General features: G+C 36.4%; 3 protein-coding genes, 3 long non-coding RNA genes and 1 pseudogene across 6 annotated transcripts; all 7 read right to left on the minus strand.

Moving 5' to 3' along the window:
• Positions 1–2,367: 2,367 nt before the first annotated feature.
• On the minus strand, positions 2,368–3,761 carry LOC110735728 (annotated as a pseudogene).
• Positions 3,762–28,886: 25,125 nt separating this feature from the next.
• LOC110735729 lies at positions 28,887–31,732 on the minus strand. Its single transcript, XR_002514167.1, has 3 exons — positions 31,117–31,732; positions 30,558–30,624; positions 28,887–29,311 (listed from the first exon to the last, which is right to left on the minus strand). It is a non-coding gene; the product is annotated as an uncharacterized LOC110735729 (long non-coding RNA).
• Positions 31,733–36,968: 5,236 nt separating this feature from the next.
• On the minus strand, positions 36,969–39,135 carry LOC110735730 (vacuolar iron transporter homolog 4-like). Its single transcript, XM_021915913.1, has one exon. It carries the CDS (start codon positions 38,980–38,982, stop codon positions 38,392–38,394), a length of 591 nt encoding a protein of 196 aa, XP_021771605.1. The 5' UTR covers positions 38,983–39,135; the 3' UTR covers positions 36,969–38,391.
• A 3,563-nt stretch (positions 39,136–42,698) lies between these two features.
• Positions 42,699–45,121, minus strand: LOC110735731. The gene is made up of 2 exons (XR_002514168.1): positions 44,782–45,121; positions 42,699–43,856 (listed from the first exon to the last, which is right to left on the minus strand). It is a non-coding gene; the product is annotated as an uncharacterized LOC110735731 (long non-coding RNA).
• Positions 45,122–45,700: 579 nt separating this feature from the next.
• Positions 45,701–46,990, minus strand: LOC110735732 (vacuolar iron transporter homolog 1-like). Its single transcript, XM_021915914.1, has one exon. The coding sequence runs from the start codon at positions 46,491–46,493 to the stop codon at positions 45,849–45,851; it is 645 nt and encodes a 214-aa protein (XP_021771606.1). The 5' UTR covers positions 46,494–46,990; the 3' UTR covers positions 45,701–45,848.
• A 1,833-nt stretch (positions 46,991–48,823) lies between these two features.
• Positions 48,824–49,368, minus strand: LOC110735733. The gene is made up of 2 exons (XR_002514169.1): positions 49,196–49,368; positions 48,824–49,094 (listed from the first exon to the last, which is right to left on the minus strand). It is a non-coding gene; the product is annotated as an uncharacterized LOC110735733 (long non-coding RNA).
• Positions 49,369–51,373: 2,005 nt separating this feature from the next.
• Positions 51,374–51,985, minus strand: LOC110735812 (vacuolar iron transporter homolog 1-like). The gene has a single exon (XM_021915998.1). It carries the CDS (start codon positions 51,983–51,985, stop codon positions 51,374–51,376), a length of 612 nt encoding a protein of 203 aa, XP_021771690.1.
• Between the last annotated feature and the right edge of the window lie 20,104 nt (positions 51,986–72,089).

The raw sequence follows: 72,089 nt of genomic DNA on the forward strand, positions 1-72,089 counted from the left end.
GATTAACGACAATTAACAACAATGAAGACGGAAAAACAAGTAATAAACGAGACAGGGAGAATTTACCGTGGGAAACCCGAGAACCTGGAGAAAAACCCACCAATCCACTATGGAGCAACAATTTGATGAAGATTAATGTAGTTTACAAACTTTCAATCACCATGAAAGCTCCACCCCAAACTCACCCTCTCAAACACTCAAACCCTAAGTTTTTGGGTTTACATTGAGGCTCTCTCTCTCTACATCTTTCCCTTCATCCTCTTTCTCTCTACAATGACAAAACAAGAGTATATATAGTGCAAGAAGATCAACGGCTAAGATTACATCCCAAGCGAAATAAAAGAAATCGCGTCGCTAAAACAAGGGATGCCGGTTCGACCGAACCTACCCAGGGTTCGGTCGAACATGAAGTGGTTCGGTCACACTTGTTTCTTGGTTCGACCAAAACTCCTCTAGAAATCAAAGAGCTGCAAAGTCTGCCTCAAAACTAGGTTTGACCGAACTTTTCAACAGTTCGGTCAAACTCCCGTACTGCGCAGACAACTCTCCGTAAAACGGCCATAACTCCCTCGACTCTTGACCAAATCAAGCTTATGACCAGTCGTTGGAAAGCTCTTAACACGAGCTATCACCTCCAACTTGAATCGTCTTAATACCACTTCTAGATCTTGAGATATGCCCATTTGAAGTCAGCCCTTGCCACTTGCCATTCACCATTGCTTAACACCAAGCAATAGCCCATAGCTTAAAATCCCAAGCTATGCACTGCCTTAGCCTTTTTGAACCGTTCTCCACACTTCTCAAACCCAACAACTTACTGTAACTTATATAAATTGTCAAACAAATTGATGTGTCTTGAGAACTTTGAATTAGCCTATATATATTATAATACATAATATTAATTGTATTAACGGATTCCATTATTAGTAATTGTCAAATCTACATTACATATAAATATTCAATATAGTATGTAAATATTGTTCGATATGTATAATTTTTTCTTTGTGTATTTGATAGTTGTAGAACTTCCTAAACAATAAAACTTTTAATTATTTATGGAAAAGAATGAATGAGTCATGTGTTTACATATGAACACAAATATATGTGAATTATTGGGATATAATTATGACTTAATAATCATTTAGAGGATGTTGTATAAGCATTTATTTGCTTTAAAGAAAAGAATATAGAAAGTGTCATTTTATTTTGGAATAATTAAAAGATTGTTTTATTGTGAATTATTGGGATCCTTTTTCCACTAGTGAATTGTTTTTACTTGACTTGACACCTGTACTACATGAATAAGTTGAAGAGAACAATCCTAACTAATAATCTTCTTTGTATTAAAATAACTAAATAACTAATACAATATGAATGAACTAAGTACTGGGGTAGAGAATGGTAAAAGATATATTTTCTATGACATATGGCGGATTAATAAGGGAATAAAGCAAAATTATGAAAAATCAATAAAATAATAAATAAATCTCTAAAATGAAAGTTGAAAGATAAATTTTTTTAAAACTTTTATGTACACCCAATTTACATTAATATTAATATATTTCAAACATTTTTAGGTTAATTTTTGGAGAATTTGGGGTGACTTTTAACTTTTTTTTTTTAGGGTAATTTTGAAACTGATATAATTTTCATATAATTAGGCAACGAGATAAGTATTATAAGGGTAATATATTTACTTTCACTCTTTTAACATTTGATTTTTACTCATATATAAAGAGTAGTTTTTTATTTTTTTTTATTAAAGCATAGATAATGTTTATATATATTAATATTGTGATAATTTTTATTTATAGTACGTGAGGTAATTTTTATATATTTTGGAGTAACTTTTTATTATTTTAGGATAACTTTCCAACGGATGTACAACATTTATGTTACACCCAATTTTTTAAAAAAGTATATTAGCAGAAGTAGCACATTTGGGAGAGAAAAGAATAAAGTATCTAACCCTACATCTGTACAAGGAGTAAAAGAAATGAACTACACATCTACACCAAACACGACCATTTATCAAGCTTGTCAACACATTATTTAAAGCATCAATATCTCTAATTTTCAACAAGTTAAAATTATGAAAAAACTAGATATTGTTACAGTATTTATTTATTGAGATGATTCTAGCAATATCTCACACAAACTATATCTATACTTGCATATATAAATCACAAAAGTATAAAATAGACATTAATTTTTGGGGACGGAGTGGATGCATGCAACTGTGTACACATCTGGTGTAAATAGAAAGGTAAATATATGCTTATATCATTTGTGACAAACAAATTATAATTTCTCTCCACTACATATAATAAATCTCACAGCTTTAAGTTAGACAAAGACAACACAATATAAACATGTAACACTCTAGTTATATACTACAAATCTTTTTTTCTTGTGGTTTACAAGGTCATACTTAACCATTATTTACTTCTAAAAATATTTTAAATCATAAACCAAATGACCCAATCAACTTGGTTAATCCAAAGGTTATAGCCATAGCAAGCCAACCACCCAACAAAACCCTTATAGAAGCCCTTACAAGGGGTGCTCTTCCTAGAAATGCCCCTAACCACCCAAACATTGCCAAAGCCGCGGTCACGGCCACAACTACCACCACAAGCCTCACCTTATAATCCTTAATAAACGATGCTGCCAATAGTGGTACCAAGGCCCCTAAAGAGAAGGCTAGGGCAGAAGCAAATGCTGCTTGTAACGGGTTTGGCAATCACTCTTCCTCCTCTTCCTCTTCCTCATCCTTTTCTCCTTCCTTTACTTTCTCTCTTTTCATCTGAGCAACCTCAATATCAAGTTGGGAGTACACGGACACGAACTCTCCAATAGCCATGCTACATGCCCCGGCTACTAGGCCAGCAAAGCCGGTTAGGATCATAGCCTTGACATCTTGCTTCACCGCACCAACTCCCAGCATGAGTGATGCTGTTGAAACAAGCCCGTCGTTGGCTCCTAAGACCGCGGCTCTAAGCCATTGAGAACGTTTCGAGTAGTCCATATCGGTGTTTTTATTATCACCTTGCTTTTGGCTCTCTTCATCAATGGTTGGTCTTATTATTTCCAACTTGGTTGGAGGGAAAGGTATTTGTTTAGTTGCCATTATTATGAAATACAAAAAAAAAAAAAAAATGAAAAAGAAAGAGACTAGTTTATTAAGTGCATGTAAAGGTATGTTGCAAGAGAAGGGTGCATGGGAGGGGTTTATAAGGAGGGTGGTAGGGGAAATTTTTTTAGTGGGATTTTCCACCAAGAAAAACCACTTATTAATGGAAAGTAAAAGATTTATGTGTGAGATTGTACACATACATGAAAAACAAAATAGTTGCTTTATATCCAGTCAAAATCATCATTCATCGGTGAAATTTACTTTAGAAAAGTGGATTTCATATTGCTTTGGCTTTTCATCAACACTACTCTCTCTGTCCCTATTTAATTTATGGAGTTTTTACCAGTCTATTGTATCAACTTACTTTATCTCTTTCTATTTTTGGCAAGCAACCACTAGTTTTTAATACTTCCATTCGTTCTTTTCACTACCAAAACTTAGCGTCCCATACTCTCTTTCGTTCAATTAAAACAAAAAAAAAAAAAAAAAAACTACTCAGTATCTCTCAACACTTTTACTCTGTACTTTCATTATTAAAATAACAATAATTGATAATCAGACTTCAAAACTCCATTTAAAACTAAATTTAATTTGGCTGGTGTTAGGTGCCCCAAAGGTTGAGTTCTTGCTTGATTATTTGATTATTTCTATATAAATTTATTTTGCAAAATTTAAGATGAGCATTACTATCAAATGAGGAAAAAATCCATTTAGTAAATTCAGATTGAGCTCATTAAACATTAATAATGAAGCCAATTTTTACAACAAGCTTTACTTTTTCTTTAATTTTCTCAATTATTTGTTACTTTAATTAATATCTTTATTGTTTTTGAGTCTTGACCATCGCTGTTATAATAAAGCATGATATTGAAACATTAATAATAATCGTACTTCTCGGAATCTTACCCTCAAAAACCCACCTTATTGATTGTAACAAATGGATTGTATGTTCAAGATTCAAAACAATTGGTTATGCATGCAAAGGGTGGTAGCTTTGGTAGGAAGCTAGCTAAAGGCTTATTTTCTTCACAAATTTTCATCTATGGCTGGTCACACCGTGTGGCTAAACCTGGGCACGGGCCGGGTTGGCCCGCGTGCCGCCCGACACGGCCCGCCGTTCGGCGCAGCCCGGCACGACCCGAAGTCAAGCACGGCACGGCACGAAGTTCAACTTCCGTGCCACGGGCCGTGCCACGGACACGGTTGAGAATTCCCAGGCACGGCCCGGCACGAGCACAGGCATGGCCCGCCGTGCTGGCCCGCAGGCACGACCCGCAGGCACGGCCCGCGGGCCAACGGCTATAAAACGGCTATAAAACGGCTAGTTTTTTTGCCAAAAATTCTATAAATACTCACCTCCATTTCATTCCCAAATCACAAAATCACAATCTCTTCTTCTTATCTCTTATATTCTCTAAATCTCTAATAATCCTTATTTTCTTAAATTCTCTAATTATTCTCTTAAATTCTCTAATTATTTTCCTAATATCGGAAAAAATTAAAAAGTTCGTAATCGTAATTAGTGGAGCGTTGAAGCACGGTTGTAAGATCTAAACTAATCTTAAATTTATTATTGTTTTATTGTTATTATTAGAATAATCTTGTTTAATTATTATTGTTGTTAATTGTTATTGTTGTTGTTATAATTGTTGTTATTAATTATTATTATTGTTACAATTGTTGTTATTATTTATTTTTGTTGTTATTGTTATTGTTATAGTTGTTGTTATTAATTAATATTATTGATATTTTTATTGTTAAAATTGTTGTTATTAATTATTATTATTATAGTTAACCACTTTTTATTAAAAAATTAATTGTTAATTATGGCATCGAACAACCCATCATCTAGGTCTAGGGGGAAAGGCCGAATTATCCGTAGTAGTAGTTCTAGGGAACCACCAAATACAACGAGCCCCCAAATTACGAGTCAAACCAATGACCCCATTTACTTCCCCCCGGGCTATGAGCCATATAATACGTCGGGATTTCCAGCACCACCACTAAACCAATTTCCACTACCACCATACCAATTTCCACCTAATTATATCGGTAATCAACAAAACTATTGTTCTAGCCAAGGTAGCCAAGAAAGTACCCAAATTCCCTCCGGTTCTACCCCTTCTACTGCCACTCCCACTAGTCCCACTACTAACCATCACACACATCATGAATGGTTAACCGAAACTGAGATGCTACTTTTGAAAAACCGAAGGAGTGAGGTATGGCGTTATTTTGTCCTAAGTAAAGATGGTGAACAATGGGCAAAATGTAAAACATGTAATAGTGTATTCACGGCAGTTACCAAAAACGGGACGGGACACTTATCTAGACACATGAAAGCTTGTGCAAAACCAGCTAGTGATCCAACCCAGCCCAAAATTTCCCAATTCCATCCATACGGCTTTACATACAACTATGAGAGGGATAGGGATGAACTAGGAAAAATGATAGTACACGCCGAACAACCTTTTCTTTTCTCGGAAAGTGACGCATTCAACACCTACATTAACAAAGCACTACAACCCCAACATAAAAGAATCTCTAGGAAAACCGTTCGTTCCGCCGCAATGAAAAATTTCCTAGAGTACAAAGTCCGGTTACAAGCCGAATTGAGTAACCTTAACTGTAGAGTATCTTTAACAGCCGATTCTTGGGATAGTGGTTATAAATATCACTATTTATGTGTGACTTGCCATTGGGTAGATGATCAATGGATGTTACAAAAAAGAATAATACATTTCAAAATGCTGGAATACCCACACACCGGCATTAACATTGCTCACCATTTAATGCAAGCAATAGACGAATACAACCTTCGAGATAAAATGATGTCTATGACTTTTGATAATGCAACCTCTATGACATACACAGCTAATCTTATCAAACAAAACTTAACCGATGTACTATTAGACGGTGAAGCTCTTCATACTAGATGTGTTTGCCATGTACTTAACTTATGTGTACAGGATGGAGTTCGGGCAATTGGCCCATACTACAGCAAAATCAGAGATGCTATTATGTCTATTAATAGCTCTAACATGAGATACCAAGAATGGAAGAGTTTTCTAAAACAACAAAAGATAAGGGTAATAAAAATTAGAACCGATTGCCCAACTAGGTGGAATTCCACCTATGACATGTTAACAAAGGCAATTGAGTACAAGGGCCCGTTAACATTATTTTACAACCAAAAATTTCCACAAAATGCTTTGTATGATGATGATTGGAATAACTGTGAAAGATATATGCAATTTTTACAGTTATTATATAACATGACGTATTGTTTTTCTACTGTTTACAATCCTTGTGCTCAAAACTTTCTTTCTAATGCATGCTTACTCGCCCAACTTTTCGCTGATCATCGCCATCAAAGTGATTATGATCAGTATCTTCCAGCAATGGAAAAAAAGTGGCGTAAATATTATAGTGAGATTCCTTTGATTTATATTTTTGCTTCCATATTAGATCCTAGGCAAAAGTATGAAAACACATTTATGTTAGTTGACATTTACTTTCAATGCATGTTTCTTGACGATGATGTAGAAAACTATAAGACTAATGTGAATGATCAGTTTTTTGCTTTATATAGAGTCTATGAAGCCAAATATGGCACCGTTCCTCGCTCAGGGCCTTCCCAACCATCCAAAAACGTAAGTAAGAAGGCCAAACATTTATTTTCACAAGCTACTAACTTGATTTCAAGGTTTTCAGGTGATTCATCAATCAGGAGAACGCAAAGCGACGTCTCGGAGTTGCAGATGTACCTGAGTTACGACTTCACCAAAGGCATGGACGACGATGAGATAAACAGCCTCGACCTCCTTGCATGGTGGAAACAACAAAGCTCGAAGCATCCAACTTTGGCGGCAATGGCACGAGACATTCTTGCTATCCAAGTTTCCTCCGTCGCCTCCGAACGAGCTTTCAGCGCATCCGGAAGGGTTTTAGACGATAGAAGAACAAGTCTAAAACCCGAAACACTAGAAATGTGCGTGTGTTTCAAAGATTGGTTGGATGCGGAAAATCGCTCACAAGACCGTTCTTACGACCACAACGACAACGAAGAAGGAACCTCCGCTTCCGGTTCGGGTTCGGCTAGTTCCCAATCTATGCAACTAGCCGATGACCTTGAAGGCGAAGGCGAAGACGAAGACGAAGACGAAGACGAAGACGAAGACGAAGACGAAGACGAGCAAGAAGAAGGAGAAGAAGAATAGACAATTATTGTATATTGTACGATTTTAAAAATATCAATTTTATCATTTTCCAATTTTTGTTTAATACCATCATTGTATGATTTTTATCATTGTTATCATTGTACAATTTTCTCAACTCAAGTAATAATAATATAAAGTACGCATTATTCACATCCAAAGTCCAATTTGCCTTTTTTCCCCGTTTTGTTACAATTTGTAAATTCATATTAAAAAAAAATAAAATTATACCAATTACTAATAAATCATAAACATTAAATTTTAAAGTAATAGTATAAAGTAAATATATAAATATAAATATTGAATATACAAATTATAAAACATAAATATTCAACTTATAATTATAAAATTCATAACTTAATAACTTATAACTTATAAGTTATAAACTTATAAGTTACCTTATAAAACTTATAATTATAATTTAATAACTTATATACATTATAAACTTATTAATTTATAATGTTGTCATTAAAAAAAAAAAAAAAAAAAATGAAAACTGCACCAGCCCGCAGGCCGGCACGTGGCCGGCACGGCACGAGCCCGCCAGGCACGAGGGCCGTGCCGTGCCGTGGGCTGGCCTGTGAAAATGGCCGGCACGGCACGGCACGAAATCCTGGGCCCGCCGGCACGACCGGCACGGCACGAACCAGCCCGTGGCCCGCCAGGCACGGCCCGCGGCGGCCCGGCACGGCACGGTGCCCAGGATTACGTGTGGCCGGAGTTATTTATTATTGGGTAATCCCCCCTGATTGATCGAGTAACCCCTGATCGAGTAACCCCCGAATAAGTAACTCTTGTCCGAGTAATCCCTGAATGAGTAACCTCGACCACACGGTGTGGCCAACCACACATAATATGCTGCATTTTCTTTTAAGAATATATCTTTCCTAATCCTAATGTTAATATGTAATGTTTGAAGATATTTTGTTACTTTATCTGATCTTGAAATGTTCATAGGAGTGTCATCAATCATCGATTGAGCTAGATGTGGATAACAAGTACTATTGTACATTTGTACCACCTGACTATAGTCTAGGAAGCACGAAAACTTTTAGTACCTAAGGTCCTTGTTACTAAAGTCTCATGTTTTCTGTGCTAATGAAGCTTAAAAAATTGCTGAAACTAAAGGTTTTCCCAATTTCAAAAATAATACTTTGTATGTCATAGGTTAGGATATATTTTGTAAAAATTGCTTTGGTTGTTATGCATGTTTCGAGGTTTCCTATCACAGTTCTTACTCGTATTATTGTAACTTCTCCAATATGAAATCAATGACATACACTCCAATTAGAGGAGTTTCTCAAAATCTAACAAAAAAGTTATCCTATATTAAAGTTAGACCCTGTTTACTTCACCTTAAAAAAAAAAAAATATTCAGTAAAAATAATATCAATTCAATAAAAATAATTTTAGTTCAGTAAAAATAAGTTCAGTTCAATAAAACTCAGTAACTTTAAAGAAGAAATATAGCAGAGAATCAGTAAAAATAATTTCAGTTCAGCAAAAATAATTTCAGTTCAATAAAAATAATTTAAGTTCAGTAAAAATAATTTTAGTTCAGCAAAAATAATTTTAGTTCAGTAAAAATAATTTCAGCTTAGCAAAAATAAGGTGAAGTGAACAAGGCCTTAGTGTAAGTGAGTGATGTGTATGTAGATTGAGTTGTTAAACTTTATGGACTCACATATGTAATTGAAAATCCGTCCATGTGAGGATAGATGTAAAATTATTTGGTTTATACGGAGTAACACCCAAGCTCCTGTTGTGACTTGCTTGTGTAGCTGTTGCACTATTGTGCATTTAAAATATAAACTTCCTCCTTCCATTTAATATCTTCTTCTTTTATGTTTTAACCAATAAAACCATTCACTTCTATGCTTTTTAAATTTTCTTTATTGGTAGTAAATCATGTGTATGTGAAAGTTGATGTCACCTTCATCATGTCTTGATATGATGCTTTAGCTGCTTACGAATGATTTGTCAAGCTTTTGTAAATTTAATTACAAATTTTAAAATGCACATTAAGCTTAAATGTGAAAAATAACATTTTTGTAAAATATACGAGAGAAGCTATTGCGTGAGGCTAATAACTTCGTGAGACAAGCCTAAAAAAAACAAGCCCAATAACAATAAAATAAGGGTTTGTTGGAGGATATGTACAATTTGTTGGAAGATATTTATTATTTGATAGAGAATATGTATTTTTTTGGAGAATATGTACTTGTTAAGGACATGTACTATGTTATAGGATATATATATATAGTTTGTTGAAGGATATGTACAGTTTGTTAAATGATTTATATTATTAATAGAGGATATCATTATTTCAATAAAGGATATACTTAGGTCAAAAGAGGATATCATTATTTCAAACAAGAACATATTAAAATCAAAAGGGAATAATAAAACAAAGGTTTGTTGGAAGATATGTATAGTTTGTTGAAGGATGTGTATTATTTGATAGAGGATATGTAACAATTTGTCGGAGGATGTATGTACTATGTTGGAGGATATGTACAGTTCGTTAGAGGATATGTATTTTTGATATATGATATGTATATATATATATTTTTTTGACAAGGATATATGTAAAGTTTGTTGGAGAATATATATAATTTGATAGAGAATATGTATAGTTTGTTGAAGGATATATATTACGAACCATTTAATAGAAGATATGTACTGTTTGTTGGAGGATATCTATTATTTAATAGAGGATATATACTATGTTAGAGGATGTCAAAATTAATGATATCATCCTTCTTATAAAAGATATCAAAGAAACAATAAAGGATATTATCCCGGTTACATCATCCGTCAATTAATCAATTACAACAATTAAATTTCTAAAAATTCAAAATACATTTAACTATTTATACAATAATTCAATTGAAGTAACACAAATTTAATTAAAAAAGCAAAAAAATAAAAAATAAATAACACACACACACACAAATTCAGCACAAATTGACGAAAATCGCTGCTCACTGCTGATTTCGTGTACTCATAACCTGTGTTCTTAATTTTTCTCTCTTTTCTCACTTTTTATATACTCCGTATCTTTCTTACAAAAAGGAATTTAACTTTTCTAATCTGAAATTTATTACAGTTGCAACTTGCAAGTATTAAACAGATAAGGTCATAATTCAATGGGTTTATCAAAAGCTTTGCCGAAAACGTTCGTCATTAAAGCTAAGAATTGGTCTGAATGTGCTCATCGTTTCCTTAAACCTTGCTCCGATGTCAGAAATGTCGAAGCCTATCACACTCTCAGCATGGTAATTTCCTCCATTAATGTTCAAAAATTAAAATCTAGAATATTCTCCAATTTTTTTCCCTAAAATTAAATTTCAGATCAGAATGTTTATCTGATAAATAAATGGCTGGAAATAATGTGAACATTATAAGAGATTTGTTTCTACTGTTTTCAAACCGAGAAAGCGGAGCATCATTAATGGCGGAAGCGGAACTCTCTACTCATTAGTGGAGCATCAATTCAACGGTAGCAAAGATGAAGACGTCAAAATTTTGTTATTTGAGTTGATGGACTCACCGATTGTTGGACACCCAATACTTTTTTTTTTTTTTTTTTTTTTTTTTTTTTTTTTACAAAAGCAAATTATATTTATAAATCAGAGTTTACAACATACGAAATAAAAACTAAACCTTACTAATACTTGGCTTTTAATATTTAAGCCTTTCCAACTTTCGATACCCAATACTTTGTGAATATACAAAGTGAGTATTTGATTGAGCTTAGAATGATTTCCCATTTTTTTTTTTTACTTATTTTCATTTGGTTTATAAAGGAGCTAGTGAAAACAAATTTCCAACAAAAATAACTCTCTAAATGATGAAAAATGTTTTAGAGAAAGATAAGCCATATTCCCTTCCCCCTCCTCATTTTTCATTTCCTCTAATCTCATCCATCTTCATCACACTTCCACTTCCATTTTCAACTTTTCTAAGGAAAGGAACAATTGAAAACTATTTTCCAATTGTGTTGTTTCCGTTGAAAAGATGTTTTACGTTCTATTAAAATCAATTTTCATGAAAAATATATTTATGTCAACCCAAATGAATAAAGGTATGAAAAGAATTTAATTGGGAATAAGTCTTGCGTACAATGGGTGTACATTAATTTTATTGTAAAACGGTCCGTTTGAACGTAACTTTAACTATTTTTATGGTAACTTTAACCACTTAAATGGTAACTTTTAATTTGTCATTGGTTTGAATTTTATTTTAATTTGTAATTTCTTATAGATACGTGATTACATACTATAAAGACTAATATGATTAATCTAATACATTATAAGTTTTTTGTAAGATAAAATTTATTAATAGAAAAATAATAACTTTTGTAGTATAAAGGGTAACTTTAAATACTTTTAACATAACTTTAATCTGTTTTACAATAAAATTAACGTATACTCGCCTTTTTTGAGAATTTGTGTTTAATTGAACAATTAATTTGAAAGTCGACACTCTTGACAACAATATATTACCAAGATATTAACCAGTTGAATCGTACAACATACCATTCTTAGTGTAATGGTATTATACATACTTATAATACTTTAGTGGATTCCCTTCCCCTCCCCCTTTCTACTTTTAAAGTGTCTAGCCCGCTAACCCGAGTTGGGAGGACTTGTGAGGGGTTCCGGCTCGTTAGGGCCCTTCTCCTTACCAACCTATAAAAAAAAAAAATTACAATAGCTCACTCATTTGTACAAGTGCTGTTGATGTGAATTGAATTCATCCCACCTATATCTAGTCTTTATCCCTCCCATTCTTTCTTTCTCATTTATATAGACAATTGTTTTACAAAGTAAAAAACTGTTGTGATTTTACTACTTCAGTTCACCCCCTTTTTTTTTTTTTTTTTTTTTTTGAAGGGCACCCTTTGTTATCCAACTAGAAATCCTTGATATCACCCAATCAACTACCTCCATTTAAAAATAATGACTATAACGTTCAAAATTAATTATACTTCTCACAAACACATATGAAAAAATTGAGTGTGTTAAAGTGGTGTAACATAATAACATATACATCATACATGTGAGCAAAAGTAATGAAGTACTAGGGAGCGTCTTTTTGTATATAATCTACTAAAAAGTCGTATCTTAATATATTTGATAATTCGTATTAATCTTGTAGAACTAAATAATACTCGTACATGAGTTTGATAGTTTTAAATAGTACCTCTGTTATATATTAGTTGAAACTTTGGTTATAATAGGGTGCTACACATTAGTTGTAACTTTCCATTTTTTTTCTTCTTATTTTAGTAAGTTTTTAAGAATGAAAGTACAAAAATACCCTTACTAAAAAACTCATAAACACAATTAACTATCTAAATCAAATTTCATTAAACTCCTAATCTAACTTATTTCACCTAATTTAACTCATATCTAATTAAAACAATTCAATTCAAAGTTTCATTCAATCCCACGAAATTGTCCGAACACCCAACACCCCTTTCTCAACGTTGTCGTCGTCGTCGCCGCCGCATCTAACCACCATCGTCAACGTTGTCGCTGCATCTACCAACCAACTTCAACGTCTTCGTTGCTCATCACTAGAGGTGGGCATGGGCCGTGCCGGCCCGCGGGCGGCACGGGCATGGAACGGTGGCGGCACGGCCCGACACGAGCCCGCCACAGGCACGACACGGCATGGTGGCCCAGGCGTGGGCCGTGTCGTGAACAAATATTTTGGAAAGCGGCACGAGTACGACACGACACGATCATCTGGCCCGCAGGTCGGCCCGCCAACACGGCCCGCTGGCACGGCACGTGGCACGGCCCAGCACGGCACGCAGCCCGCCAGGCACGGCCCGGCAGGCATGGCCCGTGCATAACGTCCATAAAACGACTACTTTCTTCCAACAACCATAAACGGCTATATTAACAGCTACTTTCAACTTCCTAATTCCTATAAATACTTCACTTTTTCCTCCATTTTTTTCCATAAACCATCCGCTCATCTATTCTCAAATCTCTTATTCTCTAATTCCTACTCTCTTATAATCTTTACTTCTCAAAAAAAAAAATCTCATATATTCTTTAATTTTCTAATTCTCTCAATTATAAAAATTAAAAAAAAATAATTATAAGTTCGGGAAATTAATTAGCGGAAAGCATTGAAGCGGTCGTTGTAAGATCTAACTCAACGTTATTATTATTATTATTATTATTATTATTATTATTATTATTATTATTATTATTATTAGGGTAATTTCAATTTTGCTACCATCAAAATACATGCATCTCACTTTTGCTACCCCTTAAATTATTTTTTTTTCAATTTTACTTCTACCTAAAATCACAGTTGTTTAAAATTGGTACCAGTTGACGGAATTCGTTAGGATTCCGTTAAGTTTATTAAAAAAAAAAAATTAAAAAAAAAAAATTAAAATGTTTTAAAAAAAAAACCCAACCAAAACCCCAACCACCTTAGAACTCCGGCTACCCGTCACCTCCTTGGCCCAGCCACCTCGCTCGCCCAACTGTCGTCCCTCCCCACCACTAGACTTGCCGCTCCGGCGCTTCCCCTAAGCCACAGTCCCCCCTCCCCAAAACCCCCACGCAACCACCTATTAAACCCCTCCATCCCCCATTTCGAAAACTTCCAACCACCACTCTGCTTACCCCGAAACCCTAGCGGCTAGGGTTTTCAATGGTGAGGAAGTGGTTGTTGGGGGTTTTCGGGAGTGGGGAAGGGGTTTTGAGGGTGTTTCGAATGGTTAGAGGGGTTTAAAGGGAGTTCCGGTTGTGGAGGGCGGAAAACCAAATCGAGAAAGGAGGGGATTGGGGGTGGAGGTGGGTCGCAACACCGGCACAGGGTGTTTGGGGGGGGGGGAAGCGACGATTCCGGTAGGGCGAATGGGGAGGGGGTGGTTTCCGGTTCGCGGTGGGGGTCGGGGCAGCAAGAAGGAGAAAAGGGAAGGGGTGGGATGCGTTGGTGGGGGAAAGGCAGTGGGGTAGGGTCGTCGGCGCTTTGGGCGCTGGTCGCCGGCAGGGGAGGGGTGAGGGTGGCTGACGGTAGGGGTGGTGGGCTGTGTAGGTGGAGGAAAGGGAGGGGGAAGGGTGGCTGGGTTTTTTTTTTTTTTTTTTTTTTTAAAACATGTTAATTTTTTTTTTTGTTTTTTTTAAATAAACTTAACGGAACCCTAACGGATTCCGTTAAGTGGTAGTGAAATTAAAAACTGTGATTTTAGGTGGTAGTAAAATAATTTTTTTTTAAGGGTTAGCAAAAATGAGGTGCATGTGTTTCGGTGGTAGCAAAATTGAAATTACCCTTATTATTGTTGTTGTTGTTGTTGTTGTTATATATTAATTTATATTATTGTTATAATTATTGTTCTTGTCACTATTATTATTGTTATTGTTATTATTATTTGTATTATTATTATTGTTGATATTATTATTATTATTATTATTATTATTATTATTATTAATCATGGCATCAAACCCAAACCTTTCTTCCTCCTCTAGGAAAGCAAGTCAAAACGTACTAGTACTAGTAGGGAATTACCAAATCCAAACACTTCAATGCCTCCCCTAACATGCCCAATCCAAACACTTCCACCCACTTCTTCCATCCCCAAACCATGGGAGGATTCGAACAATTTGACAATATGTCTCCTTGGAATATGTCTAGTTCGGGATTTGAACAGAATCAATTCTCACCTCATTTTTACGGCTCACAACATGAACCTTCTTATCAAAGTACCCAATGTAGCCAAACAAATGCCACCGGGTCAAGTGAACAATCCACCTAAATTCCAAACACCCAAACTCCAAACACATTAGAATGGTGTACCGAAGAGGAACTTGTCAATACCAATCGAAAGAGTAGTGTTTGGAGATATTTTCAATTAAGTAGAGATGGAACCAAAGCCAAGTGTAAGACATGTAACAGAATTTACTCGGTCGAAACCAAGGGAGGGACGGGACACCTTAGTAGACATGTAAAAAAATGTGGTGGTCCATCTAGTGATCCAACTCAACCCAAAATTTCTCAATTCCATCCACAAGGTTTCACTTACAATTATGAGAGAGATAGAGATGAACTTGGGAGAATGTTAGTACATGCCGAACAACCTTTTCTTTTAGCCGAAAATGATCCATTTAACAATTACATTTACCAAGCACTACTACCCCAACACAAAAAAATTTCTAGAAAAACTGTCCGTTCGGCTGCCATGAAATATTTTCTAGAGTACAAATTGAAGTTACATGATGAATTAAGTAATCTTACTTGTAGAGTTTCTTTAACTGCTGATGCATGGGATAGTGGTTATGGATATCACTATTTGTGTGTGACTTGTCATTGGTTGAATATTGATTGGTTATTACAAAAACGCATTATTCATATTAAAATGCTTGAATACCCCCACACCGGTCTTAATATTGCTCATCATTTAATGAAAGCTATTGATGCATATAATCTTAGGTCCAAAATCATGTCTATGACTTTTGATAATGCAACTTCTATGACATTTTGTGCAAATTTAGTTAAAGCACAATTGACCGACTTCATATTAGATGGAAATGTACTTCATATTAGATGCATTTGTCATGTTCTTAACTTGTGTGTGAAGGATGGAACACAAGCAATTGGTCTATTTTATCACAAAATTAGAAATGCTATTTTGTCTATTAACAGTTCTAACATGAGATTTCAGGAATAGAAAGCTTTTTGCAGGCAACAAAGGATAAAGGCTATTAAAATATCAACGGATTGTGAAACTAGGTAAAACTCCACCTATGAAATGTTGAGTAGGGCAATCGAGTACAAGGTTCCATTGACAATTTTTTATAATAAAAAATTTCCACAATTTGCTTTACTAGATGATGATTGGTCTAATTGTGAAAAATATATGGAGTTTTTCAAATTATTGTATAGTATGACACATTGTTTTTCTTTTGTTTATAATCCTTGTGCTCATTCTTTTCTTAGTAATGCATGTTTACTTGCACAACTTTTCGATGAACATCGATTACAACACGATTATGATGGATAACTTCCATCAATGGAGGTAAAATGACGTAAATATTACACTACTATTCCTATGATTTATATTTTTGCTTCTATATTAGATCCTAGGAAAATGTATGATGGCACATTTTTGTTAATTGATATTTATTTTCAATGCATGAATATTGAAGATGATGTTGACTCTTAAAAAGTAATGTATCGATTAATTTTTTTCCTTATATAGAGTGTATGAATCTAAATATGGAACCGTGACTCGATTTGCTCCTTCTCAATCATCTAAAAACGTAAGTAAAAGGGCCAAAGGTTTATTTGCACAAGCTGCTAACATGATGTCTAAGTTTTCAGGTACTGAATCATCATCCAGGAGAACACAAAGCGATGTTTCGGAGTTGCAAATGTACTTAAGTTACGACTTCATGAAAGGCATGGATGACGAAGAGAAGTACGGTCTCGACATCCTTGAATGGTGGAAATCACAAAACTCGAAGCATCCAATTTTGGCGGCAATTGCACGAGATATTTATGCTATCCAAGTCTCCTCCGTTGCCTCCGAACAAGCTTTTAGTGCATCAGGGAGGGTTTTAGACGATATAAGAACAAGACTAAAACCCGAAACACTTGAAATGTGTGTTTGTTTCAAGGATTGGTTGGATGCCGAAACTCGCTCCCAAGATCGTACTTATGCATAAAACGACGACGATGAAGGAACGTCGGGTTCTACCAGTACCCAATCAATTCAATTGGCCAATGAACTTGACAAGAAGAAGTAGAGGAAGACGAACAAGAAGAATAATTAGATTACATACTATTAATTATAGCTATTATTTGTATTATCGAACCACGTATAATAAAATAAGCAATAAAGTTAAGTTATTCATCTAAATTAATAATTAAAGTAACATAAATAATAAAGAGTAAAATAACTATAATAATAAAAAGCACATTAACAATATAATATACAAAAACATTAACATAAATTAATAAAATTATTTAAATATACTTATTTTACAAGTTGTTCAAAAAAAATATATATATATCAATTTTTTTTTTTTGAAAAAAAAAAAAAAGTCGTGGCGACCCATTGCTAGGCACGGCACGACACGCCAGGCACGTGGGCCGTGCTGCGCCATGGGCTGGGGTGTGCCAAATGGTGGCCCGGCACGGCACAGCCCGCGAAGTGGCAGGCATGACACGGCCCGACACGAGCCACCACCAGGCACGGCCCGCGGTGGCCCGACACGGGACGGTTCCCACCTCTACTCATCACCATATTCAAAGTTGTTGCCTCAGTGTTCCTTTCTCTCTCTCTCTCTCTCTTTTTTTTTCCCTTCCTTTTAATTGTTTAGATCTGATGGTTTGAGGGGTGAATGGGCTAGTTTGGGGTGGTTTCGGTGTGGTTCAAGGTGAGTAAGGGTTGTTTTGGATTGGTTTAGGGGTGAGAGTGGGTGGTTTTTGTTAGGTTTTTAGTGAATTCAAACTAGAAAAGCACTTAACACTTGTGTGGGACAAAACCTAAATAATGTGATTACAATAACAAAGTAAAGTAATTACAACAAACACAACCAAGGTGTTACAATCAAGTATTAATTTGTCTAAGAAATTACATAATATTTCTTAAGAAAACACTAATGTGAAGACTAATTAATATACTTGCCTCAACTCCAAGCCGATCAAAGCACACATGAACATGAGAATAGCAATGCCCCTTGAGACTACGACCTTGATACACTGTCAAAGGCGTATGAATACTTTCCTAAAGGGATTAATTTGCCCCACACGGTGCTTGGGTTACTCCGGAAATTCCCTTTGAGATACAATTGACAGCCCTTTTCGTTCTTAGCACAAAGAATCGAAACAAAGATGAATAAATTCACAAATTTGGAATGATTGTAAGAGTTTTCTAACAAAAGTTTGCAAAGTTTTTAAGAGAAAAATTGTAGAGAATACTGCTTGGGGAGAAGAAGAATTATATTCTATCTCTTCTTTCACGAATTGATATCTTTTAACAAAAGACTCAACCGTCAGAAATAACCGCACAACAGGGAGGCGCGGGCGCTCCACCAAGAGGCGCGGGCGCGCCATCAGGTGGAGCGGGCGCTCCCCATCAGAAATGCGAAATTTCCACAGGAAGTAAGAAGGGGGCGCGGTTTAGGTGCGACCAGAAGCGCGGGCACGCCTACTGACGCGCGGCCGCGCCAACTCTGTATTTCCAAATATCCAAAATCTAGTGAGGTCCGCGGTGCGACCTCAGCGCGGCCGCGCGTACCTAGCGCGGGTGCAACTCATGGTTCGCGAGCGCGCAACCATTAACACTCTAAATATTCCAACAATCCTCCCCCATTTAGAGTGTTCCTTTAAAACATTCTCTACTTCTTACAATTAAACCACATCTCATGCATCAATGTCAATGTCCCTTCGGATTGAATTGACACCTAGTACAACACACTTAACGATGACCATATCCCATGATTTCCATACGGATTGAATCACACGGATATATCCAATCATTCGAAGGTGAAATACACACAAGACAATTCTAATTAATCATCACTTGACACCTTTATACAGCCATGTGTCCGTATCTTTCATAAGTTCATCGAAGTCTATATGTCCATTTAGACTTCTTGAAGTGGCTAAACTTCGAACTCATATAGGTAGGTTCTCATATACGTGTATGTGCCCTTGTGACAAGACACTTACATTTAGAGCTTCTCAACTCTAAATCTTTGAGAACTTTAAATGACGCTACCTTACACATCACAAGTACCATAGCAATATGGGTCATCAAATATTGCTAACAAACATAAAAAATGCAATTCAACCACATTGAATCTAAGACTTGAGGTTTCTTCAAGCGTTAGATTGGGTTTCACAAATTTGTGTTTTTGGACATAAACCCATTCCATTCATAGCAAATATGATGGAATGTTTTGGCATTGCCTTTGTAAAGCAATCCGCCAAATTCAACTTTGTTGGAACATAGTCAAGACTTATGACCCCATCATTGATAAGCTCTTTCACTAGGCTATGCCTTAGTGAAATATGCCAAGACTTACCATTGTACACTTGACTATAAGCCTTTATCAACGCCGAATTGGAATCACAATGGATTGCCACCGGTGGCATTGGCTTTGACAATAAAGGCAACTCTAGCATGAGATTCCTCAACCACTCAGCTTCCTTACTAGCTGAAGCAAGAGCTATAAACTTAGCTACCATAGTGGAATCCGCAATGCAAGTTTGTTTCTTGGAAGACCATGAAATGACACCTCCCCCAAACATGAAAACCCAACCACTTATAGAAGAATCATCTTCTTTGTAAGTGATCCAACTTGCATCAGAATATCCTTCCAAAACCGAAGGAAATCCACTATAAGATAGACCATAGTCTAACGTACCCTTAAGGTACCTCAAGACCCTTCTAATTGCAAACCAATGCTGTGCACCCGGGTTACTAGTAAATCTACTTAGTTTTCCCACAGCCAATGCAATATCCGGTCTTGTACTAGTCATGGCATACATCAAGGATCCAATTATCCTTGAATATTCCAATTGGGAAATCGTTTTCCCCGAATTCTTAACCAATTTGACATTGGGTTCCATGGGGGTGTTCACGGGACATTTATCAAACATATTAAACCGTTTGATCATTTTCTCAACATAGTGAGATTGACTTAAAATAAGTCTTCCATTGTCCCGAATAATCTTAATTCCCAAAATGACACCCGCCTCCCCCAAATCCTTCATCTGAAAAGATGAGGATAAGAATTCCTTGGTTAATTCTACTTGTTGTAGACTTATACCAAAAATAAGCATATCATCAACATATAGACAAATGATGACACCATGACCTTTGTCATCAAATTTGCTATAAATACACTTATCAGCTTGATCCATCTTGAATCCAAAGGACAAAATTGTGTCATCAAATTTCCGATGCCACTGCTTTGGTGCTTGTTTAAGTCCATACAATGACTTAACCAATTTACACACCTTATCTTCATGTCCTTCCAAAACAAACCCTTCGGGTTGTTTCATATACACTTATTCCTCTAGATCTCCATAAAGGAATGTCGTTTTGACATCCATTTGATGAATCACTAGATTATATACCGAAGCCATTGCAATTAACAACCTTATCGAGGTTATTCTTGCAATCGGTGCATAGGTATCAAAATAATCAACACCATGCTTTTGCCTAAAGCCTTGGATAACCAATCTGGCTTTAAATTTCACTATGGAGCCATTCGATCTCCTTTTCCTAGTGAAAATCCATTTGCAACCAAGAGGTTTGCAACCGGGAGGTAAATCCTCTATGACCCAAGTGTTATTTCCCATGATGGATTCCATCTCATCATTTATAGCCTCTTTCCAAAATGAACTATCTTGGGAAGATATTGCTTCACTATACGTCTTTGGGTCACTATCCACATTGAAACAATATGGAGTAGTAGAACTAAGGACATCCCTAGATCCTTCAACCAAATAAATTATGAAGTCATCTAGAGGATTCCTAATTTTACTTTCTCTAGTACTTCTCCTCAATTGAGGAGTTTCAACATTCTCATTATCGAATGGACTTTCATGAATTTCAATTTGATCATTCAACTCTACTATCTCCCTATCATTGGCACTAATTTGTAGATCTTTCGGTCTACTCATTGATGAAAAACGATTTTCATCAAAAATTGCATCTATTGACTCTATAACCGAATGAACAGATATATAGTCATTTTGTTCTATTACATAGAACCTATAGGTTTTGCTATGCTCAGCATAACCTATAAATATGCAATCCAAGCCCCTTTCACCGAGCTTTCTTTTCTTGTTGCCGGGCACTCTTACGACTGCCCTACAACCCCAAACCTTGAGATACTTCAAGTTTGGCTTTCTTTTGTACCAAAGTTCATAAGGAGTAGATTCTTTTCCCTTTGTGGGAACTCGGTTAAGAATGTGACATGCTGTCAACATTGCTTTACCCCAGAACCCCTCACTCAAACCTGAGTAAGATAACATGGAATTAACCATTTCTTCTAGGGTTTTGTTTTTCTTTTCAGCTACACCATTTGATTATGGTGCATAACCAGCTGTAGTCTCATGAATTATACCCAAAGATTGGAAATAACTTGGATCATAGTATTCCCCTCCTTTATCAGTTCTAATTCTCTTAATAAAAGAATCTACTTGCAATTCTACTTCCTTTTTATAAATATCAAATTTGGTCAAAGCTTCATCTTTGGAATGATACACGTAACAAAACCTAGAAAAATCATCTATAAACGTGACCATGTATCTTTTGTTCCCCAAAGAAGGCGTACTATGAAAATCACACAAGTCACTATGGATTAGTTCTAAAATGTTAGAACTTCTCTCAACTCTCTTAAATGGAGTTCTAGTGATCTTGTTCAACATGCAAGTAGAACACTTATTAGGAGAAATATCACAACAAGGAATCAACTCTTGTTTGGACATAAACAACATTTTATTTTAATTCACATGTCCTAATATCGAATGCCATAAATCAAATAAACTTAAATTAAATTGATTAACATTGTCAACAACATTCAAACATAAATCATCATTACAAACATACTTGTCTTTTAAAGAAAGCTTAAACAAACCATTATCCAAGTAGCAACGACCTATAAACATTACACCCCTAGTAATTATGCATCTATTAGCTTCAAATACTAACTTATAGCCAAGACTATTCAGGGAAGGCCCGGATACAAGGTTTCTACTAATTTCCGGAGCATACAAAACATTCCTAAGAACTATTGCAGTCCCCGAACTAAACACTAGCTCAACTTGCCCTCTTCCAAGGACCTTGATGGTAGAGTTGTTCCCCATGTAGAGGTCTTCTCCATCAACAACCTTTTGAAAGGTTTTGAACCAATGCTTACTCTTGCACACGTGCCTTGAAGCCCTCGAATCAATCCACCATGAGTCATCATCCTGCACAACAAATATGTTAGGATCCGTTGCATTTAAATCCAAACCGGAATTAAATTCAACCTCATGAGTTGGATTACCTTTGGTGGGCGGGTCCTTGCTTTCATTAGCACGACCCTCCTTGGCTTTCTCCACCCTTTTCTTAAAAGAAAAGCAGTCCTTCTTGCGGTGACCAACCTTACCGCATTCCCAACGAGCAAACTTGTTATTGTTTGCTTGTCTTTTGGAATTTCCTTTGGAAGAATTATTATTCTTCCTCTTTCCACTAGTAGATGCACTAGCTCTCCCTTCATCTACCATATTCACGGTAGATGTGCTAGGATTTCCATCCTTAGCTCCTTCCATGGCTCGAATCCCCTCTTCAATTTGAAGGTGGGTGGCCAAACCGGACAAGGTCATGTCCTCTTTCTTATGCTTCAAGTCATGCTTCACATTTTTCCAACTAGGGGGCAATTTATCAATTATGCTAGAAACAACAAACAGCTCATTCATAGCAATACCATGTTGTTCTAAGCTACCATAGATGCGTTGCAACTCATGAAATTGATCCATTATGGATCGACCATCAACAAATTTAAAATTATTAAAATTGCTAACTAAGAATTTCTTACTTGATGCATCTTCAGCCATATACTTGCTTTCCAAAGACTCCCAAAGCTCCTTGGCCGACTCGATGTTTTGATAAACATAAAAAAGATCATCCTCCATACCATTCAAAATATGACCACGACAAATAAAGTCATCGTTGTCCCATTTCGATCTTTCCCGAACGGATTCCAAGGTCTCATTCTCATGTTCATCCGGCCTTGGAGTACTTATAACATAGGCAACATTAAAGATATGTAAGAAGAAAATACATCTTCTTCTTCCATCTCCTAAATTCAACACCGTCAAACTTCTTGAGTTTGACGAAGTTAGTTGTTAATTCCTTCACACTAGACATACTTGATAATACTAAAGCTTAATCCCTTTAGATTGTTAGGTTTTCAGTGAATTCAAACTAGAAAAGCACTTAACACTTGTGTGGGACAAAACCTAAATAATGTGATTACAATAACAAAGTAAAGTAATTACAACAAACACAACTAAGGTGTTACAATCAAGTATTAATTTGTCTAAGAAATTACAGAATATTTCTTAAGAAAACACTAATGTGAAGACTAATATACTTGCCTCAACTCCAAGCCGATCAAAGCACACATGAACATGAGAATAGCAATGCCCCTTGAGACTACGACCTTGATACACTGTCAAAGGCGTATGAATACTTTCCTAAAGGGATTAATTTCCCCCAAACGGTGCTTGGGTTACTCCGGAAATTCCCTTTGAGATACAATTGACAGCCCTTTTCGTTCTTAGCACAAAGAATCGAAACAAAGATGAATAAATTCACAAATTTGGAATGATTGTAAGAGTTTTCTAACAAAAGTTTGCAAAGTTTTTGAGAGAAAAATTGTAGAGAATACTGCTTGGGGAGAAGAAGAATTATATTCTATCTCTTCTTTCACGAATTGATATCTTTTAACAAAAGACTCAACCGTCAGAAATAACCGCACAACAGGGAGGCGCGGGCGCTCCACCAAGAGGCGCGGGCGCGCCATTAGGTGGAGTGGGCGCTCCTATATCGGGAGCGGGCGCTTCCCATCAGAAATGCGAAATTTCCACAGGAAGTCAGAAGGGGGCGCGGTTTAGGCGCGACCAGAAGCACGGGCGCGCCACTAGGACGCGCGGGCGCGCCTCCAGACGCGCGGGCGCGCCTCCAGACGCGCGGCCGCGCCAACTCTGTACTTCCAAAGATCCAAAATCCAGTGAGGTCCGCGGTTAAGGCATGACCTCAGCGCGGCCGCGCGTACCTAGCGCGGGCGCAACTCATGGTTCGCGAGCGCGCAACCATTAACACTCTAAATATTCCAACAGTTTTGGGGCTGGGTGAGGGTGTTTGTTTGGTGGTTTATGGGGAGCGTTGGTAGTTTTGGGGTGGTTCAGTTGAGAGGGGTTAGGTTTTGGTGTGGTTCGAGTTAAGAGGAGGTGGTTTCGGTGTGGTTTGAGATTTCAGGGTTGTTTGGGTGAAGAGGGGGTGGTTTTGGGGTTGTTCGAGGTGCGTGTGGGTGATTTTTGGGTGGTTCGGGCTGAGAATGGGTGGTTCGGGCTGAGAGAGAGGGTGGTTTTGGGTTGTTGTTGGGCGGTTTTGTGGCGGCTGCTGTTGGGCGACGGTTGTGGGGTGGCTGCTGTTAGTGGTGTCGGCGTGGTGGTATTCAATTTTGGGTGGCTGCTGTTGGGCAACAGTTGCGGGGTGGCCGCTGTTGTTGGTGGTGTCGGCGTGGTGATATTCAATTTATTAATTACCTTCACCTTCTCTCTCCTACCCTTTAATTATCTATCCTTTAATTCATAATCAACTATTATGAATTTTGTCTTAAAATCCGTGTCAAGGTGAAAGTTGCAACTAAGTTGAAACAGAGGTAGTAACATATATAGTATTTATAATATGCAATATTACCTCTTCCCTAAATAAAAAAAAAGGAAAAAATTTAACAACAACAAACCAACCTTTGCCCCATTCTCCCAAAATAGACCAACCTTTAAATCTTCCCAAAATAAACATAAGTTTGCATTTTTTTCTCCCAAAATGAACCCAACATGTCCCCTTACCTGTTATAACAAGTAAAAATCCACTTGTCATTAAATCATTGGTCAAGGTTTTTTTCTAAATTTTTTTAATTTTGATAATTTTTACAAAAAAAGACATTAAAAAAAAAAACTAAAACCACCCTTTCCTACCACTGCCAGCCCCCTTCCCCACCAGCCACCCCCTCCCCTACCAGCGGTCACCGCCCAACCAATTCCCCCGGCGCCGGCGACCTTCAACGCCGCCAGAATTATCACCACCTACACCTTAACCATCACCACCATCACTTCCACCACCTATGTACATCACCAGCAACGAACACCCACCACTTAAACCAACACACTGCACCAACCACCAAAACCAGCGAATGAAATCACCATACCAACTAACGAAACCACCATACCAACCCACCGAAAACACTGAAACCACCATACCAACCCACCAAAAACACCGAAACCACCATACCAATCCACCAAAAACACCGAAACCACCATACCAACCACCAAAACCACCATACCACCAAGATCCAAAAAACTCACTTCTTTCCTACCCAAAACCTGCCATAACCATCCTCTCACCACCACCAAGATCCGAAACCCACCCCACAGAAACCCTTAATTTCTCAATCTTCTAATTCTTCTTTCTTTCTACATCAATTTCTCACTTTTTTTCGATTTAGGGATTGTCTGTTTGGGGGTTTCATAGGGAGCGGGGTGTGGTCGGAAAATGTAGTGAAAAGGAAGGGGATGGTAAAAAATGGGAGGTGAAGGGGGAGGGGAAGTGGTGGCTGGAAAGGGAGGAGAGGTGGAGGAGGGGGTGGCTGGCAGTGGGGTGAGGGGAGAGTGGTCAGTTTTTTTTAATTGTATTTATTTTATTTATTTTGTTAATTTGAAAAAGATAATTAAAGGTTTTTAATTAAAAAAAGATAATTAAAGAAAAATTAAAAAAATGACCGGTTGTACAGGTTACTGGTCATTTGGGTTCATTGTGTGAGAAAAACAAAATACAAACTTATGTTTATTTTTGGAAGATTTAAAGGTTGGTCCATTTTAAAAGGATGGAACAAATGTTGATCTGTTATTGTTAAATTTTCAAAAAAAAAAAAAAAAAAAATTATTACCTCTATCTTATATTGATTTTATTTTTGACAAATACTTACCATCATACCCACTTATCCACAATTTCTCACCTTCTCATAATTTTTTTTTCCCCTTATTGTCATCTACTTTTTTACTCATTCTCTAAACTTTTACTATATATATATATATATATATATATATATATATATATATATATATATATATATATATATATATATTTTGCAAACACTGATAATCATATAAACTCTATCTCTCTACTAATGTACTATTTTAATTTGTCTGCAATTGGTAAGACCTTTATTAAACATAGTTATTAAAAATTGGAAGCTAAGCTAGCTCTAGTTGAGCAACATCTACATTATTTCATACAAAATATACTGAGTAATGACCCATATGATATAAACCATTATCATTTAGTTTTCATACATATTTAGATAAACTCTTGTTATAAGTTAGTTGGGACACCAAATATTAGCACTACTCAAAGAAATAATGAGGCAAATGGATTGTTGAGTGGAAAAGCACTAGTGAATATTAAATAATAGAGTGTGCTCTTCGCAAGAATACCACCACTTGAAGTTGTAACATATTTGCATAGACGCAAGCAATACACGAGACGACATTTGGTGATGGATACTATTACGTGCACTCAATTAGGACTTAGGAGTGTATCATGCACTATATTTTCTTTCATCCAATAATTGATTTATGAGAATTCAATAGCTAGCCCTCATGCATGATATGAGATTTTAATCTAATGTTTTCTTTTCAAAAAATTAAGTGCTAGACATGTATATAAAGAGACATAAAAGACAGTTTAGTAGCAAAAAAATAGACCCACATTTAGATATCACCTACTTTTTAATAGATAATATATGCTAGAACGTACTGCACTTGTTTTACTACAAACATTTGAGTAGACCTGACAAACGTGTCGTGTCGAGTCGTGTCGTGTTTGTTTTCATGTCGAAAATTAAACAGGTTGGGAAAGGTTAACAACTCAACACTAACCCGACCCATTTAATAAACGTGTTGTGTCGTGTTGATCAAATTAATTAATCGTGTCGAAAACCTTTAACACTAACCCGCTTTTTTTCTTGTCCGGTTTGTGTCGTGTTGTCGTGTTGAATTGAACAATAATGGTCTTATTCAATATATTTATCAACAATTCCATACATTATTGGGTTTTTATATTAGGCAGGTTGAGTCGTGTTAATTTCGTGTTGAGAATCTCAACACTAACCCAACCTGTTTAATTAAACATGTCGTGTCGTGTTTAACTAAACGTCTCAACCACTCTCAAAGCGTCTCTAGTAAGATTTGATCCCACAACCGAAACTTTTCCACTACACCAAGCTTTACTTGGTGTTTTACTACTATACATGCATGTAGTATCATTTGTTAGATTTATAGTATATATTATACTTGTATTTTATAGTTACTCTTTTATTCAAAAATCTTCTATCTTTTTTGTTTTTTCACTTGCAATACAGTACACCTTTTGACATGATAGATTGAGCTATAAATTTAAAATCGTATAAACATAACAATTTTTTCTTATTAGTGCTTAAATTATCTCAATTAACTTTTCTGTTTTCTTTTGCTATTAAGCCTATTATCTACCTTAAAGCTTGTCAAAGTGTGATGTTTTAAGTAGATAAAAAGGAGGAAAGTACGTTATTTCAACCAAACATTCACTATATTTTAAAATGTGTAAATTTTGTACCAACTTATTATTTTGATAATTTGTAATATGCTTTTATTCTTGTTTGTCCAATACACAAAAACTAACGATGAACTTTTTTTAAGTACATTGCATGTATACACTAAATTAATTATCACATAACGAAGATTAAATTTTAGAAATAGAGAAATAAATTAAAAAGAGTCTCTAAATATTATACCTCGAATGACAGGGTATACTAATAAGCATAAACCTTTTAATGAAAATTAGAATTGCTTTGAGGACTAAATTTGGAAAAGAAATTAGAATCTTAGTCGAATTCTTGATACTTCAATTATATTATTAGCATCATCCAATGAATATCATCAACTATTCAAAGTTTTACTCTAAAAAGTACTTTAGTCGACAAAAGCTCAACTGTGACATTGACTTATCACGAGATTGTGCTCTTATCTCTCATACAGTCATACCACTTGATAGCAAGTAAAATTGAACTTTCACTTGGTTAGGTTCAACCCTTGGTTTGGTTCAACTCTAAGGGAATTTACATATCACTCCGGAAACTAAAATGAAATAGGTTGAAAATAGCGCCAAAAAACAGAAAATCACAACCGATCACATACTCCCTTTGTAGTTTTTTGGTGACATGTTTTGACTTTTTGCTCTATTTACCTAATCTACTTTGACTAATGTTAGTGATTTATACATAAGAAAAAATAAAGTATTGTGGTTATTTGTTGAAATCGCCTCAATTATTAACTTTCAATTGTTACTACTTCAAAAATCGCCAAAGAGACCTGTTATAATAGGCCTAAGAGTATAGAACAGGTTTCTAGCTCAAAGAGACTTGCTCTATAGAACAGGTTTCTTTACATTTTATAAGAGCCTCATAAGTGAGATAATAGGTCTCTTTGGCCATAATAGTTTTCAAATTTATGAAGTCAACGAGACCTGTAATCTTTCCCAACAAGTCTCTTAAGTGCATTTAAGACAGTTAAGAGATATAACAGGTCTCTTATCTCTTTATTTTTTTTTTAAAAATACCAAAATTCGATACCCTACAGTATTTGTTTCTGTAGGGTACCTATACAATATTTTTTTTCCTATACCTGTATTTGCAATGCTATATACTCTAAATATTTAATCCATAATCATATAATTTTCATGAAATTATATTATATAACCAAAGTTGATAAACACTTTTACAAACATTCATTAATTATAATAATTCAAATGTAACCTTCAAATATACTATACAAAAATATCTAAAAATACTCTAATTTTCCCCCCAAATATATAAACCAAACTCATTAAACTATTAGAAGTAGTTAAATGCTTTTTCGTAGAGCAACAGATGACCCGTGAGGATTTAATCTTACTTGAATAGTAATGGCATGCTATCTCTCTTTAATTGCTATTTGCTATTTGCCGACAGATAAATCCACGAATATGATAATGAATAACTGCTGCTTCTTTCTCCTTTTGCACTCCAAAACATATTTACACCATCTTTGAGCTTCACAATTGCATCTAAAACTATGCTTAATTCAATGTTGTATGACATGTGGCCTAATGTAAGAGTAGCTGAAGCAGCAACACAAAGGAAAACCCAACTATTATACAATGTATGTTCAACATCAAAGCAATCTTTGGTTAGTAAGAACAAGGAGACACTAGAGACTCAGTTCCCTATAAATACTTCAAATTGGGACATCAAATGAGCTTTCATTAGTTTAAAAATCAGCTAGCAAATATGAAACTATTGTTGACTAATTTAGCAATTATCATACTTGTTGAGTCATAGGCAAACAATTTAAAAAATAAATGCATAGTAGAGTGAGAACATGCTCTTTTACGAACTATATTATTTATATTAATCTTAATCATTTTAAATTGATAGAAATGGATATACATAGAGTAGAAACATGCTCTTTCACTAATATATTATATTTCTATCCTCTATGCAAACCTGGAAAAATAAATGCTTAGTAGTGGGAGGTTTGATTCAACATGGACGTTGGATATTCAATTAGACATGAGAACATAAATGCTTGAGACATGTTATACTATTAAGGTTTATTAGGAATTTAATATTACCAAATAAATATGCTCTTATATATTATTATGACTTATTCTAATGTTCTAGATGCCTAAACTTCAATACAAGAGAGTAATGAGAAAGTTCTAATCTTTTTTAAAAACCTCTTTAAATTGATGATTTTCTAGATGAGAAGATTACTAAAAATCTAATTCCACTTATAACTTCGCAAGCTTACCTAACTAGTATACAAAATACGAACTCATCAGATATATATAGACACGGACAAAGGAAGGCATATGACAAAGATAAACATATAAAAAAAAATAGAAATATTGAGACTTAGATACACAACAGTATAACATAAAGATTACTCGTTTACGACAAACACTACTTAACCCACAGGTTAGGATATTAACTAAATGACTTTTGAGTACTACCATCAGACCAAGCCTCTCACAGGCTGAGTGACTTGCAGCATGCAAGGCAGCAGCCATGCCTTGGACATTTAGTCTACATAATTTTATAGGGTATCAAAGATTTAAACAAGACAAAGGTCAACTTATAAAAATCAATGAGATTTGTTTCTTAATCCCAAATGCATGGCACATATGCATTTTTGTTTATAAATTGAGTGTATACAGCCTAAATAAGGAAATACAGGCAGTGAGCATAACAAAAGCATGACAGAAAATTATTACTGATGTGATTATAATAAGCAAAGAAGGCTAGCAAAACTTACAGATATAATGCATTATATATATGTAAGCAAAGAAGGTTTGCAAAACTTACACATTAAATGGACATATTACTCCATGTATTAGTCAAGTTAGATAGTCAGTCGAAAAGATGAAAAGACCTACAATCAAACAGGTGTAGCAGGGGAAGTTAGTTTACCATCACAACCTCTTTAATCTCCCTTCACATAATATGCAAATACAAAGTCCAAATTTCAAACATGATATTGTTATTTGAAGTCATTCATCAAATTCCATTACAAAATGTTCCTTTGACCTAAGAATATGATTATAAGACTAATGTAATAGCAACTGCAGATAGAAAAATGCAAGTCAGATTGCCAATTCTCAAGTGTTTTCAATTTTTAACATCTAATTCATAAAAATACTCACTTTTTCACTCAATTTAGCAATTTTTCATGATTAATATAACAAAAATTAAGACTTCATTCCATTATAATTTCACGCACCCTCCTTCAAATCATATACAAAATAACAAAAATATGATCATTCACAAAGTTTAGTAAATAAATTAAAATGACATACTTGTATATAAATCAAAATTTAATACCAACAAACAATTGAAAAAAAAAAAATTGAAAAATTACTTATACCAAGATCTGGGTGTATGATTGCTATCTTCAGCATAGAATTTTCCGTCTTATCCATAATTGTAAATTAACGAAGCCCAGCAATTGAAAGAGGGGTGCAAATGTGAAGCCGATAAACCCTAGAAAAAAAATTAATATGGGGAAAAAGGGTATTGATGGTACCTTAGGGTGAGGGAAGCTTCGAGTATAGGAGGGGAGTGGAGGAGGGTCGGAAGTCGCCGGAGGTTAGGGTCGCGTTGTATGAGGAAGTTGCCGGAGATTAGGGTCGCGTGGATGTGGAACTCGCCGGAGTTTAATCTTCGAGGATACGCAGGAAAGCAACTTCGGGTGACGAGAGAATCGTACCGGCAATAGAGAGGAGCATCTGGAGGGTAGTGTAAGTGGGCGGCGGTGTGGGCGACGATGGAGGGGGCAGCGAGTCGACGGTGAAAGGTGATTTTTTTTTTACAGAAGTGGGGCGATTTTTCTTTCCTTCAATATTATACATGGTGGCTGGATTCTAGTATATTTTAAATAAAAATTAAAAAATAAATAATATAAAAGAGATCTGTTGACGATAACAACAGGTTTCTTTATTTTTTTCCTGCCATCAACTTTGACATAAGAGACCTGTTACTTGTAATATTAGGTCTTATTGATTAAAGAAACCTGTTGTCTTACATAACAGTCTCTTTATTAGGTCTCTTTGGCTATTTCTATGATAGTGTGTTATAATATTTACATATTAATAATTAAAGATATTATTATTGATTAAAGAATTTCATTAACATACGTGCACAGAAGAAATGTGTTATAAAAAAAATGAAGGGAATAAAAGATATGATAAGTTTGGTGAAGTCCCATGATAATTGTTCAAAGGGGGCTAGTCACTTTTGAGAAATATTTACAAAGAAAAAATGGAGAATAACAGTCTTACTTTATATATATATCTTAACACAGCCTACACAAAAATGATTGATAAAAATAGTCCTATATTTCGGCAATAATAAAGATAGTCCAACTAAATCACAACAAAGGTTTATGTTTGCTAAGTTAATTAATTTTTAATGGCCCCATCAATTAAACAATAGAAAACCCCCTTATATGCAATTGTAGATAAAGGAGAAAAGGACAACTAACGTAGAGTTGGATTATTTTAACAAAGGAGTGTGCTCTTCACACGAATACCACCATTCCGATTATATTATTATTGGAAGATTGAAGCATCCATGATTCCATGATCCAATTAAGTCTTTAATAACTGTTTTCAACCTTGAATTTTGCCACCAAAACAAGACAACTTCCTTTTTCTTTTTAATCACCAATTAAAACTCTTTTTGATGACCAATTATAAGTAATGTTAGCATGAAGATGTGTGAGATTCCAATCTTTAACCAAACATACATTTGCCAATTGCCACTATTTTAGCATTTTTTTACCATCACCAAAACTACGTACGTACTACTACTGTTTTATGTCCAAAAAAATAAAAGGCAATACATGGCTAATGTATTAATAAGAAAATTTTATTACAAACAAGAGTTTCTATTATTGAATTTTTAACAATGTTACTCTCTATATATGAAATTAATTAAACTTAAAGACGCAATTTAATAAATTGTTATGAATAGATTAGTTTTTTTTTTTTTTTTTTTTTTTTTTTGGACAAGAATGCACAGTTAGTTCTAATAAGCAATAATAGGCGTCTTACTAGGGGTGTACAAAAACTGGACCGGACCTGAAACCGGACCTGAACCGACCTGATCCGGACCGGACCTGACCCGGACCTGTTGATTCAGGTCCGGTCCCGGTCCTTAAAAATCAAGGTTCCCGGTTCCGGTCCGGACCCGGTCTAAACCCGGGGTTTTCAGGTCCGGACCTGAAACCCGGAAAAATTGTATTTTTTAAAAAAAAAAAAAAAAAAAAAAAATTCAAAAATCAAAATTACGCTGCAACCCTAACAAACAGCTATCTGACTATCTCCATTCTCCATTTCTCCAAGACTCCATTTCTCCAAGACTCCAATCTCCAATCTCCGCCGACACCTCCTGCCTTCCTCACTCTCTCAGGCGAAGCCCCTTGCCCTCCCCCTCGAAACCCCTAACATTCACTCCTCCCTTGAAAACCCCTAACATTCACGCAATCACGCCGGTAAGTTATTTTTGGGGTTTTTGGTGGTGAGATTCTAGAGCTTATCTTGAGATCTTGCTGGGCAACAAAAAAAGGAGAACTTTTTGAGCAGCAGAATAGCGAAGAACACCGAAGGAGGCTTGGTTGGGTTGTTCTCTGGGCTAGCGAAGCTGCTGCAAAGTAGCAGAGCAGCGGCGGTAAAGCAGTGCAGCAGCGGTGAAGCGAAGCAGCGGACGGAGAAGTCGAGGTGACTTAGCTGTGTTCTGTAATCCTTCATTTTCTACGGGAATTCAGAGGCTCTGCTTTGATTTTTCTGGGCTGGCAGAACAACGGATCTGTGAAGAAAACCACCTAAGTGAAACAGCAGCAGCGGTGAAGCCGTTTAGTTGGAGTGTCGTTCGTGGTTGCTCTTTCATTGATTTGGTATTCTGAATTTAATTGATTATTTACAACTTTTGCATGTAGAATTTCAATTAATGAGTACTTTGCTAAATTATCTAATTATGTTTGGGTATTTTGTATTCGAAATAATGAATTAAGGTTTTTTATTAAAAAAAAAAAAAAACGAAAAAATCACAAAACAGGTCCATTCAGGTCCAAACCTGGACCGGACCTGATTTTTCAGGTCTAGCCCGGAACCGGACCTGTTAATTCAGGTCCGGTCCCCGGTCCTCATAATTACCCAATTCAGGTCCCCGGTCCAAACAGGTCCGGTCCAGGTCCGGTCCGGTTTTGGACCGGTGTACACCCCTACGTCTTACTACCAGCACTCATTAATTCATTAATTAGTAATTATGGCCCTCTTCCGTTGTTTCCTCTCTAAGTACCTCATATTATTTAAGTTTAGCTACTAAAATTTAATTTTGAGATCCCACACTTCCTTTCATTCTATACACACAAAATTTTTTTAGTATCTCCCATCGTATCTAGACTATCTACCACATTCTCAAAATAGACCTAAAACTTTATACTTTGATAAGGATACCAATTATATTTAGACGGAAGTGCATGAACTCCTGATGGGCGTTAGAATGGTCGCACATTCCACACTCATTCAAACAAATTTATAAGCAAACATCTCACAAACCAAGCACAATGATCAGTAAGAGTTCGGTCCACAAGGAACGAGATATAATCGCTAAAGATCTTAATACGCAAGCTAGTTCGAAGACTTATGTTGATTGGGGATTCGTCAAGTAGACAAACATACTATTGTTCTAAATCAAGTGATTAAAAGCATTAGGGAATGAGATCCACTCAACCATGGCAATTAAGCATATTGGGAGTAAAAGAGACAAGAGATAGCAAGGACTATATGTAAGACCAACCTCATGCAATTAGGAAAACAACTCACACTCCTAAACTTAGATCCCTCGTTAGTTTAGCAATAGGAGATACATAATCAAATTGCAATAAGTAATGACATGCTTAATCTACATTTCCAAGTCAAACTAAGCATAACATGCCATCAAGCTCCAAATTCAAGGGTAGCTAATCCCATCATGAAGAACTAACAAGCGATCTCATACAATCAATTTAATCACAAATCAAACATCAATACTTCTCCCAAGTTTACTTAATTAACCATTAGGTTGAGCTTAACCCAACCCCTAGCAAGGGGGACTACTCACAATTCATTGTGAGTAACATGCAAAGTTCCAAAAGTTGGTGTTCTAAGTAATTCTAAAATTGGGGAAAAGTGATTCACTATGGATAAAACTATCATGCAACAACAATTTATCAAGACTAAAATAGATTCAAGTGACTTGCAATGACAAAATAAAATCAGAAAATAAGTAGTGACAAGTGAAAGAAGTTACTATTGAAGTTTCAAATGTTAAATAATTGCTGAATATCTGAGAATGAACCTTGAAGTTTTCTTCTACAATGATTAGATTTTGAGAGTTTCCAAACTAAATCATCCACTAATTAAATGAACTAAGGTGCTAACTAAGAGGAAGTTTTTCTTTCTAAAACTATTCTACTGAGCAAATCTATCCTCTCCCAAAAAAGTTCTAAAAAGGAACTTAAATAGTCCGTATAAAGTCGGCTGAGATCGGGAAAAGGTCCGATCGAACTCGGGGTAGGTTCGGTCGAACTCTGGGTAGGTTCGGTCGAACTCTGGGTAGGTTCGGTCGAACCTCCTTGCTCCTTGTTTGGTTGAACTATTGAGGTTCGACCCCTCCTGCAAAATCGCTGAAAACTGGTTTGAAACTGCCTCCTTTACACCTTGGAAGTTCGGTCAAAATTTTGAAAAGTTTGACCACACCTTGGTTCGACCACACCCCTGCTTGCACTTCCTCTTCTTTCTTCCTCTCCTTCCTTTTTGCTCCTCTTGCCTTTGTCCATGCCTCCAAGCTTGGCCAAGGGGCCTCCCACCGTGCTTAGAACCGCCATGGAACCTACAAAAGATAGCAAAAATCACGATAGCATGAGGATGATAAAATAATGCATAAAGATTATCAAAACAAGCGCAAATAAGCATACTTTTCATCAACACAATAAAGAAGCCATAAGAGGAGAAATGAGGTAGAAAAACCTAAGAAATTAAAATAGGAGGAAAGAGACCTAAACACTACCCCTAAGAGTGACATAAATGTAACTCATCAAACTCCTATGAATTTTTCTAATCTTTCTTGGGTTTTCAAACTAACATTTTCTTGTGAGGAAGTTGTATTTAAGTTTTATTTGTTTTCTAACATTAGAGGCTTAGAGCTAGTAAAGCTCCTTTGATTAGCTTAGTGAACTTAATCCGCCATTTGTAATATTTTATTTTGTTAACAAAGCTCATGTTAAAAAAAAAAATATTCTTATGGTTGTTCCTAAATTTTACTCGACGAAACTTGAAATTGTGTGCTTGTGAGTTGTGAAGCATTATAAGCTAGGCAAATACCCCATCAGGGATTCAATCAATTCGGCCATTATCCATTACAAGCGGAAGAGTCGTGCAATTTGCATTGCTAGGTTGAACACATTGATGATAGTTATACATCCGCTTAATTAGCTATGGCCGCATACAATCATGTGCGTGGTAATCTAATATTATATCATATCATATCACTAATATATAAAATCGGTCTCGCAGTCAGGCCACGAGACAATGACACTTGACATTTCAGTTTTTCGCCAAGTGTCGAGCCACGTAGGCGACAAATAGGTTTTATTGTGATATATATAATGCCAAGTAAACGAATTTTGGATAAATTTTTTAAGATAGAATTGTTGTGTAGAGTTTTATTATCGATATATTTCTAATACTTCATATATACAAAATTAATCATAAATTTTAATAAATATTCAATAACTCTGTTCTATTTTCATCATAAAATTCGTTTTAAAAAGTTCTTTAAAATAAGATCCATTTATAATATATTTATTTTATAAAATTAATAGAGAATTAGTAAAAACCAGTTTTAATTCGTAAAAATAATTTTAGTTTGGTAAAAATACTTCGGTTCAGTAAAATAATTTAAGTTCAATAAAAATAATTTCAATTCAATAATGACATAGGTATCTTATTTTATACTATTTGAATAATCCTTTTTGATAAATAATATCATATCAGATCACTAATAAATAAAGCCGGTCTCGCAGCCAGGCGACGAGACAATGACACTTGACATTCCATTTTTTCGCCAAGTGTCGAGCCACGTAGGTGAAAAATAGGTATTATTGTGACACATATGATGCTAATTAAGAGAATTTTGGATAGATTTTTTAAGATAAAATTGTTGTATAGAGTTTTATTGTCGATATACTTCTAATATTTCATATATACAAAATTAATTTTTTTAATTTTGGACCAATCACGTGTTGACACATCACACGTTGATTCCCCAAACTTCTTATTTCCATAAACGTAAATTTTGGACCAATCATGTGATTAGCAGCACACACGTGTCAACACATGATTGGTCCAAAATTAAAAAAAAAATTAGAAAAAACCAAAAACCTAATAGCCACCACCCCCCTCACTGTGAAACCCAAGGCAAAACCCACCGAAAACGGCCGGCCGCCTCCCCTAACCCCTGAAAACGGCCAGCCGACCCCTCCTAACCCCCGAAACTACTCTAGTCGGCCCATTCCCACCCCCAAACCAACCCCTCCCTTCTGGAAAATTGTTTGAATTGCTTTGGATTGGTGGTTGATGAATAGTTGGAGCAATTGGTGGCTGTTATGTGAGCGTCGCAAGCGGTGCGGGAGGAGCAATTGGGTGACTAGATTTGTGCGGCTGTAGTTGCGGCGTCAGGCAGCGATCAGGGGTTACGGTTGGTGAGCAACGAATAATTGGTGTTTGTTTGCTGTTGAAATTTGGGTTGTTGGTGGCGAAATTGGAGGTTGTTGTCGTTGGTGCGGTGATGAGTGAGGGGTTGCGTCTGGGTTAGTGAGGGGTTACGTCTGGGTGAGTGAGGGGTTGCGTGGGTTGGTGCGGTGATTGAGTGAGGGGTTGCATCTGGTTTGGTGCGGTGAGTGAAGGGTTGCATATGGGTTGCGGTGGTGGAGATAAGGTGGCTGGCTATGTGTTGTTGTTGGTGGAGCTACGGTGTAGGTTAGGGGTTAATGTGGTTAGGATATTGATTTAGGTGGTAGGGTGGATCATGGCCGGTGGTTTTGGGGGTTGGATTTCTGTTTTTTTTTTCTTTTTTTTTTATAATTTTTTTTTAAAATTTTAGGCAAATCATGTGCTGACACGTGGATTTTTTAAAAAAAATAAAATAAAATTTACCCCTTCCCCTGGTTACCGGTCATTGGGAATATTGGACGCAAAGTCATAGCATAGTTGAGATTATTAGATAATAAATCTTAGTTGAGATTATTAGAAGTAAATCGCTAATAGTCGGGATTATTAAATTAAAGTGTATTTTTCCAATAAATTAAGGCGTAAAAAGAACATATAAATCATCCACGTACGTATGACTCAAGTCTCATACATAATTTTGTAATGCCCATTTTTATTTATTTATTTTTTTTTTTTTTAATGTAAAAACTATAGTATTTTTTTACATTTTAGTGTTGAACAAAGTAAAATTACCCTTGTTTCAAAAAAAAAAAAGGTAAAATTACCTCAAATAATCTTAATCTTGGTTTCAACTTCAGCTAAAATCTTATATAGTTATATATAGATATTTATTATTTAATTTTAGTACACATATAATGAATAGCTCAATGTTACCAATTTCGGTTTATCAATAATCCAAAGGTGACAACCATAGCCACCCAACCCCATAACAATACCCTTAAAGCAGCTCTAAACCCCGGAGCACCATCCAAAAACGCTCCTATCCACCCGAACACGGCCAACACGACGCTTATCGGCCCTTCAACCACGCCTAGGGTTACATTATAACCCTCCAAAAGCAATGCAACCGTCAAAGGCACTAGGGCCCCAACCGCGAAAGCAAAAGCTGCCGCGATAGCTGCCCTTATGGGATCCCTTCTAGGCTCATCATCCCTTTGACCAGTCTCATTATTGAGAGTTGAGTCTACGGAGATGAATTCGGCTATAGCCATGCTACAAGCCCCCGCTGTTAGGCCTAGGAACCCGGTGACAATCATGGCATTGACGTCTTGACTAACCGCACCCATACCTAACATGAGGGATGCGGTTGACACTAACCCATCGTTGGCGGCAAAGACAGCGGGTGCTAGCCATTGAGCCACTTTTGAGTGGTCTAAGTCATCTTCTTGATCTTTGTCATGTTCGATTGTACCTTCAATGTCGATGAAGACGATCGGAGGAAGTTGTTTGTGCTCGGCCATTTGATTAGAATAAGTTTGAGAGTTTAATTAGGGTTTATGAGAGAATGATTAGTAAGATAAAAGAAGTGTGGTAAGTATAGGCTCACTGAATTGGGTAGAGCTATTTATAGATATAGGGTGTTTCACGTAAGTGGAATTGAATGGCTCTCTCGCATACTAATTAATAATCACATATATTAGTTTTATGTATCGGAATATAGTGGAACTTTAATTTTATGAAAAATGTAATTGTAAAAAGATGAAAGAAATTGCATGATGCATGCAAGAAGAGAATACAAGACAAAACAGAAAGGCTAGAAAAGGCTACCCCACCTTTCAAGAAATATATTGTTATGTAATAGAAGGTTTGGCGCATAGCTCCTATATGCAAACATTGCATAGAAGATGTCAATGTAGTAATAAAGTTGAAGTTGTAGTGGGATTATAAAGTACCATTTAATACGTAAATAGTACCATTAAATGTTGTAGTGGTATAAATATTATGTTAATAGTATAAATAAGTATGTAAATGGTACATCAAAATATTATATTATTGTGAGATATAATAGTACTACTAAAACATAATGGTACAATATACATGTATAATAATACAAAAAATGTACCACTATAACCATAAAAAGTACCATTCTGAATGTCAAACCTCTGCGCTTTTGCACTTTTGCCCTCCTATATGCAAAAAATGCATATAGGGAGTATGCGACTAGTGGGACTAGAATCATTTACAAAGTATTTAAATCCGTTATGACCATACTCCTTTAACAACAAAGTTTCTATTTTTACGATGAATGGTGTTACATGAAAATTTTCTATCATTTAATTTGTTTAATTCCTATTTTGACAATGCAAATTTTTTTTTTCTTTTGCAAAGATATTTAGGTAATGTTATATTCACTTTAATTTCACTTATTTTATATTATTTTTTATTTTATTAGTCTTGAATTTGTCTTATCTGAACTTATTTACCCTTACATTATTATCTTATTTAAATTATCAACCTTTATTTAATACTTCATATTATCTAATGTGAACTTATCAAACCTTATTAATTTGAATAATTAAGTTCACTATATTTAACATAACGTCGGCTAGCTGATACATGTAAAATTCAGGTTCACAACAATTTTATTGTAAAACAGGTCCATAAAAGTTTTAATAGAGGTCACTATATATATATATTAAAATTAATTAGATCCACAATAATATTATTTAAAACAGGTTAACATAAGGTTTTTCCTTTTTTAAAATAAAATTATGTTATATTTTGTAAACTTAACTATAATATGCTCAATCTTAGTTTTTAAAATCACATATGATATTTCCCTAAAAAAAAAAAATCTGTATAATATATTTTTTTTGAATAGTAAAAATAATTTATTAATAAAAAGTCATACGACATCTACAAAGACGACATCTACAAAGAAGATTCGACTTTAACAAATAAAATATTGAATCAAATAAAATTTTCCTTCATAAAAATTACGATTATTGAGTAGATCTTATACTGTGAAATATCCCCCGCTTACATCACGCACGAATATTGCGCAACTTGACGTTCAAATGAATTATATTTACTTATATAAAGTGATTGTCAATGCATATTTTAAGAGTGTATTACGGAATGCTGACGGGAAAAGCACGTAAATTAGGTTAATAACGCTAAAACATGCATGTAAAAAATTATGGAGTGTGCCATACACACTAAGGCCGCAAGCACTCACTCTATAATATGCATCCACTTGAATTTGCAATCAATTTTCTAATAGCTCCACAAAGCTCCACTAATAGTCTAATATCCATCATATTATAAATAATTACATGCATAATGTAGTATAAGTAACTCATTATAATTGGCCAATATCAATCCAACTGATGAGCTCGATATCGATCCGACTTGAGCCTTCAATTCTCAACCTCTACGTCGTACAAAGAAAAAACATATGCAAATTAAATGTCCATCGTGTTGAGTTGTATGATTAACTTTACTAAGTTTTCTTTATTAAGTGAAAGCTAAAGGTTTGAACGTTCGTCAAGTTGGGAAACATTCGTCATGCAGGGCGTAATATTATTGATGATATGAATTTAACAGCAAAAACTAAGCGTATGAAATACTACCTCTTTTTTTTTTACTCATAGTTAACAACATTCTATTATCATGCTTGTCAATACAAAATTTGACGATTAATAAAATATACATTGTAAAATTATAAAAAGTAAATATTAATAAAATATATATTAGGACAATTCAAACAATATCTCACATTACTATATTTTATCGTAGTTATAGATCACAAAAGTTAGTCAAAACATAATTTGTAAATAGTACAAAAGTTAGTCAATGCTTTATAAAGCTTACATAGTAATACCTTTGATCCGTATCTTGCTAATCAAATTGTCGTTAATGGATGGAACACGGCCAATGCTTTCTCCATATTGTTTCGTTGGATTAGTATGTTCATTATGACTGCTAGTATAATAAAAATAATAATAATTATGACTGCTAGTATAATAATAATAATAAAAAAAATAATAGTCTTGCCCCCCTCGTCATTTTGAAGCCGCCCAACTTTCTTTTGATGTGGCCCTTCGGGCTTCATTGGAGTGCATTGTAATTGTTTCGGGGCCTGGTTTTGGTGATTGGCAATGACAACTTGCCACCTTACCTTTTGCTTATGGAGGACCGGGTGTTTATTGATGTTCGACACTATACTTTCTTTGCGTCGCGTTTGCAGTCTACTGGTCTTCAGGCTACGCTTCTTCGCAATTCTGGTATTGTTGGTTCGGGACCAGCCTTCAATGATGCTCTTAGTCTTTTTAATAGGACTGTGAAGACTGACTTTATGAATACCCTAGTGAGATCGTTGCCCCCAAACTCATGAAGAAATTGGCAGATATATATTTCACGAAAGTTACTGCGTGCATCTGCAAAATCCACTTTCTCCTTATCTCCACGTCAGGTTGTCTTATGGAAGTCGCAGCAGGGGATCATAATTCTGGTTGCGGGTGGTCCCATTATCAGGTTTGGGTCATACTATGAATGCGGAAGCGGGACAAATATAGGGTGCGTTGCAGGGCTATTGACTATGATTTTCTTCCTATCTCCTTTTCTTCATTGGGGGAATTAGAGAAGGATGATATTGCGTTGCTGAAGCTGGTTCAGGAGTTTGTTAGGACTTCTCATATTTTCAACAGGATCAGGTTCGCTATAGCTAGAGGGGTGGGGGCCCAGATTGTATCCCGACTCCCCACTAATTTCTTGTAAATCGATTGACTTTGTAGGTTTTTGTTATTTTTATAATAATATTAATAATAAGAAAGAAAAATTCTTTTCACCTTCACCCTTTCTTTGCGCTTACAATGGCTAACAATTTTTCACTTTTAATCTTCCAAATTTATTACAGAATACCTTTGGTTTTCATTATTTTTCCAACACTTTAAAAACAATGTATTAGTCCTTATCAATGAAATAAGGGTCCAATTTTAAGTAATTATATGGGGCTTTATTTGTTATTGCTCTGCCCCTAAAAGACAGACAATGAAAGGGAAGAGAAGATAAAGTAAAGTAATTTGTAATTATAATTTTCAGTGTTTGATTACAATGGAAAGAAATAAAAAAGAATTAGCATTTCCTTTATTTTCCTTTCCATCTAAATTCATCCAAATTCATAAAAGTTGAAAGTGAACATAAAATAATCTTTTTTCTTCTGGGTACTCTGTTCTTTTTTTTTTTTTTTTTTTTTTACGGAATGTTACATAAATTTTGAAATCAAACATGGGAAATTCTCTTCGCTATATTTCTTCCCCTTCAGATAAATTGTTTTTTGATGTTCTACTATATACTTACACTCATTATTTCATTAGGTAAAATTTTTGAGAAATAAAATAATAATAATAATAATAATAATGAAATCTCTGAGATTAATCTGCAATATTTATCCTATTATCTTGCTTATCAAAAACAAAATATTTATCTAGAATAAGTATAAAACAGCATTCTGTTATTGAAGAAAGCAGTTCGAAAATAACAGTAATATTATTCTCATTAAGCAGATTATATTTTCAACCTACACACAAGTAAATAATTTATCAAACATATACTATAATACATAATAAACTTATGCTAAGTGTTTCGGCAGCTGTAACAACTTTGTTAAATATAACCATCTTATTTATTTTAGATAAAACAAGAATACCAAATATGCATAAAGATAATATCATGTTAATTCTGTATGCCCATTAATCATATACTAAACCACTCATAACACGTTTGACTTTCATCATCCAAAATACTTTAATTAAATCAAGTTATGGAGTCTTCAACTATGTAAGCTTTATAAAGCATTGAGAGAACCATTTACATGAGAGTATAACTAATTAACTATGTATTAATGCACATATCACTCTACACTAAGTAGCAAGTGATTTATAGATTTACCAAAGGAGTTGGACTGTATGAGATGATTATTCAAAAGTAGCAGAAATTAGGATCTTGTGCTGATGTAGCAAGGCTGATCGTAGCAGTGAGAGTTAGGATCTTATGGTGATTGAGCGAGGCTGATCGTAGCAGAGTGAGGATCTAATGGTGATGGAGCGAGGCTGATCGTAGCAGAGTTAGGATCTTAACATCTTATGCTGATGGAGCGAGGCTGATAGATCATGCCAGAGGTAAGGATCTTGTGATGATGGAGCGATGCTGATTTCAGCCAACATTTTACTGAACCTAATGGAAAGTATAGCTCCTCACACATCCAGACGCAAAACTCCTCCAAATTAATCAAGCTTTTGTGGTGACTCCGTGAGGCTTTGGTGTATGTCCACACGCTAGTGAAACATCACTCAACGAGCCATTATATGTCGAGAAAGATCAATTAATAAGTCTGATTTACATAAATTTGTAAATCAAGGGGTATATATGTCTTCAATTTGTACATTAAGAGAAATGGCAAGAGTAAAACACAATTCTTAGATGCTACCATAGATCCTAATTTCCAAACAATAGTTTTGCGAATATCAATTTTATGCACAAGGGCACAACAACTCAAAATCATGGACCTTTGCTAGTTCACAAATTGTCTCTCCATCCATAACAACCATAATTAGTCAGCACATTATTTCAACCCCTCGTAATTAAGAAATCATAGCATGATTTTCACAATAGATGTGGCCTATTGCAAATTGTGCCAATCATAAATCAAAACCGAATTATTTTGGAAATGCGATAATTTTTCGGTCCTAACATCAGAAATTAGTGTACATGTAACTTTAATTTCGGGTGACATTAGATTACAAAATTATGTAGTTCCCTTAACGTACAAAGCAACATATAAACTGGTTGCATTGGTTTTAAGGAGAACATTCGATCTAGCTTCATCCAATGCAAGCTATCCTACGATATCAATCAAAATCGTGCAATAGATATGTGTGAAGCCATGGTATTATTAGATGCACCCGAAAGCATGTACTTACAAGTCTCGAGTAATCACAATAATTCAAATATGTATACAAATCACATTTTTTATAAAAAAAAAAAAACAAAAGACCCACATAAAATCATTACAATACAAACATGTACTCCGTATTTTATATTCGATCGCATATCTTATTGACGGCTTACTCGATATACAATTGACGGCTTGAAACAGAGGATTTAACAGAAAATTCTAAAGATTTAAACTTTTTTTTGGTGTTTTCATTAACCCATAATTCATAATTACAATCATTTCAGAGCAATCACATAGCTAAAATTCAAAATTTTCATAATTATAGACTATAAACTAAATTAGGAAAAGATATATTGCATACCTCTAACTGATTGATCATGGAAGTCATCTCCATCAAATAAATCGCTCAAACTTTACAGCTTAATTCTGCAATCTAGGGTTTAAGGTTTTATGGGGTTGTTTCTATTTTAAACAAGAACTAGAAGTTTCTCGTCATTTTTTTTTTGACGTGCTCTTCTCACGTTTTTTCTGTGGTCATAATTGGCTTCGTATTTAAGCGAACCTATTGTGTATTGTCCTCTGGTTTATACTGAAGAGCCCAGTTTAAAAAAAAAAGGTCCCATTTGCTTTTCTTTTCATCGCACTCCGTACAAATTTTTCATATGTAGTAATTTAAATCCACGTTACTTGATTATGCAACCTTTTTTTTTAAAAAAAAAAAAAAAAGAATGCAACTCAATTTTTTAAGAAAGAAAAATCATTTTTGATTAATTGTCGAAAAAACTATGAATTTTTAGAAAAGAAAAATCACTTTTAATAAGTTTGACAAACAAAAAAAAAATACAAAATCGATCAATAAAAATTAAGTATAGTGGTAGTCATATCAAAATGACTATTGATCTGTAGAATTTTCATAAGATTGATGGATTCACTTTGCGGAGGTTGACTGAATTTAAAAAAGTCAAAATACATACAGAATATTAATCCGTCTTATTAGAAAATCCTACCATTGTCTCATCTAATAATAAATTTATATATTATGGTTGATTTATTACCGAAGTTAATAGTGTTTTTTGTTCGTATATTTTTTTTACCACTAATTATAGTTTGGTAGATTTGTGCTTAACATTATTTTCTCTAAACTTATAATTCCTCCATTTCTTTTTATCTGACACGTTTTTTTTGTTACGTTTATTTGCCAATGCACAAATTCAACCATTAACTATAAGCAAAAATTATAAAAGTTAATATTTTAAAAATATATATTATGACAAATCTAATAAGATCCAATCACATGAATATATGTTTCATTATGACGTATAAATCACAAAACACGGTCAAAGAAAAGTGCGTAAATAAAGCTAAAGTCAAAACGTGTCAACTAAAAAATAGAGATAGTATAAAGGAACAATATACATGCATTAAATTTTATAACCTATTTGACCCAACCAACTTAGTTAAACCAAAAGTAATAACCATAGCAAGCCAACCACCCAACAAAACCCTCAAAGAAGCCTTGAAACCCGAAGCTCTCCCCAAAACTGCCCCTAACCACCCAAACACCACCAAAGCTAATGTAACCGCCGCCGCCACCACCCCAAGCCTTACCTTATAATCCTTAATAAACGATGCCGCCAGCAGTGGGACCATAGCGCCCACTGCGAAGGCAAAAGCCGAGGCACACGCTGCCTGCAATGGATTAGGCAACTCCTCCTTTTCACCTTCTTCTTGCTCTATTCCTCCGTTTTTCATTTTCTCTCGTTTCATCTGAGCCACCTCGATATCGAGCTGGGAGTACACGGACACGAACTCTCCGATGGCCATGCTACAAGCCCCACCAACTAGGCCAGCAAACCCGGTAAGTATCATAGCCTTCACATCTTGCTTAACTGCACCTACTCCCATCATGAGCGAGGCTGTTGAGACAAGCCCATCGTTGGCTCCTAGGACCGCGGCTCTAAGCCATTGAGAACGTTTCGAGTAGTCAAAATCGTTGTTTTCATTAACAACAACTTGTTCATGTTGGTTCTCTTCATCTAGGGTGAGAGGAAGAGCTTTTTGGTTAGTAGCCATATTTAACGTAATATAAAAAGAGGAGTTCAAATATTTTAACTAATGATAAGATGAGTTTTGTAATTAATTAAAAGAGTATGGTGAACACACGCCAACAAATAAATGGGGATTTATAGGAAGTTGAGAGAGGCAATAATAGTGGGGATGAGCACTACTTATCTTATGGAAAAGCAAAAGATGCATGGATAAGTAGTAGTACATGTTTATGAAAACACTAGCTACTAACTTTATTTATTTGTGGTCAAAATCACTATTTTAATAATTTAAGGAAGGTGGATTTTTTTTTCGGCTTTGATGCATGCTACTTCATGATATGGTTGGTTTAGTAGTTTTCATATGCTTTTGTTACTCTATACTTCGTGTTTTATTTTGACTTTATACACTATTTATATATTTTATTATGACTTCCTTTAAAAAAAAATACTCCACTATGACTAATGCTAGTGATTTATACATACTTAATATATTTCTTATTAATTGATACGTTTTGACTTTAACATTACTCAGCTCACAAAAGTTACTTTAATATATATAACAAATACCTTTAGTCATGTGGAGTTTTATTAGATTCATTTCAATGTATATTTTCAATATAAAAAATGTATATGTATAGTTTTGCCACTTGATAATTGAATTTGTTGAAATCATGCATTAGCAAATGTGACTAAAGAAACTAAACAAGTAGGGTATGTTGAAATATGTTTTGCAATTATCAAAATTTTCATAAATAGAGATGGGAATGGGATGATTGGATAAGCCTTAGCACACAATCAAGGTCGAGTATGAGAGACACGCTAGAGGGTCAATAGGTTTTTGCCCTTGGCACATACTTGGGTTGTGTTCATTCCCCTTTACCATAAAAAAATGGTTCCGCCGTTAATTATAACCCCAACAATAGTAATTGTAATGTATGCACCTATGTTGCACGGATACCGACACGGACACGGACACGGACACGATACGGACACGGGAAAACGGCAATCCTGAAATAGGGGACACGGGTACGGCATATAACAAGGCATATAATATATCAAAAAAACGAGAATTTGACAACCTATTCAATAAAACACTAAATAATTAGCCTCAAAACACACAATTTTGTTAAAACAAGTAAATAAACAAAGTGTACGAACGTAGTCTCATACATATCAAGAAACCATCAAACCAAATACATGTCTTAATAATAGTTTTACAAATCATAAATAAAATAAACAAAAGTACTAATAGTTTCATTCTTCACCATCACCAAGTACATCATCAAAAATCATATTCTCCATCTCGGGTTCATCAAGTGAGAGCTCGACCATCTCTAGAATACCAACCTCTCCTAGGTTGTCATGCTCATCTCCACCCACATCCCACAACTTAGATCTCCCCTTAGTGTATTCTTCACTTCTCCTAGAAAGTAATCGAAGGTTGTTATGAATGTATACCAAGTCTTGAGCACGTTTAGGAGTAAGCTTATTTCTAGTGCAAGAATGAATAAACTTATAGGTGCTCCAATTCCTTTCACTACAAGAAGAGGAAGAAGGTTGACCTAATAGCTTATAACCAGAGAGATTAGAATTGGCAGCCATTGTATATGAACTAACATAGTAAGGGTTTCTAGCAAGATTAAAAGGCAACCCCCCTGTGTAAAACATTCTAGCAATTTCAGAATCCAAGTGGTCACGAGATTTCACATTAAAAGCATCGGAAATTGTATTTTTTGATTTCCTCTTCTTTACATTATCAAATGAACCTAGTCTCATTGATGTAGCTTCAGTTGATGTGTGAGAAGATATGGGTTCATTTGAAAAAGGTGGAACTTTTGGTAACAAAGATTTTTTATAATCCTCGGATTCACGATGAAGCGATCTTAGTTTAGCAAGGTCATCAATTTTCACTTTATTACAAGTTTGAATCCCTTTCCCTTGTTCACCTAGCAAATGAGCTTTCACTCTAGTGTATGAACCATTTTTAACTTCGCCGCAAAAGTTACATTTCCAATTATAATTTCCTCCACCACCCGATATTTTATCACCCTTAACAACAAACTTCCACAAAGGGTAGAGGTCTTTCATTGACTCAGATGAATTACTACTACCACTGACATTGCATGAAGCAGAGGAACTAGAAGACATTCCTGACAATTTGAGCAACACAACAGCACATTTCAGCAAGACAACACAGCAAAGTGAGCAACACAACAATACAATTTCAGCAACCAGCAAGTCAGCAATACAATTTCAGCAACCAGCAAGTCAGCAACTCAGCAATACAATTTCAGCAACCAGCAAGTCAGCGAGTCAACAATACAATACAATTTCAGCAACCAGGGCACAATACAATTTGACAGCTGAACCCATCTCACAATTAACATCACAATTAACAATTAACATCACATTTAACAATTAACAATTGCGAATTACAGTGATACTGCCTCCACGGCTCCACCTCACAATTAACATCAGCATTCAGCAATTGAATTTCAGAAAACAAAGTACAGAAGACAGAAGTCACATAACCCTTACCTGGTGGTGGACTGGTGGCTGGCGAGTGGCGACGGACGGTACTGGGTGGTGGACTGGTGGCTGAGGACGAACAACGACAGCCTGAAACCTAGGTTGAGCGAGTTAGCGACTGAATTAATTGAATTTAAAAAAAACCAAAGTACAGAAGCCAGTCAAGCCACGACCTGAAACCTAGGTTGAGCGAGTTACCTGGTGGTGGTCTGGTGGACTGGTGGCTGGCGACACTGGGGTGGTGGCTGAGGACGAACAACGAGCGGCGAGTGAAGTCTGTGTCTCTGTGAGAGTAGGTTGTAGGCGACGAAGCGACGGTGAACTGAGTGACGGTCTGGACCAGCAGCAGCAGGTGAAGCAACGGCGGTTATCGGCGCGACGGTGAGTGGCTGACGGTCTGGGACTCAGGGAGCTTGAGTAAGGCAGTAGGTTTGTGAATTGTGAATGGAGGAATTGAGAATGTGAGAGAGTCAGAGAGAATGGAGGAAGTTGGGCTTGTAAAGCCGTAATTGCGTGTCCATCACAAAACGGACCGTGTCTGGGTGAGACACGGCCCGTGTCCGTACAGAAGAAATTCAAAAAAAAAAACGGACACGGATTTTCGCGTGTCCAAGACGTATCCTCCCGTGTCCCACGCGTGTCCGTGTCCGACACGCGTGTCGACTCGGACACGCCACTTGGCAGGCGTGTCCGTGCATCATAGGTATGCACTATAGTCTATAAGAGATTTTGCTTTAACAACCAAAATTTTCTAATCATAAAAAAAATCGGCAGCCATTATATTCATTAATCACTCGGTAACTATCGACCACCAATGGTATTATACATACTCGTATATATAATACATATATATAAATCCATTGCATGTCCGAATTTGAAAGAAATATATATAAATTCAAATAAAATAAAATAATTATAAAACAATTAATTTCTCACGAACAAAGTAATAGCAAAAGTTGATTATAATCAAACAATATGAATGGATTGCTGAGGCAGAAAGCATAAAAAACATTAGGGGATCGGATAATATAATAGTAATTAGGGAGAGCACAATTGAGGTCCCTAATAGTTTTTAATACGAAAGAGTGTGTCCCTATTATACAGTCTCAACACTTATGCTGTGAGAGCACATACACATGACGGAATAGTAAATTACAAGACTATGCTCTCCACACACATATCAACATATGCCACCCACCAGTTCTTAATACATTTCACTATCCAATGTTTGCGTATAAAGTCATTTAACAATCTTAGCTTTAGGTTTCTTTATTATCTACCTATCAACTTTTTGCTACATAATTTAAGTTCGTTGTTCACTGACACGTTTTGACATTGAATGCTATTTAGATCATATAAATTAGTTTGACTTTCTTTTATGATTATTATACTTAAAGATGGAATTGGTCTAGTCATGTATGATTCTGTTAAATAATTCGTCTCAATTCAAGCTAAGTGTAAATTTTTATACAAATTTCTTATACAAGTAGATAATTTAACATACTAATGTTTGATATTGTGCATTGACATATGTGTTTAATTGATGTGTCATTTTTTTATTTTAGTTTTTTTTTTATAGAGTAATCTATCATTATTATTAGTGATAAATTTCGTATTTTATTTAATCTTTAAAGGATGTGAGCTCAAAGAGTGTAACGATTTATTTTTATAATTTTTGTTATCTTAAATGAATTTTCACTAATAATAATGACAACTATCACTAACAAATAGATAAACGACATAAATCATCTAATGTTTGAAAGGTCTGTCAATTTCTCACTTAGTTATTGGCAAATGTTATAAGGGAACTTGTGACATGCAAAGGGGCATGCTATTGCATGGGAAAGAAAGGATCCGACGTGCACCCCTGTTATTAAAGCTCAGCAAATAAAGATTTGTCTACCAAGGTTCTTAAATTCCATTAATCCAAAATTATTAATTTTAACTTCTTAGCCAGGATGGAGTTTATTATGATTATGTATTTATTAATGACATTTCCATCCAAGAGTGATATATATAGGAGATTATTCAAACTCTAATGTTATTTCACCTAGATTAAACAAATTGTTACTCCATGTTCCAATTGCTTGTAAGTATCACAATAAATCTTGAACTTGATCTGTTATTTTGTTTCTTTAGGACACGTTACACCGTACCATTTGTCAAGTAATGGTGATCGATTATGTATAGTAATGAGATAACATGTATTGTTATCGAGTTACAATAACTGTAATGAGATAGCATGTAGTAAAGCTATTGAATTACAATAATTGTAACGAGGTAACAACTATTGATGCATTTTAATGATACTATATATTGAGTATATACAATGATATAGCATATGAAAACGAACTACTAACATGTTAACTAAAACAATTACCATTGAGGAACAACTAAACCAAGTGTAAAAGCCATAGCCACCCAACAAAACAATAAAACCCTCAAACCAGCCCTGAACCAAGATGCACCACCCAAAAACGCCCCTAACCACCCAAACACCGCGAAACCCATACTCATCACCCCTGCCACCGCGCCAAACCTCAAAACATAACCCTTAACAAACAGCCCCGCCATCAAAGGGATCATGCTCCCCGTCGAAAACACAAGGGCCGACGAAACAGCAGCCTGTAAAGGATGCACTATTCCCTTCTCGGCCTCTCTTCTCTGACTACTTATAGACTTAAACTCACCCACCGCCGTGATAATAGCCCCAACGAGGATGCCCGCTAATCCACAAAGTACTATTATACCCTTGACATGATAATGTTTTGTGATCACACCAACACCTATCATAAGTGATGTAGTAGTAAGAAACCCGTCGATTGTCTCTAGGATCATGGTTCGAAGCCATTGATCTTGTTTTTTGTACTCAAATTCGTAGTTGGCTATTCGCTCAATGCGACGTTGGCTCATCTCTTCGTCGGGGTTGGTTTTATGTTGGGTTGTTTCATGCTTCATGGTAGTATTTACTAACTGATTTGGCTCCATTATTTTGTGTAATTAGAACTTAGAAGGGGTTACTAAAATAAGGAAGGGATTAGTTATATGTTATTACACAAATTAAACTATGCTATTTATAAATGTTTAGCTTAGGTGCTTTGGCCACTGAAAAGTAATAAAATATTGATCAAGATTATTTAGTTTAATGTTGATGACGAGAAACCTGTAATCAGGCATTATTTTCTTAAAAAAACCATCAATGACACAAGTATTTTAAATCTCGGTTGAGGAATGGATTATACGATCTTCACAATCCATATGTTCATGTTCATGTTCTTAATCTTGTTCATGTTCATATTCATGTACCCTACGTATTCATGTTCGTGTTACATATTCACGTTCATTTCAAATCCATGCACGTATTCGTGTTCGTGTTTCATTCGCGTCTTGTCTAAAACAAAAAAAACAATCCCATGTGTCATCTTCTATTATGCATTCTTTGCACTTTGCATTTTATATTTTAATACATTCACCTTATTTTTACTTTATAAAAACATTGTTGTTAATTCTAAATTATTAATTAAGAGAATTATGGATCAATAAATTTAAGTAAAAATGCCAGTAAGTACAAGTACATACAAACGTATAATTGTATAGATACATTTTTTTTTTTGAGGAAAATTGTATAGATACATAATAGTAGTATAATACTTGTAATCTTGCATGCAAAAATATAATTATATTATTTGAGCACATAATAGTTAATAGTAGAAGTCATTTGCCACTAGAACTAGAAGTTAACTTATTAGAAAAATAGGGCCACAAAACTTGGTTTAGTGCTTACCACTAAACCGTTGTGGCTTGTTGAGGCCGACAATATCTTGCGAAAGGTGTTATGTAATTTTCAGGTAACGGAACATATTCATTGAGTTCTTGATTTTAGTAGTCGTCTTTATTTAGTGATCTTAAAACCAAAATTAATTACCATTAGTAGCATATAGAATAAGATAGATAATATTCCATTATAGTTTAGTTTAAAAGAAATTAAGGAAAATTGGATTTGATCCAACATGACATCGACAATTTGTTGTAAATGTAATATTTATTGATTTTTTTTTTTTTTTTTTTTATCATTGTGTGCTAAATGATATGCTGGTCACTAGAGAAAGAATATTAGGGAATATTTCAATTATATGATTGTTTAAAAGTTATTAAAATATTGAAAAATATTTTTAAAATTCTAAAATTATGGACAAATACAATTTGAAGGGCTACCTAAATGTTAATAACAAACTACTCTGATTAGTAATGTACAAAATCAATAACCAAAATAAATATTCCTAATGAACAACAAACAAAGATCAATTTAAAGCTAATAATAGGAGGCATTTTTCTAGAGTATTCGGAGCACTATATAAGCAAAGATATTATTTCAACCAATGAAAAATGAGATTCATATTTTATTTTAGAATTAAAAAAATTAGTTGCCACAAACGCAAAACTGACGAATCAGATTTGAGAGTATATATTTATGAGCTAGCAAAACTGACGAATCAAATTTGAGAGTATATTTTTATGAGTCGGCAAAATTGACTTTAGGTTGCACAAGAACAAGTACTGAAACGGTTACGGGTATGAAACGGATACGGAAAAACGTCTATCTCAAAATAAGGAACACAGGTATGGGATGTTAAAATTCATATAATATATTGTTTAAAAAAAAATTTGACCATATTTGTCATTCCGCCATCTCATTATTTCATACTGTATCATATTAACAATGAGCTAATATATGAAGGCACCCATATTATTTAACAACTAGATGAAACCCATGTGATGCAAGGTTTGTTTGAATTTTTTAAATCAATTTTTTTTTCATAGTTATATAATAAAATTTGTTATATATTTAGATAAAATTCCTAATATCAAAAGATAATTTTTTTTTATTAATTTAAACTTAAAAATCTCATTCGTCAATTTTGTTTGCATGGCATTTAAATTATTTAATTCTAAAAGAAATTAATTATCTCTTATTTAATTGGCTACAACTAAAATTTATAATCCTACATGGCGTCCTAAGAAAATTAAATCCTACGTGGCTCTCTAAAAACTGTGGAAAAAACTTTTCTTTAAATATATACACTAGTTTTGTGCCCGAGTGATGCCCAAATAGTTGATAAAATTTTAAGATAACATTTTTACTTGAATGTTAAATACGGTCAAGTAATTCGTTCTAATAATGTAGGATATTTAGGCATACGATATCATATGACTTATATTTATATAATAGTGCACTTTTTGTAGTTTTGTTTGTAAATAGATATCTATGTTATTTTTGACTTGAAATTATTTTTATTGAACTTAAATTATTTTCACTAAACTGAAAGTATTTTTACCGAACTAATATTATTTTTACCTATTAAAACTTATATTTTCTGATTTTCTAATATTTTTTTAAATAAATTAAATAACAATGCATTTTGTATGCAGACAAAGTAACCCCTATAAAACTAACCGAGTAACCCTTGTAATACTAACTGAGTAACATCTAACACTGACTAAGTAACTCCTATCTATAACACTGAATGAGTAACCACTATAACACTACCAAGTAACCCCTATAGCACTAACGAAGTAACTCTTGTATTAGTTGGTGACATGGTTTGGCCAACTACGTATAAAAGTTTGTGATTAAATATATTATAAATGGATCTTATTTCAAAACAGTTTTTGAAAAGAATTTAATGATGGAAATAGAATTGAGTTATAGGATATTTATTAAAAGTTATGATTAATTTTGTATATATGAAGTATTAGAATTCTATAAATAATAAAATTCTATACAACAATTTTATCTTAAAAAATCTATCCAAAAATTGCTTACTTAGCACCATATGTGTCACAATAATACATATTTATCTCCTACGTGGCGCGACACTTGGCGAAAAACTGGAATGCCAAGTGTCGATGTCTTGTGGCCTGGTTGCAAGACCGACTTATTTATTAGTGACTAGTTTGGTGCTTGGGCGATGCGCAGATAGTATATAAGATTTTGGATAAACTTTTGGTGTGAATATTAAATACGGTCATATAATTCCTTTTGATAATTTATATAGTAGTGTACTTTTTTGTAGTTTTTCTTGTAAATAGATATCTATGTTATTATTGACTTGAAATTATTTATATTGAACTTCAATTATTTTTACTGAACTGAAAGTATTTTTAGCAAACTAGAATTATTTTTACTGAACTTAAATTATGTTATTATTAACTTGAAATTATTTTTTATTGAACTTAAATTACTTTTACTGAACTGAAAGTATTTTTTATCAATATTCACTATTATTTTTAAAAATAATTAAATATATTATAAATGGATCTTATTTTAAAGAACTTTTTAAAACGAATTTTATGATGGAAATAGAATCGAGTTATAAAATATTTATTAAAAGTTATGATTAATTTTGTATATATGAAATATTAGAAGTTTATCGACAATAAAACTATATACGACAATTTTATCTTAAAAAATCTATCCAAAATTCGCTTCACTAGCATCATATGTGTTTAGGGTAAAACTAACCCTAGCCACGTGGCCCAATCATAAGCTAACACGTGTCAGCCTCAGAAGGGCCTAATGGGATCCAATCCCTGGCTGACACGTGGCACCTTAACCCTAAAGAGGGGAACTGATTCTCTTGCCCTATAAATAGAGGAAAATCCTCATTTATTAGATATTCATAAATTCTCAAACACAAAAATCGAGCAATATAATTGCAGAATTCTCTCTGAATCAGAGAGAAAAACCTTTTACATTCCGCATTATACTCCTCATACGCGTTCTAACTTGATCGTCGGAGGCGGAACTCCACCCAACCGGAGTTTCGTGGTTTTGCAGGTACAGACAGTCGGTCGCGCATTCTCGGAATTGTAACTCTCCCGTAGGACACATAAAAAACCCCGAAACATTTGGCGTCGTCTGTGGGGAGAGTACTACTGAGATGACATCTGATTCTATACCGCCTGCTGGAGGCAAGCGGCCTATGGCCGAAACTGAGGTCCACACGGACCAAGACAGCGGTGACGATTATGCAATCGACACCTATGTGGCCCAGACGGGTCCTTCAGAACAAGACGCACCCGTTCCAAAGAAACAAGGGAACGGGGCCAAGACAATGCTGGTCCTAGCAGCCCAGCCGGCCAGTCGGCGGGTGCACCCCAGGCAACGGAGGGCTCAGCCCCCGTCACCAGAGACGAACTCATGAAATTCATGACGAGTTTCAAGGGGGAAATAAAGGACATAATAAAAAAGTCCACTAGCTCCAACAGGGGTCAGCCGGCCAAGAAGCCTTCTCCCTCCAGGAAGAAGCAAATCAAAGTTCGGGTGCCTACCCCGCACCCTAAACCGAAAGGGGCGGATGGGCCCCTAGTCGACCTTTCCAAACTTCGTTTCCCTGAATCAGGGCAAAGGAAGGTCATCCGGCAAGTACAGCCGGATGGGTCAAAGAAGACTTACTCTGACGCCCGGATGCTCATCCAGGAGAAAAGAAGTCAGCAAATGTCTGAGTCAGCCTCGACGTCGACCTACCCAGACAGTTTCCGAAGTACTTCAATGAAGTATTCGGAGACAAACCGAGAGATTCAGTCGCGCGGCATGTCCGCGCGCACTGGCCCTTAGATTATCCAGCCGGCTCCGTATGTGCCCCAACAGCCATACTTGCCGTATGGATCTCCATACATGCAGCCGGCCCTCTTTGGGGGTCAGGCGGCACAACAGGTCCAGCCTATGGACTGACAGCTCCGGCTGCTCAACCTAGGGAAACAGCCGTCGGCGTTCTCAAGGGAAATAACCGAGGCGGCACAGCGGCCAAGGTTAAAAACGTGTTGGTTGGTACCTACGATGGTACCACCAATCCGGAAGACCACCTCATGGCTTACACCAACCTCATGTACTTACAGGGGTTGGATGATGTCGCCTGGTGCAGATGCTTCCCGGCAACATTGAAAGGCATAGCCCAACGGTGGTTCGGAAATTTTCCAGCCGGATACATCAACAACTTCAAGACGTTGGCGTACCTCTTCACGTCCAACTTCTCCATGAACATCTCTGCCAAAAAGACAAGCCTCGACTTAGGGGCTATACAACAGGGAGACAAGGAGGGACTAAGGTCCTATGTCAGGCGGTTCAATCTGATGAGAATTTAGATCCAAGGGCTGTCTGAGGAAATTGCTTACACAGACTTCTTCAAGGGTCTGAAAGACGGGTCGACTTTCAAGTTCGACCTGGTCAGAAAGAAGGTTGCCACCCACGAAGAGGCGATGATGGAAGTCGATGCCTACATACAGGCGACGGAGTTCTGTGCCATCAAGCACCCGTCGGACCCTAAAAAGTCCGACAAAAGAGACAACCGGCCTGCCCAGCCGGCAAAGAAAGAAGATGGCAAGAAGAGAAAAGAGGTCTGGGCGGCAGACTGTTCTGGTTAGCAGTCCCAGAAGAAGAAGAGAGTGTTGAAGCCGTACGTTCCCAAGTACGAGTTCAACAAGGATTGCTCCTCCATCCTCATGGAGATCAAAGATCGGTTGACCATCGAAAAACCGGCTGCGATGAAGAGTCCCGTAAGTAGTCGGAACAAGAGCAAATATTGTCGATTCCATGGGGACATTGGCCACGACACCGATGGTTGCTATAGCCTCAGGCGACTATTGGACCGTCTGGCTGATGAAGGGGCTCTAAAGTCATATATGTGAAGTCCAAGGGCAACACCAAACCAAACAAAGGACAACCGTCCAAAAAAGCCGGTTGTGAGCTCAGACACTGATGATGAGCAAATCTTCACCATAGCAGGCGGCTTGCGGGTGGGGGTCCTACCAACCGGGGTGCCAAGGACAACATCTAGAAGCTGGTCAATTCAATAGATAAGGGTCAGGCGTCGAAAGACACCTTCCCTAAGGTCCTTATCTCTTAGAAAGACCGAGTCAAGGTCAGGCGGCCTCATGACGACCCCATAATCATCGAGTGCAAAGTTGTCAACCAACGGGTGGGCCGGATCTTAATTGATACCGGGAGCTCGTCTAACCTGATCAGCTATCAGTGCTTGGCAAAGCTCAAGTACAAGCCTAGCAGTATGCACAAGGCTTCTCACCCCTTAGTCAGTTTTGGGGGAGGAGTAGTGCATCCGGTGGGGGAGAATTGACCTACCCATCCGGCTAGGAGAGAAGGGGGAAGGACGACACATGGTCGTCAAGTTTTTGGTGGTCGAGGAACTGACTGCCTACAATCTTATTCTGGGATGTCCTACCCTCAACGAGTCCAAGGCTGTCATCACCCCTCCCTCATGCTAATCAAGTTTGAGAGGGATGATGGAACTGTGGGTTCCCTAAGCGGGGATCAGAAGACGACTAGAGAGTCTTACCTCTCAGACGTCAAACCGACTGTGGCCTCAGCCGGCCAAGGCGAGGAACCCATCGACCTTGACGAATTCAAGGAAGTCGCGCCTGCTCCCCAAGCAGCCGGCAAAGAGAGAAAGGCGGACCACCTGGTGGCCGTAAAAAAAGAGAAAAAATAGCAATCACTGATCGAGGAGCGATCAGACGATCTCCGTCCCCAGCCGGCTGGTGAAAGAATTGATATACCTTTGGATGATAGCCGTCCAGAAAGAACCGTTAAAGTGGGGACAGTTGCTTTTGAAAAGTTGGGTGCAGAATTGCACTAACTGCTGAAAGAATTCAAAGACATTTTTGCCTTTGAAGTGGAAGAGATGCCAGGCGTCAGCCCGGATCTTGCTGTCCACAAACTTTTCGTGGATCCTAAAAAGAAGCCGGTAAGGCAAAAGAAAAGGAACCACGGCGAGGAAAGATCTCAGGCGGCAGCCGCCGAGGTCAAGAAGCTGCTTGATGCCAGGTTCATTCGGCAATGCTACTACCCGGATTGGGTAGCCAACGTTGTCTTGGTCAAGAAGTCGAATGGTACCTGGCAGATGTGTGTTGACTACACGGATTTAAACAAGGCATGTCCGAAGGATAGCTATCCACTTCCAAAGATCGACAGCCTCGTCGACTCTACAGCCGGTCATCCCTTGATGAGCTTCATGGATGCCTATTCCGGCTTCCATCAGATACCCTTGTGGAAAAAAGATCAAAATAAGACGGCATTCGTCACTGATCAAGGGTTATTCTATTATACGGTGATGCCGTTTGGGCTGAAGAATGCGCCTGCTACCTTCCAACGGATGATTAATACGGTCTTCATTAATCAAATTGGGAGGAATGTAGAGGCGTACATTGATGACATGATTGTCAAATCTAAGCTCCAGACGGATCACCTTGCTGATCTCCGAGAGACTTTCACCACCTCAGGCGGCACAAAGTCATGTTAAATCCCAAAAAATGCGTCTTTAGTGTGGAGTCTGGGAAGTTTCTTGGATTCTTGATTGATCAAAGTGGGATAGAGGCCAATCCAGAAAGGTACAGGCGGTGGTTGACATGAAGTCACCCCGCACTGTCAAGGAAGTCCAAAAGCTTACCGGTTTCCTGGCGGCATTGGGGAGATTCCTCAGCCGGTCAGGCAACAAGTGCCTCTACTTCTTCCAAGCAATCAAGAAGGACTTATATGAATAGGGGGAAGACGCAGAGGCGACATTTCAGAAATTGAAGGAGCACCTTCACTCGTTGCCCTCAGTGTCGTTCTCCCAGCTGAGAGGTTCTCTACATGTACTTAGCCATCTCAGATCATGCCCTCTGTACCGTTCTCCTAGCTGAGAGAGACGACATACAGCTCCCGTTCTATTTCATTAGCCATGTGCTTCGAAATGCTGAGCTCCGGTACCCCTTGGTTGAAAATTTTGGCCTCGCTCTATTCATGGCAATCAAGAAGTTGAAACCCTACTTCTTGACATCCGGTGGTGGTCTACATAGACCAACCCCTCAAGCGGCCAATGACAACCTTGGAATCATCCGGCAGAATGCTCAAGTGGGCTATTGAAATACAAATTCTGGAAATCACCTTCGAACCAAGAAAGGCAGTGAAGGGTCAGGCGTTCGCCGACTTCATTGTAGAAATGACAAGGCCGGCTCAGCCGGACAATATTGATCAAGTTTGGAAGGAGTATGTAGACGGGAGCTCTACGATGAACGGCTGTGGTGCAGGCATAATTTGCAAATCTCCGGAAGGGGACCAAAATGAATATGCACTGTGGTTCAAGTTCCAAGCCTCGATAATGAGGCGGAGTATGAGGCCCTGCTAGTCGGTATCCGCATGTGTAAGGCAGCAGGGGCAAGGAAAGTTGACGCCTGCTCAGACTCTCAGCTGATCGTTAGCCAATATCATGGTGACTATGAAGCCACCCATCCGGCTATGATAAAGTATCTGCAGGCGGTTAAAGATGAGGCCGGGACTCTTGATGAATTTCATCTAAGTCAGGTGCCCCGGTTAGAGAATCAGGCGGATGCACTATCAAAGCTGGCATCGTCCGCTACTTGTGATACGCCTAGGTTAGTCTTCTGGGAAGTCATGAAAAAAAGAAGCATTGAGCATGATCCCATTGGAAATCTGGACCGAAGCTCTGCTTGGATGGATGTCATTCGGGATTATTTGACAAGCGACAAATTGCCGGATGCACCTTCAGAAGCGGCTTCATTGAAAAGACGAGCATCGAGCTTTGAAATCTACAAGGGAGAACTTTTCAAGAAGGGTTATCTCCAGCCGTTGCTGAAGCGTGTGACCCCTGAAAAGGGGAAAGTGGTTCTAGAGGATCTGCACTCGGGCTTTTGTACATCACATATAGGCGGCAGAACTCTAGCAAAGAGGGCCAAGCGGCAAGGCTACTTTTGGCCTACTCTTGAGGCAGACGCCGTGGAAATGGATTGAAGAGGTGTGACAAGTGCTAGAGATTTGGCCGGCTCATACACCGTCCGGCTACTAATATAACGGCTATCTACAGCCCGGTTCCATTTGCAAAATGGGGCATGGACATCTTAGGTCCTTATACGCCTGCCACAGGCGGGCGGAGGTACATTTTGGTGGCTGTAGATTACTTCACCGAATGGGTAGAAGTAGAGGCTATCAAGGGCATTAAGACAAAGGATGTCATTTCCTTCATTTGGAGAAACATCATCGCCCGGTTTGGGGTACCTATGTCTATGGTCTTTGACAATGGCCCACAATTTGAAACATCCATCCTCAAGAGTTGGCTGGGAGATCAAGGGATCTCGCATTGTTTTTCATCAGTCGACCGCCCCCAAGCAAACGGCCAAGTTGAATCCTTCAACAAGCTCATCTCAGACGGCATTAAGAAGAAAATTGAAAGGGCTGGCGGTTTATGGGCAGATGAGTTGCCTCATGTCTTATGGGCCATCAGAACAACTGAAGAAGGGGTAACCGGTGAAACCCCGTTTCTCATGACGTACGGCACTGAAGCCAACACTTCGAGTCATGCTCTATGACGAAGAGGCCAATTGGGAAGCCATGTGCCTAGCATTGGATTCACTCCCGGAGCGCAGGGGCAACGCTGCCTTGCGCCATGAGTTATACCGTCTGAAAATGACGAGAGTCTACAACAAAGAGTACACAAACGGCCTCTCAAAGTGGGGGACTTTGTGCTGCGAAAAATGGAGGCGCCCGGTAGGGCGAATAAGCAGGGAAAGCTAACCCCTAATTGGGAGGGCCCCTACCAGATTTTTGAAGAAGTCAGAGGCGGCACCTACCGCCTAGAAATTCCAGACGGTAGGCAGCTAGCCAGAACCTGGAATGTAGATAACTTGAAAAAGCACTACTTCTAAGGACTTGTAATTTTTTGTAAATAGAGTATATTAATCAAAGTGCTTTATTTCCATTGTATTTTTTAAAGTCCCACCTGCGCAATGTGCAACCGGGCACCCATCCGCTATATATTGTATTTTGCAAGTCCCATCTGTGCAATGCACAACCGGGCAACCGTCTACTCTAAATTGAGTAGCTGAAAGCTAAATATCGAACTTAGCTATTTAAAAGGCCAATGGTCAACATATTTTAAACCGTCTTTTCCAAAATGAGCAGGCATCCGTCGACGTCCATTTGGGTGAATTCGTCGAAGAGAACATCTCCCTTCCGGGTGGTACATTATTCTACTGATCATAACTCAACTGGCTTTAACCGTATCCTAGGTTAAAGATAACTAATGGCTGTTGAATGATCTATTGAAATCAAGATACAACCGGCCGTTGCTTCAAAGTAACACAGCCGGTTATATAAAATCTTGATCGTATGTAGCCGGCTTTTACCCAAAAGCCTTACAGACGGTATTTTGCAATCATGAACAAATGTAGCCGGTCTTTGCTCAAAAGCACTACAGCCGGCTACCAACAAAATCTTGGTTAAGTTGCACGTCTAGCGAATGGCCGCCTGCATATACTAGTAGAAAAAAAGAAATAGGCAACCCCCCTATGGCAACGGTTCATGAAAACCGTTGCCAACTTAAATGATCGTCATTTTAAATTTCAGAGTTCGCAACGGTTAACCGTTGCCAATATTTAAAAAAAAAGGGCGCCATTGTATTTGGCAATGGTTAACCGTTGCCAACTCAAGAAATTGGAAACGGTTAACCGTTGCCAATTATTTTTTTTTTAAAAAAAAAAAGGGTGCCATGTTCAATGGCAACGGTTAACCGTTGCCAATTGTTTGAGTTGGCAACGGTTTTGAACCGTTGGCAATTATTTTGGGATTTGGCAACCCTCAAATACGCAACGGTTCAAAACCGTTGCCTTTGGGGGAGTTTGAATCGTTGCCAATTTGCTCTTTTCGTGTAGTGATACCAATCTCTGGCAAACACGAATACTCAAGAGTAATCCTCCTGCTAATCCAACTTAGGCTAATTTTATTGATCCGGATGCTTGTATGGACGACTGCCTGCTTAAAGTTGGTAGTTTCAAGCAAGCAACCGCCCAGGGGCAGACGGAGCCTTTGCATCCGGTATACCGCATACATCAACAAAAATTGCAAAACTTAAAGTAAAAGGTGCAAAGCAAAAATTGCAAAAATTGACAAATATGTAGTCAAAACCGACTTTGTCGGCAAATATATACTTTAAAAAAGTAATTGTTAACCGGACCCATATCCGGGAAAAAGATACAAGGAGGTCGCAACAAAACAGAAAGAGAAATACACGGCTCGCAGGCCGGATCAAGAAAATAAAACAGAAAGAGTTAACTACTGCTGCTGCTGTTGAGGCGGCTGGCCTTGGCCGGCTAGAGGAGCCCCTTGGTCTTGCTGGACTTGGGCTTCATTACCCTCATCCTCCGCCTGCTCTTCCTCCATGTCGGCCCACTCCTCAAAAGGAGCCGGTTTATCAGTACTGAGAACTTGGGCGTCGTACACTTCGGTAGCTATACCTTAGGTCGAAGAAGGCGTAGTCAGTGTCCAGATGGACCAAACACCATGCCATCTTCATGCGCTCTTCACAGTCGCGCTCATTCTCAGCAACTATCTTGTCCTGCTCAGCCGCCAGCTTCCCTTTATAATCCACATGGGCTTGAGCCAACTCGCTTTTCAGCCGGGTGACATCCTCCCGCAGCTTGGCATTCTCCTTATCAGCATTCGCCAATTTCTAGACGTCTTCTTGGACCTCCTTCACTTTTTGCTCAAATTCAGCTGCTTTCTTGTTTGCAGCGTTAGCAGCAGTCGTAGCCTCTTTGAGAAGCTCCTCCTGTTTCATCTCCCGACTTTTAGTTTGTATTTCAAGCATTAGGGAGTTATATTGATGAACGTCAATGAGATCGGCTGCCCTTCGTTAGGCATCCCTTACCTCCTCCTGTTTCTTGCGTAGAGGGACCTTCAACCCGTCTACTCTCAACATCACCTGTAATACAACCGGTAAAAAGTTAGTGATTAAACAGCAACCGGCAGATATTAAATTGATATGAAAGCACCCCAACCGGGGAAGTACCTCAGCAAGTAGTGAGTTGATTCAGTCAATGTTGACCTGGCCTATACCGGGTACCGCCTCCTTTTCGGACCGGGTAAGGGTCCTTATCATTCTCTTGGCATAGCTTTGAAGGTCCGGCCAACAAGAAGTAGTTTCTGCATCAACAGATTTACCGGTTAAGTATTGTGCATATGCACCGCCTATATTCAGTCGACTGGCTGAAGAATCCCCTAACTGAGTAGCCTGGGACTTGACTCTAATAGGTCCAAGCGGCCAGGGGGGTTCAAAGGCAAGAGTCGTACCTTGATTTTCTGGCTGAGGGGTTGAACCACCCCCAGCCGCACCAGATCCGGATGCAACAGCAAGCACCTGGCTAGAAGGAGCAGCGTGCTCCCCGGCTCTAGCCTCAGCCGGCTCTGAACTTGGGACCAGGCCTCGAAGGCTTTTCCCGCCTCAGGTTGGCCTCTTAGGAGCCGGTGGCCTCCCAGTACAGGCGGGAGCAGGAGGAGCCGCTGTTCTCTGGCTCTTGGAGGCAGGTTGAGAGGCCTCTTGAGCATTTGGTGAAGGGAGCGAGGAACACTCCTGCCCCCCCGACTGCAAAAGAAAACAAGTCATCCGGTTAGTATCAAGCAAAAAGCTACAAGGCAACCGGTTTACATGAATATGAGCTACAACTCATGCATCCGGATTATGCCAATATAAGCTACAACTCATACATCCGGATTATGCCAATATGAGTTACAACTCATGCATCCGATTATTGTTAAATTGAGATGCTTATAATGCAGACGTTTAGAGATCATCCGGCACTTACCCCTTCGTTTCTGGCCGCCACTTGGGCCCGTTTCTTCTCGAGCTGGTCCTTACAGATCTCAGCCGCTGATTTAGTCGGCGTCATTTCCGGGGGCACCATCTCGCGTCCTTTCTCTAAAAAAAAAGAAAGAGAAACAATCAAAAATCATTCAAGCATAATACAGGCGGTTTAATGTGACGGTTAACTTTCAACGTACGTTTGCTAAACATGGTACTTAGACCACAGGCGGATAGGAACACCTCGTCTCTGAGCCAGTCCAGATGAGGGACCCAACGTTTGGGGCCAATTATTCATGTCCCATCATCCAGTGGCATGGTTGTCTTCGTAAAAAGACTCGGCTCCATGATCTGATTCCATGCCTCTTCCGGTATCTTTGGAAGAGCGCACTTTTTCCCTAGAAGAGCCGGTTTCTTGTTATAATAACGCAGCCGGTGGTTAAGTTAAAGAGAGGGAGAAGAGACCATGTAGAACTTGCTCTTCCAACTGGACCACTTGCGTCATCATAATTTCCGGATGCGTGGTCAAAGTATACCACGCATTTTAGCCGCCTGCGGCACGGCTAAGGTAGTGCATATGCGCGAACGCCTCCCAGCTTGGCGTAACGTCCTGCATCTCGCAGGCGGCAATGTAGCCCAAAATGTTCACCCATGAGTTCAGTGTTAACTGCCAGACTCCAAGGTCATACCCCCTTAGTATGGCCCTGATTGCTCTATGGAGGGGGAACCGGAGCCCGGCTTTGAAGGTTGCCTCATAGCAGCCGAAATAATTTTCGGCATGGTTAATGTCGTCTTCCCAAACGACGGTTGCGTCGCCAGGCGGCACAAACATTTCCCATCCTTCCCCAACCGGCTTTTTCTCCAAGAATGCCGGTAGCGTGGCATTCAAGGTTACTATGTCCCGGGCACTCATAGATACCTCGGTTGGGTTATTTATTGCAGGCCAATTGTAGGCCTCCTTGACCTCTTCAGGGGCATCCGGCTCCCCGGATGATTCAGAAGAGCCGGATTGTTAGACGGTCTCTTCACCTCCAGAGCTTGACTCCTCTAATATTTCATCTCCGGGAGTACAAGGAACGCCCAGTTGGTCAAAAGGAGAATCCTCAACCGGAGCTCCGGTTGATCCTTCAGACTGGTAGTCGGGATCAACAGCCGTCTGTCGTGTCCGAGCCATTCTTTCCAGCACATGAACAGAGACGGTTGGATTCGCTGAACAGTAAGGGTGGTCCAAACACCCCCAAACAGCATCCCCAGTCCTAGACTCAACCGTATCCGGTGACCGGTTGGCAACTGTCCTAGGCCGTGCTGTGTTTGTGTTGGGTGAGTCCATTAATCACTAACAACCTATACAACCGGAAATGAGCACAAGAGCTGAAAGAGGCAGAGACGGCACCTTTTGAAGTTAAAGAAATCTGGGAAATGAGGACTCTGTGAAGCAAGCAGCCGGTTTTCCAAATTGTTGCTTGGAGATAGCCCAGGCGGAATCCGGATGTGTCTTCTTCAAACAAAAGTTGTGAAGTTGCAAAGAGCTTTCAACCGTTTCTAAGAAATGTTGTCCAAAGATACCCCAAACGGTTAATACCGGATGGGGGTGTTTTGAGAGCTAAGGGGAAAAAACCGGCTAGGCAGACGGTTTTCAAGAAAATGGTTCAGAGATACCCCAGGCGGTGAATACCGAATGGGGGTGTTTTGAGAGCGAATGCTAAAAACCGGTTGTACAGACGGTTTCTAAGAAAGTGGTTCCAAGATACCTCAAACGGCGCAAACCGGATGGGTGTGTTTTGAAAGCAAATGAAGAAAAACAGCTGACTCGGGCGTTTTTGAAGCAAATTGATCAAAGGTAACTCAGACGGTAGACCGGATGAGTTTAGAAGAGAAGAAAGGTTGTGAATAAGGCGGCCGGGGTTAGAGCTCTTTTCCCAGAGATTTTGGAATTTGCAATAAATGTTGCAAATGATTGGGGAAGGCCCCTTTTATAGAGGAACTAAGGGAGACGAACCGTCATAACCCTTAGTTTGTAATTCAAAATTTGAATTCAAAAAAAAAATGGAGGGAAAGAGACCAACCATCTCCTTCCCAGAATGTGACACCTGTCACAAAATGGCTACGTGGCAAGCCATGTCACAGGTGCCACGTGGCAAGCCATGTCACAGGTGCCACGTGGCAAGCCATGTGTCATCTGTGAGGGGCAAATTTTTAGAGTAAAAATAACCCTAGCCACGTGGCCCAATCATAAGCTGACACGTGTCAGCCTCAGAAGGGCCCAATGGGATCCAATCCTTGGCTGACACGTGGCACCTTAACCCTAAAGAGGGGAACTAAATCCCCTTACCCTATAAATAAAGGAAAATCCTCATTTATTAGATACTCATAAATCCTCAAACACAAAAATCGAGCAATATAATTGCAGAATTCTCTCTTAATTAGAGAGAAAAACCTTTTACATTCCGCATTATACTCCTCATACACGTTCTAACTTGATCGTCGGAGGCGGAACTCCACCCAACCGGAGTTTCGTGGTTTTGCAGGTACAGATAGTCGGACGCGTATTCTCGGAATTGTAACTCTCCCGTAGGACACATAAAAAACCCCGAAACAATATGTGTCACAATAATACCTAATTTTCGCCTACATGGCGTGACACTTAGCGAATAACTGGAATAATGCCAAGTGTCGCTGTCTCGTGGCTTGGCTGCGAAACCAGCTTTATATTATTAGTGATATAATATGATATATTATATTACCTTATTTTTTTTTACTTTACTTAAATTTTCTCATTAAAAAATTTTAAACAGTCCATATCATAGTAGGAAACGGTCCGAGACGTATTATCGTGTGTCTCAGGAGTGTCGGTGTCTGACACGGTGTCCGACAGGAACACGGCAGTTTGATGAAGTGTCCATGTATCATAAATTATTGACAAATCAGATTTAAGAGTTTAGTTTTATGAGTCAGGTATAGATAACTACGAATATTGATTTAGTAATTAAATTATTTAAATAATAAACAAACATTATCTTTTAACATTAAAAAATTTATTTTAATATCCAACAAATGAGATAGCTTATATATTAAGAAATTTTCTTGACCAATGAAAAAGAAATACATTTTATTTTAAAAATAAAAAAATCAATTGTCATATAAGCAAAATTAACAAATTGGATTTGAGATTTTATTTTTATGAGTCAAATAAAAATAACTACGAATAGTCATTTATTACTTAAATTATATAAATAATAAACAAAATTCTTTTCACACTAAAAAATTTATCCTAATATACGACAAATGAGATAACATATATATACAAAGACATTATCTTGACCCATGAAAAAGTTACATTTTATTTTAGAATTAAAAAATCAATTGCCACATAAGAAAAATCAACATATGAAATATATAAGAGTGTAATTTCAATTGTTAGATAAAAAACTTAAATTAGTAAATTAGGATTTAAATTAATAAAAAATAATCGCTAACATTAAATATTTTATTCTAAATTCCGGCGAATGAGAATTCATGTTTATATATATGTTTTTCTTATAAACTATAAATTCAATTTGCTACCTAACTAACATCAACGAATAAGGTTGTATTATAAATAACCTAAAAAATAATAACTTTTCATTTTTTAACAAGCAATAGAAATTTAATCAAATTACAATATGGTCTAGTTAAGAAAATTAGCCTTTCGTCAATTTATGTATAAAAAAACTGGCATTGTACAGGCTTTCATCTAGTATGATTACATAGTAAGATGATTAAAGGTCATGAAATACTTGAGTTATTAATAATATACTTAATATTACTAACAAAGAAATAGGAAATAGCTCATGAGCTCTTTATTGAAGCATGACATCTATATTTATCATTCATTACTTGACATTATATGAAATCTACAATGTTTTTTTTAAAAAAAAAAAATTAGAAACTAATAAAGCTTAGTTAAGCTACACAATTGGGCATGAAATCTATGCAATGTTGGACAATATAAGTCACTAATAGTAATTTTTTCTACATAATTGAAGATAAACCTCGTTATTAGGTTAAAACAAGCCCATATTAGAGAAGAGTTCTCCATTATATAGTTTCATCCTAAAATCAATCTATCCTTATTAAGTTCAATATCTATCCCACTTGACTTAAACGATTTATATTAGTTTTAATATAGTTGATGAAGCCTTAAAAATATAGTTTTATATAGTTGATGAAGCCTTATTAAGTTCTATCCAAGATCCAAAATTCGCTTACTTATTTTTAATTAGAATTTATAATATATTTAAAAAATAATAGGGAATTAGTAAAAGTAAGTTTTAATCAATAAAAAAAATTGTAGTTTTATAAAACTATTTTCATTTCAGTAAAAATAATTTAGATTTAATAAAAATAATTTCAAGTTACTAATAACACAGTATCTATTTACAAAAAAAAAAACTACAAAAAGTAAACTATTATATAGGTAAATAATATGATATTATATGTCTAAATATTCTACATCATTAAAAAGGATTATATGATTGTATTTAACATTCAAACCAAAAAGTTTATCCTAAAATTTATCAACAATCCGGACATTGCCCTTATGAAGTCTCTCCATATGTTTTGATGGACAATCTATCAATATAACGCACCTCTTGGCTTTGCTTCAAAAAAAATGAACTCAAAATAGACCAATACTGGGAAACATCAAATCATAACTTTCTTAGTTAGGAAATGGACTGCTGAGAGAGAATACACTTAGAAATATATTAGTATAAGAAATTAGAGTGTGCTCTACACAAGAATTCAACCAACAAAAATAGTGTTGGAGTCCACCAAATCCAACTAACTAACTTTAAATTCATGGTCTTTTCCTTGCCTCTTAATTTCTTAAAAAAGTTATCTCGTAAGTGTGCGGTGATTGATTGTTAGTTACACTTACTCGGGTATTTACTTGTAACAATTGTCTCGTTATTTTGAAAACTTTTAACATTTTTTATTTCGACATATAATTATTGTTATTTCATTATATAGTTTTTGTTTTCCGGTCAGGCCACTAGCTTCTCTTATACTAATTCAATATTGTTTTTCTCTCTTAATCTTGCTAATCTCATTTCACCAATTCATTATTTTTTATCTCTCCCGGCCACAAACAATTTGAAAAAAATTATTCCACTAACGTATATACTTGTATTAATTAGTTTATTCACCTTCATACATTGTCCAAAAGCCTTCTTAAAACTATGCATGCATAAACACAAGTCTTACGAATATGGTAGTATATACATCTTTATGTTGGACCATCAGCACCTCTAATTCCCTTGAGTAATTCTGTGATATTATTACTTGTATACACCAAGGAAACGGGACAGTTAGTGAAAATTGGGTTTGGGTTACGTTATTTCTTAAAATTTTTGGTAGTATTAACATTACGTACGCTCATGATCATGTGAATATGTTATGGGGTAAAATATGAAATTTTTTGTATATACCCGGGTATAAGATGCACCAAGATCATTTTAAATGAGCAAAAGCCATATTCATTTAATCATCAAAATAAGTAAAAAAATACCTTAAATGTACGATATATCTGGATGTATATATAACAACTTTTATGTCAAAAATGGGAGGAAAAAAAAAATTAAAAAAAAAAAAGTTATGAGCTGTATAGGATCATAGTTGTTTTGTTTGTTTTTTCCTCTCTTTTAGAATAGGTATAGGATCATAGTTAATAAGTTCAAACAAGTACATCAAACTAAATTTAAATAGGGTATATACTACAAGCTAAGTATAATTAAGATACAATCAATAACTTTTCCTAATTATGTCGAATATAACACTGTATAAACTTAGGCCCCGTTCACTTCACCTTATTTTTGTGGAACAGAAATTAATATTACTGAACTGAAATTATTTTTGCAACTTAAATTATTTTTACTGAACTGAAATTATTTTTGCTGATTTTCTGTTATATTTCTTCTTTAAAGTTACTTATTTTTACTGAATTGAAATTATTTTTACTGAACTAAACTTATTTTTACTGAACTAAAATTATTTTTGCTGAACTAAAATTATTTTTACTAAATTAAAATTATTTTTACTAAATATTATTTTTTTTAAGATGAAGTGACCAAGGCCTTACTTACCATTCCTTTACAGTTTACCCGGCCATAAAAAGTAGGTTGCTTTAATTTGTCACATGGTATTAGAGCTGATCTAATTAATTTATTAATTAATTAATATAGGGACAAATATAGTTTGTTACAATGGCGTAGGTTTTAAAATGTGGCCTGCTCTATGCATGTCTTGTGAATTCATCTTCTTTTAGTTTTAGGGGCCGAAAGATGACATGGTGCATCCGTGCATGCACATAAATGTATTATTATTCAATTTTTGTATATATATTCAGTTGATTTCTCATTGGAGTGTAAATTTTTAAAATAAATTATCCTAATAAAATATCATAGAATACCCTTTTATATATCCTCAAATGCTCTTAAGTCTTAATGGGAAGTGCAAAATGTTGAATGATAATTTAATCAAGGATTGTACTTTACACACGATCGAATACTCCAAGTTCCTTTACATAAGTCTTGAATTTCACCTCCAGACATTAATGCATGCTACGTCTCTGATTAGTGTCCTAATCAAATGCCAATTTAATTTATTAGTAACCAACTAACCAAGAACTTCTGGAAAAAACAAGTTTTAAACCTTAAAGAATGCTTTCAATTGATTAAATTGCTGCCTTTGACTAAACCTCTAAGCCTTGTTCGACCATTTTGTGTCTTTCCCACGGAAAGTTTTTTTTGCTCTTCCCTTAAATACTATATTTCAATTATACTCCCTCTTTTTCTGAAAGTTCAACTAACTTTGTATTTGCGCAGTTTCCAAGGAACATCTTTGATCATGAATATCTTCAGCTATTTATAATTGAAAATTATAAAAAGTTGATATTTGAAAATTTTATAATAAGGGAAATCTAATAAGATCCTTTATGCTAATTTATTTCAATTGTATAAATCATAACATGTGGTCAAAGTTATTTTATTTTGACCACATAAATAGTAAGTGAGTTGAACTTTCAGGAACAGAAGTAGTATATAGAATCATAATTTGGCAAAATCTCCTAGTAGAAATAAAAAAAAATTATTATGATGTGAATTCATTTCATCAATGTGTTATTTTAAAATATTACTATATAAATTCTCATAATAGTTTTGTCTCAACGTGATTTTATAATTTAATTATAAATTATCATCAACAACACCTATTTTTATAATTTTATGAACTTATTAATATACATGTTTACATTAAAAAATTTGCATTAAGTTTTGCAAATAACTAAGCAAACGATCAATAATAAGAACAGAGGAAAAGAGTTAAATCAATTAGGACTAATGTGAGAATGCAACTTACTCAAAACTAAAGTTACATGTTTTAATCTGTCTTTATCCGCTATGTTGTAG

The sequence above is a fragment of the Chenopodium quinoa genome, unplaced genomic scaffold (genome assembly GCF_001683475.1).
Source record: "Chenopodium quinoa cultivar QQ74 unplaced genomic scaffold, ASM168347v1, whole genome shotgun sequence".
NCBI lineage: Eukaryota > Viridiplantae > Streptophyta > Magnoliopsida > Caryophyllales > Amaranthaceae > Chenopodium > Chenopodium quinoa.

What these genes read in the sequence shown, in the direction of transcription:
- LOC110735730 (XM_021915913.1), bottom strand. Translation starts at nt 38,982, where the DNA reads ATGGCCGAGCACAAACAACTTCCTCCGATCGTCTTCATCGACATTGAA.
- LOC110735812 (XM_021915998.1), bottom strand. Translation starts at nt 51,985, where the DNA reads ATGGAGCCAAATCAGTTAGTAAATACTACCATGAAGCATGAAACAACC.
- LOC110735732 (XM_021915914.1), bottom strand. Translation starts at nt 46,493, where the DNA reads ATGGCTACTAACCAAAAAGCTCTTCCTCTCACCCTAGATGAAGAGAAC.